Source organism: Triticum urartu, chromosome 2A (assembly GCF_056163025.1).
Source record: "Triticum urartu cultivar PI428250 chromosome 2A, HENAU_Tu73, whole genome shotgun sequence".
Classification (NCBI taxonomy): Eukaryota; Viridiplantae; Streptophyta; class Magnoliopsida; order Poales; family Poaceae; genus Triticum; species Triticum urartu.
Genome location: NC_141874.1, coordinates 60,647,974 through 60,718,986, shown reverse-complemented (window position 1 = coordinate 60,718,986; position 71,013 = coordinate 60,647,974). Strand labels below are relative to the sequence as shown.

Below are 71,013 nucleotides of genomic sequence, written 5' to 3'. Positions count from 1 at the left end.
TCAAATCAAATGTAAAAGTTGAGGGATTTGGATGAACTTGCAGTATGTACTCTACTGTAACATGCAATCTTGTATGTTGCTGGACTTGGATAATAATAGCAGGGAGTTTGCATGTTTTTTTCATTCAACTGCATGTTGGAAGTATAGGAAACGTATTGTTTCTTTGCTGAAGTAGAAGGTAAGTGCTGACATTTGTGATAGATAAGCATGAAAGTGTGCATGATTGTTCTTTCAGAATGCACATGTGGCTTGTTTAAGTATACTATACAGTGGTGATCTGCTTTGGCAGCTATACATATATACAATTTTTTTGAACGGTTACATAATATACAATTACAAACCTGCATATTTGAATAGTTCATTCCGGGGGCTGAAAGACATCTGTCAGCATGTGTGTTGGCCGCCCGTGTATAACCTCCTTGGTGATGTAATTTGTTTTGCTATAATTCGGCCGCCCGTGTATCTCAGACATGAACAGATTGCAGTACTACTTTTGTCAAGTTTTAGTCTTGGCTCTTTGGTATATCTGTCCCTGTCTTTGGCCTTCATTTCTGCTAAATTTCAGTCGACTGGTTTTGATTTATTGCTCACTCGAAATTTTTGTCCATCAGATTTCTGTTTTCCTGTTTTTGCCATCTGAGTTACGTCGCCGACGGGCAGTGAGGATTTTTTACCCCTGTAGCTCTGCACGCTGCATGCTGCAATGATTTCAGCATTCCTGCATCTATGCTTATGGATTGTACACTGCTAAAATTTGTGTGGAGGGACGCACAATGGATTGGCAGGCAGTTCCCTTTGTTTGGTTTTGATTTCAGCACCATGTTCTGTACTTCTTCAGTTCAATTTTCAGATCTAGTTGTTTTGCAGAGTTTTTCTCCTTCCGTAGTTAGATCTAGCTAATATGAAGAATAAGTATGCAAAACAGAATGGGTGTCCAACTTGTGGACCATCTGCTTGGTTACATTTATAATCTGAGCAAGCTATATGTTTTGCTTTTTTTGAAAGTATAAGTAGAGATGACATAGCTGATGTGGTTTTTTGATCTTTAGTAACCATGTCCTGCTTCTTCAGTTCATGCTCGCAGCTAGCTCTATAAGCCTACAATATTTCTGTTTCTCAGTCTTTATGCTTGCATTGTTCTATACTGGGACTCTCATTTTTCTAGTTTTTGAATGCTCTCTTTATGTCACGCGCTAGGGAGATTAGAGCTTGCGGATTCGATTACCGGTTGTGGGTGTGGTCGACACGGGGCGAGTGTGACGCTCCGAGACCGATGTGCCAGGTGTCCTCCAGTTATTCGCTGTTGTTACCTTGTCATTGCTGGCGTGTCTTGCATTTCATATCATGTTATCATGTGCATTTCATTTGCATACATGTTCGTCTCATGCATCCGAGCATTTTCCCCGTTGTCCGTTTTGCATTCCGGCGCTCCTATGTCCTCCGGTGGTCCTTTCTACCTCTTTTCGTGTGTGGGGGTTAAACATTTTCGGATTGGACCGAGACTTGCCATGTGGCCTTGGTTTACTACCGGTAGACCACCTGTCAAGTTTCGTACCATTTGGACTTCGTTTGATACTCCAACGGTTAGCCGAGGGACCGAAAAGGCCACATGTGTGTTGCAGCCCAACACCCCTCCAAAGGGGCCCACCTCATTTGGAGATTCCTAACTCCCTCTACCTCTATATAAAGACCCCCCCTTTCCAAATCCCGGGTCTCCTCTTTCCCTAACCCTAAAAATTCCTCACGCCTCCGCCGGACATGTCCGTCCCTGGCCGGACACACCGCGCCGCCGCGGCCAGCCAGTGAACGAGCGCCACGTGTCCGTCCCGGCCTCCCACCGCCGCGGCCCGGGCGAGCCCGGATCGGGCCCCCGAGCCCATCTCCTTGCGCCCGCCGTCTTCCTCAGCAGCGCCACCCGCCGCCACCGGACGCCGATGCGCCGCCGCAGACCTCGCCGGCCAGCCGCCGTCGCAAGTCCGGCCGCCCCGTGCCCGCATCACCATGGGCCGGCGCCGCCCCGCCGTCTCGTCTCCGGCCTCCCCCTCGTCGCCGGCGTCCTCTCCCTCCTCCTCCGCAGATTCCGGCGAGGCTCCGGCCACCGCGGCCCCATTTTCCGGCGACCTCGGCCCTTGAAGCTACAGTGCCCCGGCCAGATCTGGATCCAGTTTCTCCTCGGTTGACTTTTTCCTTCCCGAAACCCTAGATTTTTGCATACTTTGACATGCCATAACTCTGCATCCGTAGCTCTGATTCGTGCGTGTAGCATATCAAAATGTTCGTCTCGACGAGTACATCATTTCATCTCATTGCATCATTTTCATTTGAGCTTATCTTGATGCCCGAAATGCTGTTGGAAGAGAGCTATGTGATGATTATGTCAGATCTGTTTCAACAAATGGCCTTTTGTCATTTTTGCCATGATTATTGTGTGCATGCTATGATCCTGAGCTCTACATGTATTTTGTAAAATGTCAATCCATCTTTACAGGGATGTATGCCATGTATTTTGTGTGATCTTTGTGGTGACTAGCACAAGCATGCAAAGTAGCTTACTCAATGATGCTGATTTCAGGGACTTAGAATTTCACTAAGTCCTTGTCCTGTTATTGTTTTTTATGCCATATGTTCATGTTGTTTCCTAGTGATCCGTGCCTCTTTTGAGCATGATCAGTAAGGATGTTTTGTAGATATTATGGTGCTCTATCCATCCATGTCTTTGTTTGCATTTATGGAGCACCCTAGCTTGAGTCAATCGAGCTCTACTTTTGCTATAAAATGTTCCTGGCAGATTGTTAACATGTTTAGCGATTTTGCCGAGCTTGTTGTTGTTGATCCGTGCATGCTATATTGTTGTTCTTGCCATGTCTAGCTTCTATGCCATGTCTTCTTGCTGGGTGTATGCTTAGATTGTCATGCCATGCCTCGTAGTAAGTGCATCGAGCTCGTGAACATGCCTACTTGTTATCTGTTTTGCATGCTCCAGTTTTTCACTAAGTCTGAATCTGTTTATGTTTTTGCTATGTTCACATGCTTGCAATTGTATTTTCTGATCCCTTTTGGCTCATGGTCACTAAGGGACTTTTGTTATATGCTTTGAGTAGCTTCATGCCATGCCTTGCATTGCCATGATATGTTCTTGTAGCATGTAGTTATCGTGCTCTAAACATTGCTTCCTGATGATACATTCCTGACTTGTTGTTATTTTCACTAAGTCTGTAACCTGTTATCTTTTGCACTTTTGCCATGCTTGTTTGAACCTGTTAATGAGTGAATTAGCCGTAGCTCAGTGTTCATCTTTTGTCAAGCATCATGAGTGGATCCCTGCCATGTATTTTGTTGCTATGTTTGAGTGCTGTAGCATATTTATCTTGATGCATTTAGATGGCTACTTGCTGATTATCGCAGACCGGTGCCATATTTGTTTTGCTTGCCATTTCCAAACCGTGCATCCGATTCCGGTGATCTTTATATCGATTTCGACCGAAATCAACTCCTCTTTCCAGTGGCACTCTTGGATTTCCAAGTTGAGGCCAGGTTCAATCATTCCTTTCCAAGTCTTGCATATGCATCACATATCGCATCCCGCATATCATACCATGTTTGCATCATGTTGTTTGAGCATTGCACGTGGTTGATTGTGTTCCTTTTGCTTGTTGTTCTTGTTTGGTAGAGCCAGGAGACGAGTACGTGAACGAGGAGCCCGTTGAGTACGCTTACGAGGATCAAGGCAACTCTGAGAACTTTGCAGGCAAGATGACCATACCCTCGAAATCACTTCTATCTTTGCTTGCTAGATGCTCGCTCTTTTGCTATGCCTATGCTACGATGCCTACCACTTGCTTATCATGCCTCCCATATTGCCATGTCAAACCTCCACCATATCCTAGCAAACCGTTGTTTGGCTATGTTACCGCTTTGCTCAGCCCCTCTTATAGTGTTGCTAGTTGCAGGTGAAGATTGGAGATCGTTCCTTGTTGAAACTTGTTTATTGTTGGGATATCACAATATTATCTTGTTTATCTTAATGCACCTATATACTTGGTAAAGGGTGGAAGGCTCGGCCTTATACCTAGTGTTTTGTTCCACTCTTGCCGCCCTAGTTTCCGTCATGTCGGTGTTATGTTCCCGGATTTTGCGTTCCTTACACGGTTGGGTTATAATGGGAACCCCTTGGCAGTTCGCCTTGAATAAAACTCCTCCAGCATGGCCCAACATTGGTTTTACCATTCGCCACCTAGCACTACAAGAAATATGTCAACTTGTGACCTTCTGTTAGTGACCCTGGAAGAATTGGTCATAGATCTATGACCATTTCAGACCAATTGGTCAAAAGTTGTTCGGGGGGCTCCAAAACCTAAACTATAACGACCATTTTGGTCAGAAAGGTCGTAATTTCCTTACATGAAATGGTCATAAAGCAGATATCACTGGTCTGCTGCCTTATTTCTAGCTGATCATGACCAATATAGATGGTCATAACCTTGTAAATTGTGGTGGGTTGCTATGACTAGGCACCACCTCATCAGTTTTGCCTATGTGTCATGTCCATGTGGCAGTTTTTGCCCTAGGTTGTGAAGCAACCTATATTTCTGTCATTCCCAAAATTCCCAAAAAAATCTCATAAATTCTTTGGGTCATATCTTCATCAAATATGTAAAAATCCTTCCTTGCCTAGTTCAAAACTAATTCAACAATATTCATTTTCCTATTCTGTTCACGACAGCACTTTATGAAGGAAGTGCTATTTATATATTCTTGATTGCCCTCGGAATTTTTGGGCACTCTTTCCTATCCAAATCATTACCGCATGACAAAATTCAGCTCCACTTGCCTAGCAAATCTTCCTCGGCAAATTTCCAAAGTTTTTGTCCACCTAGAAGCATTGTGAAGGAAGTACCTTTTTTATATATCCAAATAACATGAAATTTATACAGTTTCTTCATATGCCCAAATTATCACCCTCCTCCAAATTGCAGCTCAGGCAAATTATCTATGTGAGCCCAGGTTCAATTTATATTATATGGCCAAATTGGCACGTTGCAAAGCAAGTGTTATCTAGACCCCTCCTATTAACCTCAAACTCTTTGGGCACTCTTCCATATCCAAATCATTTCCACATGATAATATTCAGCTCCATTTTCCTAGTCAATCTTTCTCAGGAAATTTTCAAAGTTTCTACCTCGAGAGAAGCTTTGTGAAGTAAGTACTAGCTAGGCTTACCCAAATGATCTGAAAATCTACCAAGGCATAACCATACCTAGGTAACTTACCTACACCAAATTTGAGCTCATTTCATTCATCCAATTTCTCTCACTAGTTTTCCCAAGTTTCTGTCCATAGAAGAGCATTGTGAAGGAAGTACCACTTTGGCATGTCCAAATGGTATCAATTTTCTACGGTTCTTTCCAATGCCCAAATAACCATCCTCCACCAAATTTCAGCTCAATCCATTCATTATTTTGAGCCCAGCTTCAACATTCATATTTCTGTCCAGTGTGGTACTATCGGTGTACTAGAGTAGGGGTACCCTAGTATCCCAAACTTGTGCACGGGCAGTCGCAGCATCCTGCGGCAAGGCTTGCCGGGTGACCGCCAAGGTCCTCCGTGGTTCCTTTGGAGCCATTCAAGAACAAAGTGTCCAAGCCAAGAAGACAAGACCCCGGCAAGAGGAGCTTGCCGGGAAGGCTAACAAAAGCATCCCAAGACCCCGGCAAGAGGAGCTTGCCGGGAAGGCCACCCAAGGCATTTCAAGGAACTTGCCGCGGCGCACCACGCGTCCCGGCAAGGCCCGGTAAGCGACAAGCTCTCGGACGCGACAAGACAACGACCGCGGCAAGGCGCTTGCCGCGGCAAGCCACCTCTCCGTGCCCGCGCTCCAGCACATCCACCAACGTGTCGCTCTGGGGCCCTTCCAGGCGTACGTGGCGGGAGGCTGTGCAGCCAGCGGCGTGCGGTGGCAAGCGGCGCTGACAAGATCGCCATCGTGGCGAACGGTGGCGTCCCTGGCGGTCCCTTTTCGCACTGTTTAGGCGACACAGACGGGCATTTAAGGCTCTTGTCCCCTGCCGTCAGGGTTAGGTATGATACACTATAGCAGGTAGCTGTGCCTACCGCAGCACCTTTCCATTTTTACCCTTTTGCCTCCGTTGCCACCTGTTGGTGACCCCTTGAGCATATAAAAGGAGGCCCGTGTGCAACGTAGGGGGGGGGGCGGTAGCTAGTTCAGAGAACACTCATGCTCGGTCTCGTTAGCTGCTGAAGTGTACTGTAGCACTTCGCGCTCTCGAGCAAGAAATCAATACAAACCACAAAGCAGGAGTAGGGTTTTACGCATCCGTGCGGCCCGAACCTGGGTAAATCGCTCGCGTGCATCGCCTCGATTTGCTCTTTGCATGATCTCCGCCCCCGCCGAACCGAAAGGGACTCGGTCCGCCGGTCCCATAGGTGCCCGTGGATCAGTACCCCGGCAGGTACTTTGCAAAGCAAGTACCACCTAGGATCCTCCTTTTGATCTGAAAATTTGTGAAGACATTCTTCTTAGTAGATGAGCATCCTCAGCAAAAACTCACGCCCATTGGCCATGTGCATTTCCCGTACCGCTAATCAAACACTTGGCTGCTAATTCATGTTTGAGCATCGATCGGTCTCCTCGTGAGAATATTATGTTGTAATTTTCTTCCTAGAACCTACCTAGGGAGTTCCCAACCCACTAGACATGCCTAGGCTGCCCAGAACACATGGCAACGCCACGGTCACGCGGTGACCACGCGTCGGGCATGCGAGTTTACGCGCTCTAGAGTTGGGGGCCTTGGCCACCGTCCAAACCTCGACGTATCGCCATCAAACCATGTATTTATGATTAAATAGGTACTTATGTAACTATAAATGATTTTTGTAAAAAATAAATAGTAAACTATGAGGCAGCTGCAGTTCAAATTTGACCCGCTTCCTACTGAATCGGCGGGAATTTGTCTTTTTTACCAGAGGTGGATCAAAACTTTTGACGCCCAACATTTTTGTCAATTGTGCATTAAATATGGCCTACTATTTTATAAAAATGATTTGGTCCATTTTTGCAACAATTATTTGGGAGGTCCTTCACAAAAAAACCTCCTTTTGGGCACTCGAAAAATGGAAAATGGCTTTTTCGTCCAAAGAAAATGAAAACTTCCTTAGGCAACATTGTTTGCCATTCCAATATACACCCTTGTGCACAATATGGGATCATTTGAACAAATTATGCCATGAATGTGGCCATAAGATTGATCATTTGGCTTGAAAGCCATTGATCTCCACACGTGATAGCTCGTTTTTGAGAACACTTTTTTAAAATAATTGCCGTATTACAAGTTTGTTATTTTTCCTAGGAACTTGGCCACATATAATACAACAATGCGAAGGTTTCCCAATTTTCTGATTTTTTTTGAATTTTTTATGCCCGTTTCAAAATGCGGTCAAAACGGCGGGAATGACCGTTCTTAGCTAGTGGTTGAATCTTGGATTTTTTTGGTGTTTCTATGATTAAATAGATACTTATGTACCTAGAAATAATTTTTGTAAAAAATAAAGAGCAAACTACAAGGCAGCTACAGTTCAAATTTGACCCGCTTCCACCTGAATCAGCGGAAATTTGTCTTTTTCATGAGAGGTGGATCAAAACTTTTTACACTCAACCATTTGGTCAATTGTGAATCAAATATGGCCTAGTATTTTATAAAAATGATTTGGTCCAATTTTGCAACAAATATATGGTAGGTCCTTCACAAAAAGAACTCAATTCGGGCACTCGAAAAATGGAAAATGAATTTTCCGTGCAAAGAAAATGAAAAATCCCTTAGTCAACATTGTTTGGAATTCCAAGATGCACCCTTGTGCACAATATGAGATCATTTGAACAAACTATGCCATGAATGTGGCCATAAGATTGATCATTTGGCTTGAAAACCCTGAATCTTCACGCATGATAGCTCATTTTTGGGAACACTTTTTAAAAATAATTGCCGTATTACAAGTTTATTATTTTTCCTGGAAACTTGGTCACATATAATGACACAATGCGAAGATTTTCCAATTTTTTTGAATTTTTTATGCCTGTTTCGAAATGCGAGCAAAACGGTGGGTTTGATCGTTCCTAGCTAGTGGTTGAATCTTGGAATAATTTTGATGTTTCTCTGATTAAATAGACACTTATGTACCTAGAAATTATTTTTTGAAAAAATAAAGAGCAAACTATGAGGCAGCTGTAGTTCAAATTTGACCCGCTTCCTACTGAATCAGTGGGAATTTGTCTTTTTCACCAGAGGTGGATCAAGGCTTCTGACACCCAACCATTTGGTTAGTTGTGAATCAAATATGGCCTAGTATTTTAGAAAAATGATTTGGTCCAATTTTGCAACAAATATATGGTAGGTCCTTCACAAAAAGAACTCAAGTTGAGCACTCAAAAAATGATTAAAATAGCTAGAAAGATAAAAAAATGCATGAAAATTTGTGATCATCCATAAAATGTGGTCTAACTTGAGTGATAAATCTAGTTGAGCCATTTTGGAAAATATTTTTGATAGTTGCTTCACAAAACCTCCTAGTTTTAGTACTTAGAAACTATTTCAAATCATAAATTTTCTGAACCAATGAGAGCACTTCCCACGGATCACCCCAATGTAGCCGATCTAAACCGTCCACATCCGACGGATCCAATGGCTCTCACTCACCTCTCAGGTCTCTCTCTCTCTCTCTCTCTCCCTAACCCAAACCCTAGCAGCCCCCTCTCCTCGCTCCATCCAGATCTCTCTCCCGCGCCGCCGCTTGTCTCCTCCTCCCTCGTCCTCGTCTCATCGCTGCCGTCGTCACCTCCTCCCCGTCCCTGAGCTCCTTCTGCGACGTGCCCTGATTAAATCAATCCCTCTCCCCTCTCCTCCCAATCCCGATCCAGTCCTCTCCCCGCCGCTCCAACCCACCCACCAAACTGATCCTGATTCTCCTCCGGTCAAGACCTTCTCCCTCCCGATTCCCCCCAATCCCAACGCCACCGACGACATCCATCCATCCGCAGCTCTCCCTCCTGCCGTGGGGATGGATGAGGAGTTCCTCGCCCCTCAACCACCCATGGATGGATGTGGACGGGGCCAGGACGGCGCCGGCGCTGGATCTACACCCACCTACGTCTCGACGGGGCAGCACAACGGAGCACGCGACTGCGACGCCGCCCTCGCCGGGATGCCACCACCACGCGCCTGAGCCATGGAAGATGAGGAGGAGTGCCTCCCTCCGTCGTACGAGATGCCATCATGGAATCCAAGAGGGAGAGGAGGAGCATGGAGGTGTCCCTCCGACCCACCCTACTGACGACCGACGCCATGGAGGTGTCCCTCCCCTCCCCTCCCCTCCTCTGCTTCTTCTTGATTAGATATGATCTGATTCGTGAAGGGGGTTTGTGCAGGCTATCACCATGGTAAGCCGAGGTGCTGCGGGTGTCGAGGAAGACGATGGTTCGGGTGTGATAGTGAAGAGAGGATAGTGTGCAGAGGGGGAGGATGTCGGTTCATCCCCCTGTCCGAGGTGCTGCTTAGATTACTAAAGGGTAAAATCATCCAACCTGTCCTAGTTTGGCTGCTTGGTCCACTCTAGCTCCATTCCGGCCTCGGTGTCCAGTGATTTAATTTGTGGTTGCATAGTAGCATCAACATTATGTGCTAATGTTTAGCACAAATGATGTACATACGGTGTGTATTTTTCTTCAGTCACAGAAGTTAGAATAGCATCTTCACTGTAGTTCTACTTGCAACTCAACTAAACTGCAGCACAGTTTGAATACTTGATAGGCTTTACACTAATACATACTTTACATGTTCAAGCAAATCCGATGTGAAACTGGTCATCTTGTTCATGCAAATCCAGACACTCTAATGCATTATCTTGTATTGTATTAGTATGATAAGTATGTGTTAGGTTTGTCCAGTCCATCAATGTCGGTAAATGTGTTGTGGTCTATGCATGTGTATAGATTTTTTATTTTGTTGGCTATTGCAACACTTGGATTATTTATTAATATAACCCAGCAGCGCTGCTTCCATTTTAACACATGTACTAGTGTGCTAAAACTACTACTGTACCTGCTTCTTCTTAGCCTGAGTAGTACATCAGGCTTGCATTAACTTGTGTTAATTGTATTAACTTGTAGCCTAGTCATTGCAATCATCTTGTGTAGTCTATCAGAATCCATTCTCCTGCTCTTTTTCTTGTACTGTATGTCATCCATTGTTCAAACCTGTTGGTAAGTTCTTGTAGTGTGTCGCTCAGAAGTGCATTTTTATTTTAGGATTTGCTTCCTGTGTGGTACTGGATGGCTGAGTATTAAAATAATTTGGTTACTATCGGAAGCACTTTAATTCTATGGAATTAAACTTTGAGAAGCATGCATGCATACATATATATATATATATGTGTGTGTGTGTGTGTGTGTGTGTGTGTGTTCAATTTGTCTGGACTACGTGATGGCATCCTATGATTTTTTAACAGCTTTCGTATTATCTTCTTATTTTTCTTGTCCTTGTGCAGCAGGATTTGATTCTGTACAAGGGGTTCATCATGCCAGGCTCCTCTTTTTTGATGCTTCCATGCAACGGTGGTGGCGATGGTGCTGTTTGGCATCGGCTACAAAAACACCCTGCCATGTCATGCCAATCAAGTTAATTATATGTCGCTCTTTTCATGTTCTGCTTCATACATACATGCATATGTGATGGCTCCCTGCCTCCCTGCCTGCTACATCTCTGCTTGCATAAATAAAAGAGAAGAAAGAAACACTCAGCTTAAAATAATTGTAATGAGCAGCACATGCCTTTCATTTTACAAGATGGTCATTGTATCATGATAACTGGATCATGTCTATGCCACATACAAATCATTGAGCAGTGTTCCTGATGCTGATGGCATGTTACCTTGAATAATAATGTTGACAGGAGCATTTTGGTTGCACATTTGCGACTTCTTGCTTGAATCCCAAAGTTTCAGATCAACGTGGGGTTCAATGTTTGCTTTCCATTCTTATTGTCCGTCTTAGATCATTCCCAGTTCACTGAATCAAGTTGCTTGACCTACCTATCAGGCTAGCTCACATAGCTGTATCTGCCGTGTCCTTTCCAGTTGGACATGCGCAAGCTATGTTTTTACATAAGCTCATTTGAAAATCACATACTAGTAGCAGCAAAGTTTAGTGCAATAGTTGTCTGTCAACGTTCAGTGCCAGCTGCAAAATTCAGTTATGCACAAGCACCATTTAGTAGCAGCATAGGTATATAGCATTCATTTAGCGGCAGAAAAATCCAGTTCATTTTACTCGCTGCTCTCTTTGGCATTTACAGTCTTGGACTCTCTGGCTGCTCCTCCTCTGGCCAATGGTGAAGCGCCGACGAGGCTAGCAGCAAGGCAATGCGGCGGGATCGTGCTCCCGTGATCGTCTGAGGCGCATGCTCTGCTGCTCAAGGTACGATTACCTGTTGATTCCATGGTCTCGATGTTTTTCTCCTACATGGTTCAGAAGGTGAATCTTCCATTTGAGAAGTCAGACTGTTTAGGGAATTTCCGTGACGATGATGATGTTGTGCTCGGCAGAGGATGTGAAACATTTAGACCGCTGTGGCCTTTCCGGTCTTTGATGATCTAAAATTGAGCTTTTTAAAACTGATGCCTAGCATGCTATCAACGTTTTTTTGTTCCTCATCTAGAGATGCAGCTCTCTGTGTTGGTTTGATATAATGTAGAGGAGTTGCATGTGAATCGTTTGTCAGCTGAGCATATGATGTTACAAGGAGATGCTACTGAGATTTACGTCGTTCAAGTATCTTAAACCGAGCTTTTTTTAAAACTAATGCTTGGTTGATCTAGTTCTAGTATATTAGTTGGCTGTGAGAGTCTTCTGTTGTTGGTGTTGTGTTGTCATTTCTTTTTACGTCATTGAAGAATAAAAAAGATAAGCATTTCTCCAGCCAATGTCTGAAGTAGCTGCTGATGTGTAGTCATCGGCTAGACCTATGCATTTCATCAGAAGTCAGATATAGCTTGGACTATACTTCTGAATAGAATTGAAAATTTTCTCTTTTGTTTATTTGTCTTCAATTCTTTGGATCAAATGACTCTCTTGAACACATGTTCGTTAGTGTGGTGATGGTTAAACAACTACAGCAGATCGACGTTTTTTTTGCATTTTTTCATTTCTCAACCTTGGATAGTTTGCCAAAAATAAACCCTTAGATTCGTTACCATTCCTTTGATAATAATTTGTTGAGGTCGCTAAATATTTTTTAGCAGTAATAAACTGTTGGGTAACGTAGTAATTTCAAAAAAATTCCTACGCACACGCAAGATCATGGTGATGCATAGCAACGAGAGGGGAGAGTGTTGTCTACGTACCCTCGTAGACCGATAGCGGAAGCGTTATGACAACGCGGTTGATGTAGTCGTACGTCTTCACGGCCCGACCGATCAAGCACCGAAACTACGGCACCTCCGAGTTCTAGCACACGTTTAGCTCGATGACGATCCCCAAACTCCGATCCAGCAAAGTGTCGGGGAAGAGTTCCGTCAGCACGACGGCGTGGTGACGATCTTGATGTACTAATGTCGCAGGGCTTCGCCTAAGCACCGCTACAATATTATCGAGGACTATGGTGGCAGGGGGCGCCGCACACGGCTAAGAATATGATCACGTGGATCAACTTGTGTGTCTATGGGGTGCCCCTGCCTCCGTATATAAAGGATCAAGGGGGGGTTGCGGCCGGCCTAGGAGAGGCGCGCCAGGAGGAGTCCTACTCCCTCTGGGAGTAGGATCCCCCCCCCCCCAATCCTAGTTGGAATAAGATTCGCGGAGGGGGGAAAAGAGAGAGGGGGGCCGGCCCCCTCTCCTTGTCCTATTCGGACCAAGGGAGGGGAGGGGCGCGCGGCCCATCTTGGGCTGCCCCTTCTCTTTTCCACTAAGGCCCACTAAGGCCCATATAGCTCCCAGGGGGTTTTGGTAACCTCCCGGTACTCCAGTAAAATCCCAATTTCACCCGGAACACTTCCGATATCCAAACATAGGCTTCCAATATATCAATCTTTATGTCTCGACCATTTCAAGACTCCTCGTCATGTCCGTGATCACATCCGGGACTCCGAACAACCTTCGGTACATCAAAATGTATAAACTCATAATATAACTGTCATCGAAACCTTAAGCGTGCGGACCCTACGGGTTCGAGAACAATGTAGACATGACCGAGACACGTCTCCGGTAAATAACCAATAGCGGGACCTGGATGCCCATATTGGCTCCTACATATTCTACGAAGATCTTTATCGGTCAGACCGCATAACAACATACGTTGTTCTCTTTGTCATCGGTATGTTACTTGCCCGAGATTCGATCGTCGGTATCCAATATCTAGTTCAATCTCATTACCGGCAAGTCTCTTTACTTGTTCCGTAATACATCATCTCGCAACTAACTCATTAGTTGCATTGCTTGCAAGGCTTAAGTGATGTGCATTACCGAGAGGGCCCAGAGATACCTCTCCGACGATCGGAATGACAAATCCTAATCTCGAAATACGTCAACCCAACATGTACCTTTGGAGACACCTGCAGAGCACCTTTATAATCACCCAGTTACGTTGTGACGTTTGGTAGCACACAAAGTGTTCCTCCGGCAAACGGGAGTTGCATAATCTCATAGTCATAGGAACATGTATAAGTCATGAAGAAAGCAATAGCAACATACTAAACGATCGAGTGCTAAGCTAACGGAATGGGTCAAGTCAATCACATCATTCTTCTAACGGATCCGGTTAATCAAATAACAACTCTTTTGTTCATGGTTAGGAAACATAACCATCTTCGATTAACGAGCTAGTCAAGTAGAGGCATACTAGTGACACTCTGTTTGTCTATGTATTCACACATGTATTATGTTTCCGGTTAATACAATTCTAGCATGAATAATAAACATTTATCATGATATAAGGAAATAAATAATAACTTTATTATTGCCTCTAGGGCATATTTCCTTCAGTCTCCCATTTGCACTAGAGTCAATAATCTAGTTCACATCGCCATGTGATTCAACACTAATAGTTCACATCACCATGTGATTAACACCCATAGTTCACATTGTCATGTGACCTATACCCAAAGGGTTTACTAGAGTCAGTAATCTAGTTCACATTGCTATGTGATTAACACCCAAAGAGTACTAAGGTGTGATCATGTTTTGCCTGTGAGAGAAGTTTAGTCAACGGGTCTGCCGTATTCAGATCCGTAAGTATTTTGCAATTTTCTATGTCTACAATGCTTTGCATGGAGCTACTTTAGCTAATTGCTCCCACTTTCAATATGTATCCAGATGAAGACTAAGAGTCATCTGGATCAGCGCCAAAACTTGTATCGACGTAACCCTTTTACGACGAACCTTTTGTCACCTCCATAATCGAGAAAAATATCCTTATTCCACTAAGGATAATTTTTGACCGCTGTCCAGTGATCTACTCCTAGATCACTATTGTACTCCCTTGCCAAAATTAGTGTAGGGTATACAATAGGTCTGGTACACAGCATGGCATACTTAATAGAACCTATGGCCAAGGCATAGGGAATGACTTTCATTCTCATTCTATTTTCTGCCATGGTCGGGCTTTGAGTCTTACTCAATTTCACACCTTGTAACACAGGCAAGAATTCTTTCTTTGACTGTTCCATTTTGAACTACTTCAAAATCTTGTCAAGGTATGTACTCATTGAAAAAAAACTTATCAAGCGTCTTGATCTATCTCTATAGATCTTGATGCTCAATATGTAAGCAGCTTCACCGAGGTTTTCTTTGACAAAATCCTTTCAAACACTCCTTTATGCTTTGCAGAATAATTCTACATTATTTCCGATCAACAATATGTCATACACATATACTTATCAGAAATGCTGTAGTGCTCCCACTCACTTTCTTGTAAATACAGGCTTCACCGCAAGTCTGTATAAAACTATATGCTTTGATCAACTTATCAAAGCGTATATTCCAACTCCGAGATGCTTGCACCAGTCCATAGATGGATCACTGGAGCTTGCATATTTTGTTAGCACCTTTAGGATTGACAAAACCTTCTGGTTGCATCATATACAACTCTTCTTTAAATCCATTAAGGAATGTAGTTTTGTTTATCCATTTGCCAGATTTCATAAAAATGCAGCAATTGTTAACATGATTTGGAGAGACTTAAGCATCGCTATGAGTGAGAAAAATTCATCGTAGTCAACACCTTGAACTTTGTCAAAAACCTTTTTCGACAAGTCTAGCTTTGTAGATAGTAAGACTACTATCAGCGTCCGTCTTCCTCTTGAAGATCCATTTATTTTCTATGGCTTGCTGATCATCGGGCAAATCCATCAAAGTCCATACTTTGTTCTCATGCATGGATCATATCTCAGATTTCATGGCCTCAAACCATTTCGCGGAATCTGGGCTCATCATCGCTTCCTCATAGTTCGCAAGTTCGTCATGGTCTAGTAACATGACTTCCAGAACAGGATTACCGTACCACTTTGGTGCGGATCTCACTCTGGTTTACCTACGAGATTCGGTAGTAACTTGATCTGAAGTTACATGATCATCATCATTAGCTTCCTCACTAATTGGTGTAGTAGTCACAAGAACAGATTTTTGTGATGAACTACTTTCCAATAAGGGAGAAGGTACAATTACCTTATCAAGTTTTCTACTTTCCTCCCACTCACTTCTTTCGAGAGAAACTCCTTCTCTAGAAAGGATCCATTCTTAGCAACGAATGTCTTGCCTTCGGATCTGTGATAGAAGGTGTACCCAACAGTCTCCTTTGGGTATCCTATGAAGACATATTTCTCCGATTTGGGTTTGAGCTTATCAGGATGAAACTTTTTCACATAAGCATCACAACCCAAAACTTTAAGAAACGACAACTTTGGTTTCTTGCCAAACCATAATTCAGATTGTGTCGTCTCAACGGATTTAGATGGTGCCCTTTTTAACGTGAATGCAGCTGTCTCTAATGCATAACCCCAAAACGACAGTGGTAGATCGGTAAGAGACATCATAGATCGCACCATATCTAATAAAGTACGGTTATGACATTCGGACACACCATTATGCTGTGGTGTTCCAGGTGGCATGAGTTTGTGAAACTATTCCACATTGTTTTAATTGAAGACCAAACTCGTAACTCAAATATTTTACTTCTGCGATCATATCGTAGAAACTTTCATTTTTGTTACGATGATTCTCCACTTCACTCTGAAATTCTTTGAATTTTTCAACTATTTCAGACTTGTGTTTCATTAAGTAGATATACCCATATCTGCTCAAATCATCTGTGAAGATCAGAAAATAATGATACTTGTCGCGAGCCTCAATATTCATCGGACCACATACATCAGTATGTATGATTTCGAACAAATCTGTTGCTCGCTTCATTGTTCCGAAGAACAGAGTCTTGGTCATCTTGCCCATGAGGCATGGTTCGCAAGCATCAACTGATTCATAATCAAGTGATTCTAAAAGCCCATCAGCATGGAGTTTCTTCATGCGCTTTACACCAATATGACCTAAACGGCAGTGCCACAAATAAGTTGCACTATCATTATTAACTTTGCATCTTTTGGTTCAATATTATGATTATGTGTATCACTACGATCGAGATCCAATGAACTATTTTCATTGGGTGTGTAACCATATAAGGTTTTATTCATGTAAACAGAACAACAATTTATTCTCTTACTTAAATGAATAACCATATTACAATAAACATGATCAAATCATATTCATGCTCAACGCAAACACCAAATAACACTTATTTAGGTTCAACACTAATCCCGAAATTATAGGGAGTGTGCGATGATGATCATATCAATCTTGGAACTACTTCCAACACACATCGTCACTTCACCCTTAACTAGTCTCTGTTTATTCTACAACTCCCGTTTCGAGTTACTAATCTTAGCAACTGAACCAGTATCAAATGCCGAGGGGTTGCTATAAACACTAGTAAAGTACACATCAATAACACGTATATCCAGTATACCTTTGTTTACCTTGCCATCCTTCTTATCCGCCAAATACTTGGGGCAGTTCCACTTCCAGTGACCAGTCCCTTTGCAGTAGAAGCACTTAGTCTCAGGCTTAGGATCAGACTTGGGCTTCTTCACTTGAGCATCAACTTGCTTGCCGTTCTTCTTGAAGTTCCCCTTCTTCCCTTTGCCCTTCTCTTGAAACTAGTGGTCTTGTCAACCATCAACACTTGATGTTTTTCTTGATTTCTACCTTCGTTGATTTCAGCATCACGAAGATCTTGGGAGTTGTTTCCGTTATCCCTTGCATATTATAGTTCATCATGAAGTTCTACTAACTTGGTGATGGTGACTAGAGAATTCTGTCAATCACTATCTTATCTGGAAGATTAACTCCCACTTGATTCAAGCGATTGTAGTACCTAGACAATCTGAGCACATGCTCACTAGTTGAGCGATTCTCCTCCATCTTTTAGCTATAGAACTTGTTGGAGACTTCATATTTCTCAACTCGGGTATTTGCTTGAAATATTAACTTCAACTCCTGGAACATCTCATATGGTCCATGACGTTCAAAACGTCTTTGAAGTCCCGATTCTAAGCCATTAAGCATGGTGCACTAAACTATCAAGTAGTCATCATATTGAGCTAGCCAAACGTTCATAACGTCTGCATCTGCTCCTGCAATAGGTCTGTCACCTAGCGGTGCATCAAGGACATAATTCTTCTGTGCAGCAATGAGGATAAACCTCAGATCACGGATCCAATCCGCATCATTGCTACTAACATCTTTCAACACAATTTTCTCTAGGAACATATCAAAATAAACACAGGGAAGCAACAATGCGAGCTATTGATCTACAACATAATTTGCAAAATACCACCAGGACTAAGTTCATGATAAATTTAAAGTTCAATTAATCATATTACTTAAGAACTCCCACTTAGAAAGACATCCCTCTAATCTTCTAAGTGATCACGTGATCCAAATCAACTAAACCATGTCCGATCATCACGTGAGATGGAGTAGTTTCAATGGTGAACATCACTATGTTGATCATATCTACTATATGATTCACGCTCGACATTTCGGTCTCCGTGTTCCGAGGCCATATCTGTATATGCTTGGCTCGTCAAGTATAACCTGAGTATTCCGCGTGTGCAACTGTTTTGCAGCCGTTGTATTTGAACGTAGAGCCTATCACACCCGATCATCACGTGGTGTCTCAGCACGAAGAACTTTCGCAACGGTGCATACTCAGGGAGAACACTTCTTGATAATTAGTGAGAGATCATCTTAAAATGCTACCGTCAATCGAAGCAAGATAAGATGCATAAAAGATAAACATCACATGCAATCAATATAAGTGATATGATATGGCCATCATCATCTTGTGCTTGTGATCTCCATCTCCGAAGCACCGTCATGATCACCATCGTCACCGGCGCGACACCTTGATCTCCATCGTAGCATCGTTGTCGTCTCGCCAATCTTATGCTTCCATGACTATCGCTACCGCTTAGTGATAAAGTAAAGCATTACAGCGCGATTGCATTGCATACAATAAAGCGACAACCATATGGCTCCTGCCAGTTGCCGATAACTCGGTTACAAAACATGATCATCTCATACAATAACATTCAGCATCATGTCTTGACCATATCACATCACAACATGCCCTGCAAAAACAAGTTAGACGTCTTCTACTTTGTTGTTGCAAGTTTTACGTGGCTGCTACAGGCTTAAGCAAGAACCAATCTTACCTACGCATCAAAACCACAACGATAGTTTGTCAAGTTAGTGCTATTTTAACCTTCGCAAGGACCGGACGTAGCCACACTCAGTTCAACTAAAGTTGGAGAAACTGTCACCCGCAAGCCACCTATGTGCAAAGCACGTCGGGAGAACCGGTCTCGCGTAAGCGTACGCGTAATGTCGGTCCGGGCCGCTTCGTCCAACAATACCGCCGAACCAAAGTATGACATGCTGGTAAGCAGTATGACTTATATCGCCCACAACTCACTTGTGTTCTACTCGTGCATATAACATCAACACATAAAACCTAGGCTCTGATACCACTGTTGGGTAACGTAGTAATTTCAAAAAAATTCCTACGCACACGCAAGATCATGGTGATGCATAGCAACGAGAGGGGAGAGTGTTGTCTACGTACCCTCGTAGACCGATAGCGGAAGCGTTATGACAACACGGTTGATGTAGTCGTATGTCTTCACGGCCCGACCGATCAAGCACCGAAACTACGACACCTCCGAGTTCTAGCACACGTTCAGCTCGATGACGATCCCCGGACTCCGATCCAGCAAAGTGTCGGGGAAGAGTTCCGTCAGCACGACGGCGTGGTGACGATCTTGATGTACTAATGTCGCAGGGCTTCGCCTAAGCACCGCTACAATATTATCGAGGACTATGGTGGCAGGGGGCGCCGCACACGGCTAAGAATATGATCACGTGGATCAACTTGTGTGTCTATGGGGTGCCCCTGCCTCCGTATATAAAGGATCAAGGGGGGGTTGCGGCCGGCCTAGGAGAGGCGCGCCAGGAGGAGTCCTACTCCCTCTAGGAGTAGGATCCCCCCCAATCCTAGTTGGAATAAGATTCGCGGAGGGGGGAAAAGAGAGAGGGGGGCCGGCCCCCTCTCCTTGTCCTATTCGGACCAAGGGAGGGGAGGGGCGCGCGGCCCATCTTGGGCTGCCCCTTCTCTTTTCCACTAAGGCCCACTAAGGCCCATATAGCTCCCGGGGGGTTCCGGTAACCTCCCGGTACTCCGGTAAAATCCCGATTTCACCCGGAACACTTCCGATATCCAAACATAGGCTTCCAATATATCAATCTTTATGTCTCGACCATTTCGAGACTCCTCATCATGTCCGTGATCACATCCGGGACTCCGAACAACCTTCGGTACATCAAAACGTATAAACTCATAATATAACTGTCATCGAAACCTTAAGCGTGCGGACCCTACGGGTTCGAGAACAATGTAGACATGACCGAGACACGTCTCCGGTAGATAACCAATAGCGGGACCTGGATGCCCATATTGGCTCCTACATATTCTACGAAGATCTTTATCGGTCAGACCACATAACAACATACGTTGTTCCCTTTGTCATCGGTATGTTACTTGCCCGAGATTCGATCGTCGGTATCCAATATCTAGTTCAATCTCGTTACCGGCAAGTCTCTTTACTCGTTCCGTAATACATCATCTCGCAACTAACTCATTAGTTGCATTGCTTGCAAGGCTTAAGTGATGTGCATTACCGAGAGGGCCCAGAGATACCTCTCCGACGATCGGAGTGACAAATCCTAATCTCGAAATACGTCAACCCAACATGTACCTTTGGAGACACCTGTAGAGCTCCTTTATAATCACCCAGTTACATTGTGACGTTTGGTAGCACACAAAGTGTTCCTCCGACAAACGGGAGTTGCATAATCTCATAGTCATAGGAACATGTATAAGTCATGAAGAAAGCAATAGCAACATACTAAACGATCGAGTGCTAAGCTAAAGGAATGGGTCAAGTCAATCACATCATTCTTCTAATGATGTGATCCCTTTAATCAAATAACAACTCTTTTGTTCATGGTTAGGAAACATAACCATCTTCGATTAACGAGCTAGTCAAGTAGAGGCATACTAGTGACACTCTGTTTGTCTATGTATTCACACATGTATTATGTTTCCGGTTAATACAATTCTAGCATGAATAATAAACATTTATCATGATATAAGGAAATAAATAATAACTTTATTATTGCCTCTAGGGCATATTTCCTTCATAAACATTGCTCTTTCATGTTGCAACCCAACAGGAGCACCCCTATTTGTCTGCGTAATACACATATCTGCTCTGCTGCTCTTAGTTTTAACTAGCCAACGCAAGGATGATGCCAACCATCGATGTTAGATTTATTATCCATGTTGAAGTGTAGAGCAACAGCAGGTTAACGCGTTTTATTTGCCCTATGCAATTCTGTTGTTTTATATGCCCTTTCTAGTATTGTACAAACTGATGCAAGCTGATGCATTCCAGGCATAAACAAATTATTCTATAAGATCTCTAAACTGATGCAAACTTAGCAGTAGCAGTAGTATACTTCAGGAAGTTCTGTTCATTATACTAATGCCTCAGCAACAGTATACTAGTGTTGCTATGGTTATCCATACTTCATTATTTTGTTATCCATACTCCTAGCTGCTTGTGTATCTGTTTATTATTCTGTTCATTATTCTTTTCCTACTTGTTTATGCTAGAAGATATTGCTTTCATTGGCAGCCATGATAACATAATTTCCTCTCTTCTACAGGAGCTCTAGGCTGAAGAAGTTCGAAGAAGGGAACACTTCATCTTTGTAGCTAGTTTTATCTTCCTGGGTATTTTATGTTCCTGGGTGTTTACTTCATAGATGTTCCTGGGTGTTCCTGGGTGTTTACTTCAGAGATGTTTCTGGATGTTCCTGGGTGTTTACACTTCCTGGGTGTTCTAAATTCCTGGATGATGTGAACTAGCACATGATTGTAATATATATAATATACTCATATTAGTCGCCATTTATGAAAATTTGTGTGATTGAAATATTGGAAATGTTGATTATTTATTGTTTTTTGAGGATCAGATCATTAATTGTTGATACATCAAAATGAAACAAATACTATTTGGGCCCTAAAAAGGCACAAATCAAACAATTCAGGAAAATGAACAAAAACGCTTAAAAATCAATTGTGAAAAGCTGAAGGCCAAGAAAATAAAAAGGCCTAGGCCCAAAAATGAGAAGGCTTAATTGTTGGGCTTGGCCCATCTACCTAGCCAAAATTAATATGAGAAAAAACACAAATAGGCCGAATTGTTGGGCTAGGCCCATGTAGAAAATCGAATTGGATCGGGCTAAATCTTGTGCCACGTTAGATTGCCACGCTGGATGCCTACGTGGCCTGGGGAGGTTGCTAGTGACCAAAACGCCACAGTAGACGTATTTTGGTCATAAACGTCTACGACCATTCCAGAAGAAAGGTCGCTATAGTCAGTTTATGACGGCCAGCTTTTGACCTTATGTTTTTGGTCACAAAAAGGTCACAAATGTAAATTTGTGACCATTCAGTGACCAATAGTGGTGGTCACAAGTTGACATATTTCTTGTAGTGTAGCCTTTCTTTTCCCTTAGGTTTCCGGAGCCCAAGGGTCATCTTTATTAAACCCCCGGGCCAGTGCTCCTCTGAGTGTTGGTCCAACCCAGAGCACCGTGCGGGGCCGTCCCTTGGCAACTTGGGTTACGTTGGCTCCCGTACGCTTAGCTTATCCGGTGTGCCCTGAGAACGAGATATGTGCAGCTCCTATCGGGATTTGTCGGCACAGCGGGTGGTCTTGCTGGACTTGTTTTACCATTGTCGAGGATGTCTTGTAACCGGGATGCCGAGTCTGATCGGATTGTCTTGGGAGAAGGAATATCCTTCGTTGACCGTGAGAGCTTGTGATGGGCTAAGTTGGGACACCCCTGCAGGGATTTGAACTTTCGAAAGCCGTGCCCGCAGTTATGGGCAGATGGGAATTTGTTAATGTCCGGTTGTAGAAAACCTAAAGTTTATCTTAATTAAAATGCATCAACCGCGTGTGTAACCGTGATGGTCTCTTCTCGGCGGAGTCCGGGAAGTGAACACGGTGTTGGAGTACTGCTTGACGTAGGTTGTTCTAGGATCACTTCTTGTTCATAGTTGTTTGACCGTGTTTTTGCCTTCTCTTCTCGCTCTCATTTGCGTATGTCAGACACCATATATGCTAGTCGCTTGCTACAGCTCCACATTCATACCTTTACCTTACCCATAAGCTTAAATGGTCTTGGTCGCGAGAGTGTGAGATTGCTGAGTCCCCGTGACTCACAGATTCTTCCAAAACCAGTTTGCAGGTGCTGATGATACCGTACAGGTGACGCCACCAAGCTCAAGGAGGAGCTCTATGAAGATCTTGTCCTTTGTGTTGTTTCGTTCTAGTCGATCAGTAGTGGAGCCCAGTTGGGGCCGATCGGGGATCTGTGTAGCATTTGGGGTAGTCTTCTTTTTTTTATTTTGGTTCCGTAGTCGGACCTTGAGTGTTTTTGGATGAATGTAATGTTATATTCATGTATTGTGTGAAGTGGCGATTGTAAGCCAACTATGTATCTTTTCCCTTATTGTATTACATGGGTTGTTTGCGAAGATACATAGTATTACCTCACTTGCGATATTGCTTTCAATGCGGTTATGCCTCTAAGTCGTGCGTCGACACGTGGGAGATATAGCCGCATCAAGAGCGTTATAGCGAGGTCCAGGACCTCGTCGCCTTTCTGCCATGGGGTAGGGCGCTGAGGCGCTAGTCAAATGCTGGATTGTTCCATTATCCATTGAAGGATGAATTCCTGTTGCATCTTGAAATATTGTTTATCAATTTATAGGCTTCTTTCAGTTTTGGTTTACAATATTTTGAGTAAGTGTTTTGTTTATTGTTAATTTTATTTTTCAGACATTAATGAAGTTGAAGATGATTCCAATCGTAGTCATGTTTTTTCCCATTTGTTTAGATTTTTATCTAGAATGATAGTTGTGATGGATTGTATGACGAATCTAGATGTTAACTTGGAAGTGTGATGCATAAGTTATTCTGATGACCAAATTTTCTATCAAATAAGAAGTGCGGGAAAGCCGATCCCAAGCCCGGATAAAGGAGGAGGGTGGTGAAACTTGTGATAGGCTTGTCGAGCCAACGTAAAAACTCAGCCACTCTTATGGAGATGAAACCCAAAAGATCTTCGTTGGGGTGTAACCCTCCCAGCGACGCATCACATCGGAACCCGGTTGTGGTGTCAAATGACCAAAGAACTAACCATGGACAGGGCTGCGTGGAAGCTTGCTATCCATGTGCTAAAATCATGAGTTGGTCACGAGAACTCATGGGTTTCACCTCTAGCATACCCAACTTGTTAATATGCGTGGAAAATTGTTGTTATGAGTGATTTCAAGGTAGGATTGCTCACCCTCACAATGTTTCTCCTGTTTGAAGGCATCTTCTATGACTTCATGTTGATATATAGGTAGCTCGAATGTTGATGGGAAATTTTTTATCCGAGTCTTATTGGTCGGGCACTTTGCAGTTAACACCTAATAAGGCACAAAGAAATGATGATAGTTGTGGCGATTTGGGTATAAAAAGATATTGTCATTTTTAAGAACATGCCCTTATGATGTGGGGATACCTAGACCAAAGAGCACAGTGATTTCATATCCGGAGTTTTTATTCTTGATCCTCAGTAACTATATTTTGAGCGCCAATCTCTCAACTAAACGCTTGTGAGTAGTATTACTACAAGATACTTCACCTGTTCACAACAACACAAAAGAACAAAAGCTATAGAACTTTGCAAGCGAAACAACATTAATTAATCAATGGTTCATACTTGAGCCTAACAAAACTAGCAAAACAACATGATTTTTATTTTCTACGCCAAAACTCATGTTCTCCGGCATCTATTTAAAAATTGAATCCAAGCAGCCCTGGAAGATTCATCCACCAAGATCTGTGCCATCCAACTCCAATCCAAGGGCCCACGTTGAGTTTTTTCTTAAAAAATCCACAAAAAGTCGTCCCTTTTCTATCCTGGTCGCTCCCACATATTCCCCACCCCTTCCTCTTCGGTCGCGGTGAAGACGACAACGATAGTTAGCCGGCCAGCCAGCCGTGCTTGGTCTGAGAGCCACCAGGGCCCCACGCCTCCCGTGCCCCTACCCCTCCACCTGCCCCGCCACCTAGGCGCCCTCCCTCTTCGGGCTCGTGCGCCATGCCCCGCTCCTCACCGTCGCCAGCCCCGCGCCGTCGTCGCTCGCCGCCCTCTCGCTCCTCGCGTCCGCGCGGCCCGTCTCCGCGGCATGGGGCTCGGCCATGTGCCCCGCCGGCGAACACCCCCGGCCCAGCACCAGGGGTGAGTCAGGGCCTCTGTCACTTATATCCCGAGATTGCGGAGCATTTTCTTCAATTGTGGATTTTTTGCTTCCTCTTATGAATGCAAAATGTTTTGCATCGATTTGGGGGTGGTTATTTAGGGGCATGGAATTAGGTTAAGGTTTCCTAATCATGGACATGTGTTGTCATTTGATAACGGGATCGCATCATTAGAAGAATGATGTGATGGACAAGACCCATCCGTTAGCTTAGCATATTGATTGTTCAGTTTATTGCTATTACTTTCTTCATGTCAATACATATTCCTTCGACTATGAGATTATGCATCCGGATACCGGAGGAATACCTTGTATGCTATCAAACGTCACAACGTAACTGGGTGATCATAAAGATGCTCTATAGGTATCTCCGAAGGTGTTTGTTGAGTTGGCATAGATCAAGATTAGGTTTTGTCACTCTGAGTATCGGAGAGGTGTCTCTAGGGCCCTCTCGGTAATACACATCATAAGAAGCCTTGCAAGCAAAGTGACTAATGAGTTAGTTACGAGATGATGTATTACAGAACGAGTAAAGAGACTTGCCAGTAACGAGGATTGAACTAGGTATGAAGATACCGACGATCGAATCTTGGACAAGTAACATACCGATGGACAAAGAGAATTACGTATGTTGTCATAACGGTTCGACCGATAAAGATCTTCATAGAATATGTAGGAGCCAATATTGTCTTCCAGGTTCCACTATTGGTTATTGACCGGAGAGGTGTCTCGGTCATGTTTACATAGTTCTCGAACTCGTAGGGTCTGCACGCTTAACGTTCGTTGACGATATAGCTAGTGTTATATGAGTTATATGATTTGGTGACCGAATGTTGTTCGGAGTCCCGGATGAGATCACGGACATGACGAGGAGTCTCGAAATGGTCGAGAGATAAAGATTGATATATAGGATGATGGTATTCGGACACCAAAAGAGTTTTGGGATGCACCGGGTAGTGATCGGGTCACCGGAAGGGGTTCCGGACACCCCCCGGTAGGTGTATGGGCTTAATGGGCCAAGGAGGGAACAGACCAGCCCACAGGGGGCTGGTACGCCCCTCTCCCTGGCCAGCCAGCCCTAGGGAAGAAAAGGGGGGAGGGCTAGCCCCTCCTGCCTTCCCCTTCTCATGGGAGAAAGGAAAAAGGGGGAGGGGGGCGCTGAAGGAAATATGCCCTAGAGGCAATAATAAAGTTATTATTTATTTCCTTATTTCATGATAAATGTTTATTATTCATGCTAGAATTGTATTAACCAGAAACATAATACATGTGTGAATACATAGACAAACAGAGTGTCACTAGTATGCCTCTACTTGACTAGCTCGTTAATCAAAGATGGTTATGTTTCCTGACCATGGACAAAGAGTTGTTATTTGATCAACGGGATCACATCATTAGGTGAATGATCTGACTGACTTGACCCATTCTGTTAGCTTAGCACTTGATCGTTTAGTATGTTGCTATTGCTTTCTTCATGACTTATACATGTTCCTATGACTATGAGATTATGCAACTCCCGTTTGCCGGAGGAACACTTTGTGTGCTACCAAACGTCACAACGTAACTGGGTGATTATAAAGGTGCTCTGCAGGTGTCTCCAAAGGTACATGTTGGCTTGGCATATTTTGAGATTAGGATTTGTCACTCCGATTGTCGGAGAGGTATCTCTGGGCCCTCTCGGTAATACACATCACATAAGCCTTGCAAGCATTGCAACTAATGAGTTAGTTGTGATATGATGTATTACGGAACGAGTAAAGAGACTTGCCAGTAACGAGATTGAACTAGGTATTGAGATACCGACGATCGAATCTCGGGCAAGTAACATATCGATGACAAAGGGAACAACGTATGTTGTTATGCGGTCTGACCGATAAAGATCTTCGTAGAATATGTAGGAACCAATATAAGCATCCAGGTTCCGCTATTGGTTATTGATCGGAGACGTGTCTCGGTCATGTCTACATTGTTCTCGAACCGTAGGGTCCGCACGCTTAACGTTACGATGACAGTTTCATTATGAGTTTATGTATTTTGATGTACCGAAGGTTGTTCGGAGTCCCGGATGTGATCATGGACATGAAGAGGAGTCTCGAAATGGTCGAGACATAAAGATTGATATATTGGAAGCCTATATTTGGATATCGGAATCGTTCCGGGTGAAATCGGGATTTTACCGGAGTACCGGGGGGTTACCGGAACCCCCCCGGGGGTTATGTTGGGGAACGTAGCATAAATTCAAAATTTTCCTACGTGTCACCAAGATCAATCTATGGAGTCATCTAGCAACGAGGGAGGATTGGATCTACATACCCTTGTAGATCGCGCGCGGAAGCGTTCAAGAGAACGGGGTTGATGGAGTCGTACTCGTCATGATTCAAATCACCGATGATCCTAGCGCCGAACGGACGGCACCTCCGCGTTCAACACACGTACGGAACGGAGACGTCTCCCATGCCTTGATCCAGCAAGGAGAGAGGGAGAGGTTGATGGAGATCCAGCAGCACGACGGCGTGGTGGAAGTAGCGGGATTCCAACAGGGCTTCGCTAAGCGCTGCGGGAGGAGGTAGATGTGTCACGGGAGGGAGAGGGAGGCGCCAGGCCTTAGATTGGTTTGCTCCTCCTTTTTCCCCACTATATATAGGGCCAAGGGAGAGGGGGAGGCGCAGCCCTTGCCCCTTCCTCCAAGGAAGGGTGCGGCCAAGGGTGGGGAGGAGTCCATCCTCCCCAAGGCACCTCGGAGGTGCCTTCCCCTTGTAGGACTCTCCCCTTTTTTTTTCTCTCTTGGCGCATGGGCCTCTTGGGGCTGGTGCCCTTGGCCCATATAGGCCAAGGCACACCCCCTACAGCCCAAGTGGCCCCCCGGGGCAGGTGGCCCCACCCGGTGGACCCCTGGGACCCTTCCGGTGGTCCCGGTACAATACCGGTGACCCCGAAACTTGTCCCAATCCCGGTACAATTCTTTACCTCCGGACCATTCCGGAACTCCTCGTGATGTCCGGGATCTCATCCGGGACTCCGAACAACATTCGGGTTACCGCATACTAATATCTCTACAACCCTAGCGTCACCGAACCTTAAGTGTGTAGACCCTACGGGTTCGGGAGACATGCAGACATGACCGAGACGTTCTCCGGTCAATAACCAACAGCGGGATCTGGATACCCATGTTGGCTCCCACATGTTCCACGATGATCTCATCGGATGAACCACGATGTCAAGGACTTAATCAATCCCGTATACAATTCCCTTTGTCTAGCGGTATTGTACTTTGCCCGAGATTCGATCGTCGGTATACCGATACCTTGTTCAATCTCGTTACCGGCAAGTCTCTTTACTCGTTCCGTAACACATCATCCCGTGATCAACTCTTTGGTCACATTGCGCATATGATGATGTCCTACCGAGTGGGCCCAGAGATACCTCTCCGTTTACACGGAGTGACAAATCCCAGTCTCGATTCGTGCCAACCCAACAGATACTTTCGGAGATACCTGTAATGCACCTTTATAGTCACCCAGTTACGTTGTGACGTTTGATACACCCAAAGCACTCCTACGGTATCCGGGAGTTGCACAATCTCATGGTCTAAGGAAATGATACTTGACATTAGAAAAGCTTTAGCATACGAACTGTACGATCTTTGTGCCATGCTTAGGATTGGGTCTTGTCCATCACATCATTCTCCTAATGATGTGATCCCGTTATCAACGACATCCAATGTCCATGGTTAGGAAACCGTAACCATCTATTGATCAACGAGCTAGTCAACTAGAGGCTTACTAGGGACATATTATGGTCTATGTATTCACACGTGTATTACGATTTCCGGATAATACAGTTATAGCATGAATAAAGACAATTATCATGAACAAGGAAATATAATAATAAATAATTTATTATTGCCTCTAGGGCATATTTCCAACAGTCTCCCACTTGCACTAGAGTCAATAATCTAGTTCACATCGCCATGTAATTAACACTCACAGGTCACATCGCCATGTGACTATCACCCAAGAGTTTTACTAGAGTCGGTAGTCTAGTTCACATCACTATGTGATTAACACTCAATGAGTTTTAGGTTTGATCATGTTGCTTGTGAGAGAGGTTTTAGTCAACGGGTCTGAACCTTTCAGATCCGTGTGTGCTTTACAAATCTCTATGTCATCTCCTAGATGTAGCTACCACGCTCTATTTGGAGCTTATTCCAAATAACTGTTCTACTTGGAGCTATTCTAAATTGTTGCTCTATTATATGCATCTGGTATCTCTACTCAGAGCTATCCGGATAGGTGTTAAGCTTGCATCGACGTAACCCTTTACGACGAACTCTTTTTACCACCTCCATAACCGAGAAACTTCCTTAGTCCACTAGTTACTAAGGATAACTTTGACCGTTGTCCTGTGATCCATTCATGGATCACTCTTGTACCCCTTGACTGACTCATGGCAAGGCACACTTCAGGTGCGGTACACAGCATAGCATACTGTAGAGCCTATGTCTTAAGCATAGGGGACGACCTTCGTCCTTTCTCTCTATTCTGCTGTGGTCGAGCTTTAAGTCTTAACTTCATACCTTATAACTCAGGCAAGAACTCCTTCTTTGACTGATCCATCTTGAACATCTTCAAGATCACGTCAAGGTATGTGCTCATTTGAAAGTTCCATTAAGCGTTTTGATCTTATCCTTATAGATCTTGATGCTCAATGCTCAAGTAGCTTAATCCAGGCTTTCCATTGAAAAACACTTTCCCAATAACCCTATATGCTTTCCAGAAATTCTACATCATTTCTGATCAACAATATGTCAACAACATATACTCATCAAAAATTCTATAGTGCTGCCACTCACTTCTTTGGAAATACAAGTTTCTCATAAACTTTGTATACACCCAAAATCTTTGATCATCATCAAAGCATACATTCCAACTCCGAGATGCTTACTCCAGTCCTTAGAAGGATTGCTAGAGCTTTGCATACCTATCAGCATCTTTTAGGATTGACAAAACCTTTCGGTTTGTATCACATACAACCTTTCCTCAAAAACCGTCGAGGAAACAATGTTTTGACATCCTATCTGCAAGATTTCATAAATAATGCAGTAATTGCTAATATAATTCCAACAGACTCTTAGCATCGCTACGAGTGAGAAAGTCTCATCGTAGTCAACTCTTTGAACTTGTCGGAAAACATCTTAACGACAAGTCGAGCTTTCTTAATGGTGACATTTACCATCATTGTCCGTCTTCCTTTTAAAATCCATCTGTACTCAACAGCCTTACGACCATCAAGTAGTTCTTCCAAAGTCTACACTTTGTTTTCATATATGGATCCTCTCTCGGATTATATGGCCTCGAGCCATTTATCGGAATCCGGGCCCACCATCGCTTCTCCATAGCTCGTAGGTTCATTGTTGTCTAGCAACATGACTTCCAAGACAGGATCACGTACCACTCTGAAGTAGTACTCATCCTTGTCATCCTACGAGGTTTGGGAGTGACTTGATCTGAAGTTTCATGATCACTATCATAAGCTTCCACTTCAATTGGTGTAGGTGCCACAGGAACAACTCTTTGTGCCCTGCTATACACTAGTTGAAGTAACGGTTCAATAACCTCATCAAGTCTCCACCATCCTCCCACTCAATTCTTTCGAGAGAAACTTTTCCTCGAGAAAGGACCTGGTTCTAGAAACAATCCCTTGTTGCTTTCGAATCTGAGACAGGAGGTATACCCAACTGTTTTGGTTGTCCTATGAAGATGCATTTATCCGCTTTGGGTTCGAGCTTATCGGCCTGAAACTTTTCCACATAAGCGTCGCAGTCCCAAACTTTTAAGAAATGACAGCTTAGGTTTCTCTAAACCATAGTTCATACGGTGTCATATCATCGGAATTATGTGGTGCCCTATTTAAAGTGAATGTGGTTGTCTCTAATGCCTAACCCATAAACTACCGTGGTAATTCGATAAGAAACATCATGGTATGCATCATATCCAATAGGGTGCAGTTATGATGTTCGGACACACCATCACACTATGGTGTTCCAGGCTGTATTAGTTGTGAAACAATTTGCACAATGTCTTAATTCTGTGCCAAACTCGTAATTCAGATATTCATCTCTATGATCATATCATAGATCTTTTATCCTCTTGTCACGACGATCTTTCAACTTCACTCTGAAATTACTTGAACCTTTCAATAATTCAGACTCGTGATTCATCAAGTAAATATACTCAACGTCTACTCAAGTCATCTGTGAAGTAAGAACATAACGGTATCCACTACATGCCTCAGCACTCATTGGACTGCACACATCAAAAATGTATTACTTCCAACAAGTTGCTTTCTAGTTCCATTTTACTGAAAACGAGGCTTTCAGTCATCTTGCCCATGTGGTATGATTTGCATGTCTCAAGTGATTCAAAATCAAGCGAGTCCAAACGGTCCATTTGCATGGAGGTTCTTCATGCATATACACCAATAGACATGGTTCGCATGTCTCAAACTTTTCAAAAATGAGTGAGCCCAAAGATCCATCAACATGGAGCTTCTTCATGCGTTTTATACCGATATGACTTACGTGGCAGTGCCACAAGTAGGTGGTACTATCATTACTATCTTTTGGCATGAACATGTGTATCACTACGATCGAGATTCAATAAACCATTCATTTTAGGTGTAAGACCATTGAAGGTATTATTCAAATAAACAGAGTAACCATTATTCTCCTTAAATGAATAACCGTATTGCGATAGACATAATCTAGTCATGTCTATGCTCAACGCAAACACCAATCTCGATGGTAGAGGGAGCGTGCGATGCTTGATCATATCAACATTGGAAACACTTCCAACACATATCGTCAGCTCACCTTTAGCTAGTCTCCGTTTATTCCGTAGCTTTTATTTCGAGTTACTAACACTTAGCAACCGAACCGGTATCTAATACCCTGGTGCTACTAGGAGTACTAGTAAAGTACACATCAACACAATGTATATCCAATATACTTCTATCGACCTTGCCAGCCTTCTAATCTACCAAGTGTCTAGGGTAATTCTGCTCCAGCGGCTGTTCCCCTTATTACAGAAGCACTCAGTCTCGGGTTTGGGTTCAACCTTGGGTTTCTTCACTAGAGCAGCAGCTGAATTGCCGTTTCATGAAGTATCCCTTTGTTCCCTTGCCCTTCTTGAAACTAGTGGTTTCACTAACCATCAACAATTGATGCTCCTTCTTGATTTCTACTTTCGTGGTGTCAAACATCGCGAATATCTCAAGGATCATCATATATGTCCCTGATATATTATAGTTCATCACGAAGCTCTAGCAGCTTGGTGGTAATGACTTCGGAGAAACATCACTATATTATCTGGAAGATCAACTCCCACTTGATTCAAATGATTGTTGTACTCAGACAATCCGAGCACAAGTTCAACAATTGAGCTTTTCTCCCTTAGTTTGCAGGCTAAGAAAATCGTCGGAGGTCTTATACCTCTTGACGTGGGCACGAGCATGCAATCCCAATTTCAGCCCTCAAAACATCTCATGTGTTTCGTGATCTTTCAAAAACGTCTTTGGTGCCTCAACTCTAAACCGTTTAACTGAACTATCATGTAGTTATCAAAACGTGTATGTCAGATGTTCGCAACATCCACAGACAACGTTCGAGGTTCAGCACACTGAGCGGTGCATTAAGGACATAAGCCTTCTAAGAAGCAATGAGGACAATCCTCAGTCTACGGACCTAGTCCGCATAATTGCTACTATCAACTTTCAACTAATTTTTCTCTAGGAACATATCTAAACAGTAGAACTGAAACGCGAGCTACGACATAATTTGCAAAATCCTTTTTGACTATGTTCAGGATAATTAAGTTCATCGTATGAACTCCCACTCAGATAGACATCCCTCTAGTCATCTAAGTGATTACATGATCCGAGTCAACTAGGCCGTGTCCGATCATCACGTGAGACGGACTAGTCATCATCGGTGAACATCTTCGTGTTGATCGTATCTTCTATACGACTCATGCTCGACCTTTCGGTCTTCTGTGTTCCGAGGCCATGTCTATGCACATGCTAGGCTCGTCAAGTTAACCCTAAGTGTTTTTGCTGTGTAAATCTGTCTTACACCCGTTGTATGTGAACGTAAGGATCTATCACACCCGATCATCACGTGGTGCTTCGAAACGACGAACTGTAGCAACGGTGCACAGTTAGGGGAGAACACTTCTTGAAATTTTAATGAGGGATCATCTTATTTACTACCGTCGTTCTAAGCAAATAAGATGTATAAACATGATAAACATCACATGCAATCAAATAATAGTGACATGATATGGCCAATATCATATAGCTCCTTTGATCTCCATCTTGGGGCTCCATGATCATCTTGTCACCGGTATGACACCATGATCTCCATCATCATGATCTCCATCATCGTGTCTTCTTGAAGTTGTCTCGTCATTGACATGCAAGTCGTGATTCCGTTGACAAGAACATGATCAATCTCATACATCACATATATCATTCATCACATCCTTTTGGCCATATCACATCACATAGCATACCCTGCAAAAACAAGTTAGACGTCCTCTAATTGTTGTTTGCATGTTTTACGTGGCTGCTATGGGTTTCTAGCAAGAACGTTTCTTACCTACGCAAAACCACAACGTGATATGCCAATTGCTATTTACCCTTCATAAGGACCCTTTTCATCGAATCCGATCCGACTAAAGTAGAAGAGACAGACACCCGCTAGCCACCTTATGCAACTAGTGCATGTTTGTCGGTGGAACCGGTCTCACGTAAGAGTACGTGTAAGGTTGGTCCGGGCCGCTTCATCCCACGATGCCGCCGAATCAAGATAAGATTAGTAACGGCAAGCATATTGAACAAAATCAACGCCCACAACTACTTTGTGTTCTACTCGTGCATAGAATCTATGCAATAGACCTAGCTCATGATGCCACTGTTGGGGAACGTAGCATAAATTCAAAATTTTCCTACGTGTCACCAAGATCAATCTATGGAGTCATCTAGCAACGAGGGAGGATTGGATCTACATACCCTTGTAGATCGCGCGCGGAAGCGTTCAAGAGAACGGGGTTGATGGAGTCGTACTCGTCATGATTCAAATCACCGATGATCCTAACGCCGAACGGACGGCACCTCCGCGTTCAACACACGTACGGAACGGAGACGTCTCCCATGCCTTGATCCAGCAAGGAGAGAGGGAGAGGTTGATGGAGATCCAGCAGCACGACGGCGTGGTGGAAGTAGCGGGATTCCAACAGGGCTTCGCTAAGCGCTGCGGGAGGAGGTAGATGTGTCACGGGAGGGAGAGGGAGGCGCCAGGCCTTAGATTGGTTTGCTCCTCCTTTTTCCCCACTATATATAGGGCCAAGGGAGAGGGGGAGGCGCAGCCCTTGCCCCTTCCTCCAAGGAAGGGTGCGGCCAAGGGTGGGGAGGAGTCCATCCTCCCCAAGGCACCTCGGAGGTGCCTTCCCCTTGTAGGACTCTCCCCTTTTTTTTCTCTCTTGGCGCATGGGCCTCTTGGGGCTGGTGCCCTTGGCCCATATAGGCCAAGGCACACCCCCTACATCCCATGTGGCCCCCGGGGCAGGTGGCCCCACCCGGTGGACCCCTGGGACCCTTCCGGTGGTCCCGGTACAATACCGGTGACCCCGAAACTTGTCCCGATGGCCGAAATAGCACTTCCTATATATAATTCTTTACCTCCGGACCATTCCGGAACTCCTCGTGATGTCCGGGATCTCATCCGGGACTCCGAACAACATTCGGGTTACCGCATACTAATATCTCTACAACCCTAGCGTCACCGAACCTTAAGTGTGTAGACCCTACGGGTTCGGGAGACATGCAGACATGACCGAGACGTTCTCCGGTCAATAACCAACAGCGGGATCTGGATACCCATGTTGGCTCCCACATGTTCCACGATGATCTCATCGGATGAACCACAATGTCAAGGACTTAATCAATCCCGTATACAATTCCCTTTGTCTAGCGGTATTGTACTTTGCCCGAGATTCGATTGTCGGTATACCGATACCTTGTTCAATCTCGTTACCGGCAAGTCTCTTTACTCGTTCCGTAACACATCATCCCGTGATCAACTCTTTGGTCACATTGCGCATATGATGATGTCCTACCGAGTGGGCCCAGAGATACCTCTCCGTTTACACGGAGTGACAAATTCCAGTCGCGATTCGTGCCAACCCAACAGATACTTTCGGAGATACCTGTAATGCACCTTTATAGTCACCCAGTTACGTTGTGACGTTTGATACACCCAAAGCACTCCTACGGTATCCGGGAGTTGCACAATCTCATGGTCTAAGGAAATGATACTTGACATTAGAAAAGCTTTAGCATACGAACTGTACGATCTTTGTGCCATGCTTAGGATTGGGTCTTGTCCATCACATCATTCTCCTAATGATGTGATCCCATTATCAACGACATCCAATGTCCATGGTTAGGAAACCGTAACCATCTATTGATCAACGAGCTAGTCAACTAGAGGCTTACTAGGGACATATTATGGTCTATGTATTCACACGTGTATTACGATTTCCGGATAATACAGTTATAGCATGAACAAAGACAATTATCATGAACAAGGAAATATAATAATAACTAATTTATTATTGCCTCTAGGGCATATTTCCAACAGGTTATTGGGCCTACATGGGCCCTAAAGGGAGAAGAGGAAAGGAGGCAAGAGGTGGCCGCGCGCCCCTCCCCTCCCTAGTCCGAATAGGACAAGGAGAGGGGGGCGGCGCCCCCCTTTCCTTTCCCTCCTCCTCCTCTTTCCCCCCTTCTCCTTCTCCTTCTCCAACTAGGAAAGAAGGGAGTCCTACTCCCACCGGGAGTAGGACTCCCCCTTGGCGCGCCCCTCCTTGGCCGGCCGTCCCCTCCCCTTGGCTCCTTTATATACGGGGGCAGGGGGGCACCCTAGAACACACAAGTTGATCTTCGTGATCGTTCCTTAGCCATGTGCGGTGCCCCCCTCCACGATATTACACCTCGGTCATATTGTAGCGGTGCTTAGGCCAAGCCCTGCGACGGTTGAACATCAAGATCGTCACCACGCCGTCGTGCTGACAGAACTCCTCCCCGAAGCTTTGCTGGATCGGAGCCCGGGGAGCGTCATCGAGCTGAACGTGTGCCAAGAACTCGGAGGTGCCGGAGTAACGGTGCTTGGATCGGTTGGACCGGGAAGACGTACGACTACTTCCTCTACGTTGCGTCAACGCTTCCGCTTCGGTCTACGAGGGTACGTAGACAACACTCTCCCCTCTCGTTGTTATCCATCACCATGATCTTGCGTGTGCGTAGGAAATTTTTGAAATTACTACGTTCCCCAACAGTGGTATCAGAGCCTAGGTTATATGGTTTGATGTTATATGCACGAGTAGAACACAAGTGAGTTGTGGGCGATATAAGTCATACTGCTTACCAGCATGTCATACTTTGGTTCGGCGGTATTGTTGGATGAAGCGGCCCGGACCGACATTACGCGTACGCTTATGCGAGACTGGTTCTACCACCGTGCTTTGCACACAGGTGGCTGGCGGGTGTCAGTTTCTCCAACTTTAGTTGAACCGAGTGTGGCTGCGCCCGGTCCTTGCGAAGGTTAAAACAGCACCAACTTGACAAACTATCGTTGTGGTTTTGATGCGTAGGTAAGATTGGTTCTTGCTTAAGCCCGTAGCAGCCACGTAAAACTTGCAACAACAAAGTAGAGGACGTCTAACTTGTTTTTGCAAGGCATGTTGTGATGTGATATGGTCAAGACATGATGCTAAATTTTATTGTATGAGATGATCATGTTTTGTAACCGAGTTATCGGCAACTGGCAGGAGCCATATGGTTGTCGCTTTATTGTATGCAATGCAATCACGCTGTAATGCTTTACTTTATCACTAAGCGGTAGCGATAGTCGTGGAAGCATAAGATTGGCGAGACGACAACGATGCTACGATGGAGATCAAGGTGTCGCGCCGGTGACGATGGTGATCATGACGGTGCTTCGGAGATGGAGATCACAAGCACAAGATGATGATGGCCATATCATATCACTTATATTGATTGCATGTGATGTTTATCTTTCATGCATCTTATTTTGCTTTGATTGACGGTAGCATTATAAGATGATCTCTCACTAAATTTCAAGATAAAAGTGTTCTCCCTGAGTATGCACCATTGCCAAAGTTCGTCGTGCCCAGACACCACGTGATGATCGGGTGTGATAAGCTCTACGTCCATCTACAACGGGTGCAAGCCAGTTTTGCACACGCAGAATACTCAGGTTAAACTTGACGAGCCTAGCATATGCAGATATGGCCTCGGAACACTGAGACCGAAAGGTCGAGCGTGAATCATATAGTAGATATGATCAACATATTGATGTTCACCATTGAAAACTACTCCATCTCACGTGATGATCGGACATGGTTTAGTTGATTTGGATCACATGATCACTTAGATGATTAGAGGGATGTCTATCTAAGTGGGAGTTCTTAAGTAATATGATTAATTGAACTTTAAATTTATCATGAACTTAGTCCTGGTAGTATTAGCATATCTATGTTGTAGATCAATAGCTCGCGTTGTTGCTTCCCTATGTTTGTTTTGATATGTTCCTAGAGAAAAACTATGTTGAAAGATATAGCAATGATGCGGATTGGATCCGTGATATGAGGTTTATCCTCATTGCTGCACAGAAAAATTATGTCCTTGATGCACCGCTAGGTGAAAGACCTATTGCAGGAGCAGATGCAGACATTATGAACGTTTGGCTAGCTCAATATGATGACTACTTGATAGTTTAGTGCACCATGCTTAACGGCTTAGAATCGGGACTTCAAAGACGTTTTGAACGTCATGGACCATATGAGATGTTCCAGGAATTGAAGTTAATATTTCAAGCAAATACCCGAGTTGAGAGATATGAAGTCTCCAACAAGTTCTATAGCTACAAGATGGAGGAGAATCGCTCAAGCAGTGAGCATGTACTCAGATTGTCTGGGTACTACAATCGCTTGAATCAAGTGGGAGTTAATCTTCCAAATAAGATAGTGATTGACAGAATTCTCTAGTCACCATCACCAAGTTAGTAGAACTTCGTGATGAACTATAGTATGCAAGGGATAACGGAAACGATTCCCAAGCTCTTCGTGATGCTAAAATCGACGAAGGTAGAAATCAAGAAAAACATCAAGTGTTGATGGTAGACAAGACCACTAGTTTCAAGAAAAGGGCAAAAGGAAGAAGGGGAACTTCAAGAAGAACGGCAAGCAAGTTGCTGCTCAAGTGAAGAAACCCAAGTCTGGTCCTAAGCCTGAGACAAAGTGCTTCTACTCCAAAGGGATTGGTCACTGGAAGCGGGACTACCCCAAGTATTTGGTGGATAATAAAGGATGGCAAAGTAAACAAAGGTATATTTGATATACATGTTATTGATGTGTACTTTAGTAGTGTTCATAGCAACCCCTCAGTATTTGGTACTAGTTCAGTTGCTAAGATTAGTAACTCGAAACGGGAGTTGCAGAATAAACAGAGACTAGTTAAGGGTGAAGTGACGATGTGTATTGGAAGTGGTTCCAAGATTGATATGATCATCATCGCACACTCCCTATACTTTCGGGATTAATGTTGAACCTAAATAAGTGTTATTTGGTGTTTGCGTTGAGCATAAATATGATTTGATCATGTTTATTGCAATACGGTTATTCATTTAAGTTAGAGAACAATTGTTGTTCTGTTTACATGAATAAAACCTTCTATGGTCATACACACCAACGAAAATGGTTTGCTGGATCTCGATTGTAATGATACACATATTCATAATATTGAAGCCAAAAGATGCAAAGTTAATAATGATAGTGCAACTTGTTTGTGGCACTGCCGTTTAGGTCATATTGGTGTAAAGCGCATGAAGAAACTCCATGCTGATGGGATTTTGGAATCACTTGATTATGAATCACTTGATGCTTGCGAACCATGTCTCTTGGGCAAGATGACTAAAACGCCGTTCTCCGGAACAATGGAGCAAGCAACAGATTTGTTGGAAATCATACATACTGATGTATGTGGTCCGATGAATATCAAGGCTTGCAGCGGGTATCATTATTTTCTGACCTTCACAGATGATTTGAGCAGATATGGGTATATCTACTTGATGAAACATAAGTCTGAAACATTTGAAAAGTTCAAAGAATTTCAGAGTGAAGTGGAAAATCATCGTGACAAGAAAATAAGGTTTCTATGATCTGATCGCGGAGACAAATATTTGAGTTACGAGTTTGGTCTTCAATTAAAACAATGTGGAATAGTTTCACAAATTCGTGCCACCTGGAACACCACAGCATAATGGTGTGTCCGAACACCATAGTCGTACTTTATTAGATATAGTACAATCTATGATGTTTCTTACCGATTTACCACTATCGTTTTGGGGTCATGCATTAGAGACAGATGCATTCACGTTAAATAGGGCACCATCAAAATCCGTTGAGATGACACCTTATGAACTGTGGTTTGGCAAGAAACCAAAGTTGTCGTTTTTTAAAGTTTGGGGTTGCGATGCTTATATGTGAAAAAGTTTCATCCTGATAAGCTCGAACCCAAATCGGAGAAATACGTCTTCATAGGATACCCAAAGGAGACAGTTGGGTACACCTTCTATCACAGATCCGAAGGCAAGATATTCATTGCTGAGAATGGATCCTTTCCAGAGAAGAAGTTTCTCTCGAAAGAAGTGAGTGGGAGGAAAGTAGAAAACTTGATAAGGTAATTGTACCATCTCCCTTATTGGAAAGTAGTTCATCACAGAAATCTGTTCTTATGACTACTACACCAATTAGTGAGGAAGCTAATGATGATGATCATGTAACTTCAGATCAAGTTACTACCGAATCTCGTAGGTAAACCAGAGTGAGATACGCACCAGAGTGGTACGGTAATCCTGTTCTGGAAGTCATGTTACTAGACCATGACGAACTTACGAACTATGAAGAAGCGATGGTGAGCCCAGATTCCACAAAATGGCTTGAAGCCATGAAATCTGAGATGGGATCCATGTATGAGAACAAAGTGTGGACTTTGGTTGACTTGCCCAATGATCGGCAAGCAATTGAGAATAAATGGATCTTCAAGAATAAGACTGACGCTGACAGTAATGTTACTGTCTACAAAAGCTAGAATTGTCGCAAAAGGTTTTCGACAAGTTCAAGGTGTTGACTACGATGAGAGTTTCTCACTCATATCTATGCTTAAGTCTGTCCAAATCATGTTAGCAATTGCCGCATTTTATGAAATCCGGCAAATGGATAAACAAAAACTGCATTCCTTAATGGATTTATTAAAGAAGAGTTGTATACGATGCAACTAGAAGGTTTTGTCGATCCTAAAGGTGTTAACAAAATATGCAAGCTCCAGCGATCCATCTATGGACTGGTGCAAGCATCTCGGAGTTGGAATACACGCTTTGATAAGTTGATCAAAGCATATAGTTTTATACAGACTTGCGATGAAGCCTGTATTTACAAGAAAGTGAGTGGGAGCACTACAGCATTTCTGATAAGTATATGTAAATGACATATTGTTGATCGGAAATAATGTAGAATTATTCTGCAAAGCATAAAGGAGTATTTGAAAGGAGTTTTTCGAAGAAGGACCTCGGTGAAGCTGCTTACATATTGAGCATCAAGATCTATAGAGATAGATCAAAACGCTTGATAAGTTTTTTCAATGAGTACATACCTTGACAAGATTTTGAAGTAGTTCAAAATGGAACAGTCAAAGAAAGAGTTCTTGCCTGTGTTACAAGGTGTGAAATTGAGTAAGACTCAAAGCCCGACCACGGCAGAAGATAGAAAGAGAATGAAAGTCATTCCCTATGCCTCAGCCATAGATTCTATAAAGTATGCCATGTTGTGTACTAGATCTATTGTATACCCTACACTGTGTTAAGCAAGGGAGTACAATAGTGATCTAGGAGTAGATCACTGGACAGCAGTCAAAATTATCCTTAGTGGAATAAGGATATGTTTCTCAATTATGGACGTGACAAAAAGGGTTCGTCGTAAAGGGTTACGTCGATGCAAATTTTGACACTAATCTAGATGACTCTAAGTCTCAATCTGGATACATATTGAAAGTGGGAGCAATTAGCTAAGAGTAGCTCCTTGTAGAGCATTGTTGACATAGAAATTCGCAAAATACTTACGGATCTGAATGTGACAGACCCGTTGACTAAAATTATCTCACAAGCAAAACATGATCACACCTTAGTACTATTTGGGTGTTAATCACATAGCGATGTGAACTAGATTACTGACTCTAGTAAACCCTTTGGGTGTTGATCACATATGATGTGAACTATGGGTGTTAATCACATGGTGATGTGAACTATTGCTGTTAAATCACATGGCGATGTGAACTAGATTATTGACTCTAGTGCAAGTGGGAGACTGAAGGAAATATGCCCTAGAGGCAATAATAAAGTTATTATTTATTTCCTTATTTCATGATAAATGTTTATTATTCATGCTAGAATTGTATTAACCGGAAACATAATACATGTGTGAATACATAGACAAACAGAGTGTCACTAGTATGCCTCTACTTGACTAGCTCGTTAATCAAAGATGGTTATGTTTCCTGACCATGGACAAAGAGTTGTTATTTGATTAACGGGATCACATCATTAGGTGAATGATCTGATTGACTTGACCCATTCCATTAGCTTAGCACTTGATCGTTTAGTATGTTGCTATTGCTTTCTTCATGACTTATACATGTTCCTATGACTATGAGATTATGCAACTCCCGTTTGCCGGAGGAACACTTTGTGTGCTACCAAACGTCACAACGTAACTGGGTGATTATAAAGGTGCTCTGCAGGTGTCTCCAAAGGTACATGTTGGGTTGGCGTATTTCGAGATTAGGATTTGTCACTCCGATTATCGGAGAGGTATCTCTGGGCCCTCTCGGTAATACACATCACATAAGCCTTGCAAGCATTGCAACTAATGAGTTAGTTGTGAGATGATGTATTACGGAACGAGTAAAGAGACTTGCCGGTAACGAGATTGAACTAGGTATTGAGATACCGACGATCGAATCTCGGGCAAGTAACATACCGATGACAAAGGGAACAACGTATGTTGTTATGCGGTCTGACCGATAAAGATCTTTGTAGAATATGTAGGAACCAATATAAGCATCCAGGTTCCGCTATTGGTTATTGACCGGAGACGTGTCTCAGTCATGTCTACATTATTCTCGAACCGTAGGGTCCGCACGCTTAACGTTACGATGACAGTTTCATTATGAGTTTATGTATTTTGATGTACCGAAGGTTGTTCGGAGTCCCGGATGTGATCATGGACATGACGAGGAGTCTCGGAATGGTCGAGACATAAAGATCGATATATTGAAAGCCTATATTTGGATATCGGAATCGTTCCGGGTGAAATCGGGATTTTATCGGAGTACCGGGGGGTTACCGGAACCCCCCCGGGGGTTATTGGGCCTACATGGGCCCTAAAGGTAGAAGAGGAAAGGAGGCAAGAGGTGGCCGCACGCCCCTCCCCTCCCTAGTCCGAATAGGACAAGGAGAGGGTGCGGCGCCCCCCCTTTCCTTTCCCTCTTCCTCCTCTTTCCCCCCTTCTCCTTCTCCAACTAGGAAAGAAGGGAGTCCTACTCCCGGTGGGAGTAGGACTCCCCCTTGGCGCGCCCCTCCTTGGCCGGCCGCCCCCTCCCCTTGGCTCCTTTATATACGGGGGCAGGGGGGCACCCTAGAACACACAAGTTGATCTTCGTGATCGTTCCTTAGCCGTGTGCGGTGCCCCCCTCCACGATATTACACCTCGGTCATATTGTAGCGGTGCTTAGGCGAAGCCCTGCGACGGTTGAACATCAAGATCGTCACCACGCTGTCGTGCTGACAGAACTCCTCCCCGAAGCTTTGCTAGATCGGAGCCCGGGGAGCGTCATCGAGCTGAACGTGTGCCAAGAACTCGGAGGTGCCGGAGTAACGGTGCTTGGATCGGTTGGACCGGGAAGACGTACGACTACTTCCTCTACGTTGCGTCAACGCTTCCGCTTCGGTCTACGAGGGTACGTAGACAACACTCTCCCCTCTCGTTGTTATCCATCACCATGATCTTGCGTGTGCGTAGGAAATTTTTGAAATTACTACGTTCCCCAACAGGCGCCTCCCTCCCTGCCTTTCCCCCGCACCTAAACATGGAAGGGGGGCACCACTTGAGAGGAGACCCCAAGTAGGATTCGGCCTACTTGGGGCGCCCTTCTAGCTGTTCCCTCCTCCCCCATGTATATATATGTGGGAGGGGGGCACCTAGCACATGAGAACATTGTCTTAGCCGTGTGCGGCGCCCCCCTCCATCGTTTATACCCCGGTCATATTTTCATACTGCTTAGGCGAAGCCCTGCGGAGATGGTTTCACCATCACCGTCACCACGTCGTCGTGCTGCCGTAACTCATCTACTACCTCACCGTCTTGTTAACGCGGAGGTGTCGTACCGAGCTGAACATGTCACCGAGCCCTGAGCTGAACATGTCCTTAACGCGGAGGTGTCCTACATTCGGTATTTGATCGGTTGGAGCGCGAAGAAGTTCGACTACATCAACCGTGTTGTTAAACGCTTCCGCTTACGGTCTACGAGGGTACGTAGACACACTGTCCCATCTACTTGCTATGCATCTTCTTGGATAGAACTTGCGTGCGCGTAGATTTTTTTTTGTTTCCATGCAACGTTTCCCAACAGTAGGACTCGAACGACCATTTCCTCCTTGGGGCCGCGTGGGACAAGTTCCGAGTCAACAGATTGGGAGCTGTAGGACTCGGATCCGTTGCCTGCCAAGCCGGAGAAGGTCTGAGATCACCGGACGAAAGCTTGTGGGCGGAGGGGTGTGGGCTGGAGTGGAGTGGAATGCGGTTAGGGTTTCATCCTAAATCTCCACTACTATTAAACAATCAAACAAAAACTTTCTTACGTGCACCCCGCAATTAGACCCACAACACTGTGCAAACCAATCAACACCGCACGATTAGTCCCACATATCTCAATCTAACCGTCATCCTTGATCTAATAAATCTATGGTGTGTACTTAGCAATTTGCAATGGCTAACCATACTCCACCGTCCCATAAGCCTTCCCTCGAACTACCCAGTCCCATGTCTCTGCAATCACGCACCCGCATTTGCAACCCATCCTCCAATCACGCAAGACACGTAGAAAAAAAAGGAAAGGGATCCCCTCCGCACAGACTGCTCCATCTCCGGCGCCCTTGACGGGTGTCTCTTCCGGCCAACCCCTGCTCCACTCTCAACGGGCTAGCGCCGGCCAAAGGTTGTGTTTCGGCTAGAGCGGTTGCCCAGGCGCAGGCGAGCGATGCGGTCAACGGGGGTGGCGGCGGCAGCTCGATGTAGGGAACAGTGATGGCCAAGGCGTGCACTCCGGTGGGGCTGGCATGGATCTGGAGGAAGGCAGCCGGATCGGGTCGACGATGGGCGGCGCCGGCGAGTCGGAGGGATGACGGTGGCGGCTGAGCTCCTCCATGGCCTGCTGCGTTTCCAGGAGATAGAGAAGGACCGAAGGAAGGGAGAGGAGGAAGGGCAGGGGTGCGGCGGCCTCGACGGTGAACATCCGGTGGCGACGGTCTCCGGCGAGAGGCAGTGCACGATGCCGGCGCGAGTCTATGGGGCGGATGCGGCGGCTGCTCGGAGCTGCGGGACATTGGGCATTTTGGATACTTTGGATGGCAAGCCAAAGATTGTGCATATTCGGTATGTATGGATCGCTATCAAACCTGGCCTTACAAAATATTGGCATGATTTATCGTGCTGTTGGCTATATATCTGAAGTATTACGTACCAAACCGATGATTGTTTGTGTTTTCAGGCCACATGCATGATGATTCGGTCAACACACTGGGATCCTAGAGGTAGAACCATAAGAAGAAGACTGATCACGGTAGGCCTTCAAAACCCATTTAGGAGTTATAGGACACACTAGCTATGTTTTGCTTACCAGCTGCTGGAGTTAATTCCAAAAGTCTAGAATCTGAATGCTATACAGTTTTCATCCTCCTGGAAACGACAGCTCCTCGACGCCGGCGTCCACTTCTTGCAAGATTCATATTGGTTCGTCTTGGTTCGAGCCATATAATCCCGTGGATCGACCCAGCGGTGCTGAATCTGAAGCACTGGATAGGGAGACACCCCTTCGTGTATGCCTGGATAGCGACGCACCACCAGAGATAGAGTATTATGACCTGTCCCACGAGTTCGACGTGAAGATGCTGCACCCGGTCAGGGACGACGAGCTGCAGGTGTTCTCGGCGAGATTCAACAAGGTCTTCGGCAAATGCCAGGGCCTGGGCAATGTCTGCTTCCTACATGGCATCTTGACGCGGAATGGGAGGGTATGATATTTTCTGACAAAGACTTGCTATTGGGTTGCCTGTGAATGAATCAATGAAGATGGTATTGTGGCTCAGTTTTGTTTCGTGTATTTCAGCTTTGTGTAGCGATGAGGTTTTCCGAAGGATCCATCAGGGATAGGATGGTTCAACTTAAAGGTGGAAGGCTCCCTTTGTCAAATGTTTTAAGGTATGGTGGATGTCTCCACATTTTAGTACATATTTGATGTTCTGAATACTGAATGTTGGTCGGATTATCATAAGGATGCATTTTTCTGCAGATGCAAATATATCCATTTTTAGATAAGAGTCACCTAAGCATGCAGTTTGCAACTTTCTACCGCCCGCCACTCCTCTGCTCGACCACCGCTGCCGGCACGTTGAGGCCCTCGCCACCAAGCGACATGCTTTCATGTGAGCTAGCTTCTTCAATACATGCTTCTCTGAATTTCTACAAGCTAAATTACTACATGTTTTTTGATTGTTGGCCTGCCAATTGGTATTGGGTTCTTGTATGTTATGATTTGCCCAATCTTCTCTTCCTACACCCATGGATAGGGAAAAAAATAATTAGAAAGCATGAAAGATGCCAATCAATACTTTCTGCTGGATATACCAATTGTTGTAGCTCTTCCTACACCCAAGCGCCACATTCTAAAATCTGAAGGCTCCGGCTCGAATTCTGGTTTGTTCATACGTTGCAATATGTCTGATAATGGGTCTTTGTATTTTCAATCGCCTTGCATTTTCCTCATGATCTGGTGCATGTGCACATAATTTATGACACATCAATTCATATTTTCGTTGAGCTTTGAATTTGCTTCTTTTATAATGGTTGGAGATGTGGTGTAGGAGATCAGCAAAATGGCAAACATGCCAGCGAGCCCCGAGCGCGGTGGCTCGTGCAATATGAAGAAGACCATCCGGACAAAGGGCGGGTACACAAATAGCCAAGAACGCAAGGAGACGTGCAGGTCTGCGTTTCCGAGTTATCTCTTTTAGCACTAGGGATTGAATGGTCTGGAGTTGGTGGTCAGGCGTGCTTGCCTAAAATGTACTTTGGTAGTTGCCAGAGCCATGCTAGCTTCATATGTTGTTCTTGCAGCCTCAACTAGCTAATTTTATTTGAAGGAAATGTTGTTCTATCCTTCCAATTACTCTTATTCATATCTTTTTTTGATCATTCAGAGTCCAAATGTTATGAAAATTTCAGGAATTTTGATTTTATGTTCAGAAAAGCCTACTTTAAAGCTGTGTAAATCCATTATTTCCTTTGAGTTTTCCGTGGAGGTGAGTTGGGAACCTTATTTTTAACTTGGTGGATGCTTTGTTGTAGTGACAGAGAGTTGCCTGAATGTTGTTTTCCTCCGCGTGAAGTGCTTAGAAATCTCAAAGGCGTCAACAAGTCCCGAAGGAAATTGACAAGGTGCAGGCAAGACTGCTGATCTCAAGTTCATTGATGTCCTTTTCTGTCTGAACATTTTCTTATTTGGACTTGCGTCCGGTTTATGGTGTATCAACCGACTTGGCTTAGGATGTATTGTAGTTGGTTTGGTTGCATCAACCAACAAGGCTTATTATGTATTGCAGTTCGTTTGGTACCATCAGCCGACTGGCCAGTTAGAAAACCAGCGGGGAAAACATCTACCGTGAGCTCCCCTCGCATTCAGAGTTTAGAGCTTGACGAGCCATGTTGTGTGAGCTTGTTGATGGTCTGCTATTTTTCACAAAATTGGGACATGTTGGATGGTCAATGTGAGGTTCTCTATGTAAAGAAATTCCTCATTTGTCCATTCTGATAGTATGATGGATTTTATTGATAAAGACCTACAGTTTCTTTAGTAAGTTTGGGTTAGGAGTTCCTTATATATGCCCCAAGAAAGTATGTAGGGAAATCATGATATGCTTTTTTTGCAGTGCCAACACTAAAAATGTAAAGTGTGTCATGCATGACTTTTATATGTGTTTTAGGATTTGGACGATAGCTCTATAAAAAAATTCCTTATTCTGCACTTCTATGCTTTGCTTGTCAGGAAGGAAGAGCGAAGGGATGGTTTGCATGACAATATCCTCAATGGGCTGGAGTTAGCGGGGATCATTGATCGGAGATATGTAAATGTTGATACTTGATTTTCTCGCCTGGCAGCTTCTCACTTCTGTGAAAGACACTTAATTTTGTCATAGTAATAGTTATTTATTATTGTTGATACATAAATGGTTATTTACTGAATGGTCCTTGTATGTGTATATGGAGAATGGTGATTAACCTTTTAAATAATAAATTGTCCAACAAGGTGATTCTAATTTCTGGTTAGATTATACTATAACAATATGATTAGCAAAATTCAAATGGTTGTATATTTGACACATACTGCAATGGGCCGAAGACCGCCTGGATATTTTGTTCAAATACTGAAATTCATTTACAGGAGATTATAATCATTTGGGCACTATGCATTGAGAAATTGTGCATTTAGATAAGAGATTATATCATTAACGCAAAGATGTGCGATATTTGTTTCAACAAGAATGTTGATCATGAAGAATGATAATCAAATTACTTGTATGAGTCGAGAATTAGGTATTATGCACTTTGTATGAAATTTCAAAAATTTCAAGAAATCTATCTATATTTTGTTAGAATTTTTCATATTTGATATGTGCGTTGCACGTGCATGATTACTAGTGCGGATAAAGTCCAATTTATGTGGAATAGGGTGAGCCACAGTGAGTCGGATCCTACATGATGGACGTGTCAAGACATCCTCATATTTTGCCCCAGATATGAGCCCGATATGAGGAGTGCCGATCAGTTCGACCATTTGAACCGGATTTGGCAGGTCCTTTGGATGGCTATTTTATGTCTGATCAGTTACTGACCAGTCAGCCCGGATGTTTGAAGCGGATATGGACGTCGCGTTGTAGATGTTCTTAGACCGCAAACACACAATGTGCATTGTGTCATCGACACCTGCCCCATGCTTCAATTTTTTTTAGGGAAGTCCATGCTCCGTTTTTTTTCTTTTTGAAACGCATGGGCGTGATATTTCTTCAAAGCCCAACTAGAACCAGGCACGTTCGTCGTGTTTCCGCGCCGCCCGGTCCAGGAACAGCCCAAACAAGGCCCGGCCTCCTTCGCGCAGCAGCATATTCCCCATCCCCCTTCCTCTCCCGTCGCAGTGAAGACGGACGGCGACACGACAGTTAGCCAGCCGGCCAGCCATGCTCGGTCTCAGAGCCACCAGGGCCGCGCGCCTCCCGTGCCCCTACCCCTCCCCGTGCTCCGCCGCCCAGGCGGCCTCCCTCTCCGGGCTCGCCCGCCGCGCCCCGCTCCTCGCCGTCGCCAGCCCCGCGCCGTCGTCGCCCGCCGCCCTCTCGCTCCTCGCGTCCGCGCGGCCCGTCTCCGCCGCGTGGGGCTCGGCCATGCGCCCCGCCGGCGAACACCCCAGGCCCGGCACCAGGGGTGAGTGGTAGGGCAAGCGCTATCTCTTGAGTGCTCGTCAGTTGGCTACGGAGATTGGGGAGCATTTTGTTCAGTTGTGGATTTTTTTGCTTCCTTTTATCTTAGACATGAATGCAAAATGTTTTGCATCGGTTTGGGGGTTAATAGTTAGGGTCACGGAATTGGTTACTCTGACATGAATCTCTGTTTGGATAGTTCTCTGCACTGCCGCTAGTAGCGCTCCGAGAGAGGGGAAGGAGGTGCTGGTCCAGCATCTGCTTGTCGGCGAAAAGGATGCCAGGCTTCTCGTGGATTTGGAGAAGAGCATCGCATCAGGTGAACACTCAAATTCGTTGTTGATTTTTCCTTTCGTACGGCTTACTAGCTCTGTTTGTTTAGTGATCTAAATGCTCTTATATTTCTTTACAGAGGGAGTAGCATCTGATATATTTAATTAGTCTAGATTCGAATCATATGATCCAGTGTTTAGCAACATGTGGCCCTTGCAAAATGGGTGTCCTAAAGTTATGCTTTATAGGGTCCTCTCCACTTGAATGCATCCAATCCATGCTGTTATTTATGTTCTGTATCTAAATTCAATGTTGCGTTATGATGTAACAAATGCTGATTGCTAAGCATACATGCTGAGCTGAACTCATTGATGTGTATGGTGTATATATCATTGATTTATGTAGATATCTATGGGAAAGTTGACACTGAAGAGTAGGATACATTTGAAGTGCTCAATAGCTGGCTTGTTTTTGTTGTTAGAAATCATTGATTTTTACTCTTGTTTATTTTATTTTTTAATTTCAGGGGCGGACCTGAGTGACTTAGCCGTGGAGCACTCCTTATGTCCATCAAAAGAAAATGGCGGTATGCTTGGGTGGGTTCGGAGGGGACAGATGGTACAATATTAACTTGCTTTTTCAGTATGCGTACTAGTAGTAGAGCATTGTAGTAGGACTTCACCTATGTACCCAAGGTGCACAGTGGGATTGCACTGATTATCTTACTATTGCTCAGCATCCGTCATGATGTCCATGTAGGATACAACTGGAAATGTTATGTTTCATAGTACATATTTGTTATTTAGCATTGAATTTGTTTGATCCTTTGGTGGATTTTTTTATTCTGTGGTGGAATTTACTTCTTTCTAACTTATAAATTATCAAGACCTATCAACATCTTCAACTGGCAAACAAGACATGTAAAATATTGTTGTTGGTACTGTTTTTGTTTGTTTGCATATTCCCGGGGAACTGGTAGCCTTACAACAAGTTTATTCCATCTTGTTGAACACTTCTATACGTTGTTATACACATCTAAATCCATCTGCCACCGATTTCACTGTTCTTGATTAACTTGCTGCCTCAGTCATCTAAGTGTCTGGTTAGAACTTAGAACTAGCTAGTTTACTTTCTGAAAGTCCCATCATTTCATCTGTTGCCACCATCTAAATGTTTGATTGGTTGGATACTGATATTTAAGTTTCTAGCACTGGGTCTGTCCACTGATATTTCAGTTTCTGTCAGTACCCTGCAGTCTGTGTTCAACAGTACTTTGAACGTTACTTGCTTGACTTGAGCAGGTACCAGAGTTTGAAGAAGCAGCATTTAGTGCGCCTTTGAATAAAGTTGTACGATGTAAGACAAAATTTGGATGGCATTTAGTGCAGGTGCTCTCTGAGAGGTAGATGGTTCTAACAACACATGATGTTGTATCTTGGTACACACGAATAGGTATTCATATCTTTTGCCGCCAAATGGCAGGGACCAATGCTTGCTGCAAGATATTCAACCAGAAGAGCTTCACGAAAAAATGCAAGATCCTAGTTTTATGGAAGAAGCTCAATTGATTGATGTTCGGGAGCCTGATGAAGTGTAAGATTCTTCACTATTGCACCCATGTCCCATTTATTGTTCCAACATTCCAAATATTAAGTCATTCACTAACTCATTATAGATGCCTGTATGAAAAGCACACATCTACAACTAGAATGCAAGATACATCTCCAGTATTTTGGATTTTGCTCAATAGCGCAAAAGTTCTTGCAACAGTCTTAATCTTGACTTTGATGAGAAGATGATAGAGGTTTATGCGGTGAACCAGAACGTTAATGTGGGACTTGTCCACATCTTTTGAGATTTAATGAATTTCATTTTCTCCCTTCTGAACAATTAAAACGTAAAAGTGTTTACCAGTGCGACATCTTTGTTGTTGTTCGAAAACACCTTTGTATATTGTCTCAGGATTAAACTGTTGGAACAATGGGATAGTCTGCAGCCTTGTATGGACTTGCAGTGTGTAAATCCTTTTACAGACTTATAGAGTGTGTTATTCCCCTTACACTAGAGAGACCAAATTGGGTTGCAGAATTCCACGATTCATCATTTAAAGTCAGATACTGGGCTAGGTTTTTGCTTTGCGGACATATTATTGTGATGGCCCTGTTCGTTGTGTTTGCTTATCCTAATTTTTCACACAGTGGGCCATCATGATGGAGTTGATGCTGATTTTATACTTTTTGCTTGGCAGGGAGAGAGCATCCCTTCCAGGCTTCAAAGTTCTACCTCTCCGCCAATTTGGAACCTGGGGACCAGTCATGACAGATGAATTTAATCCTCAAAAGGACACTTATGTTCTGGTAAGTTCGTTACTACGATGAAAATTGCTGCATAAATGCCAGTGACCTATAAAAGACTGAAGTATATATAATACTCCTACACGAAAAGATTGATGAGTTGATAGAAACTGCTTCAGTGTGTTATGCCACTTTCTAACTTTGCCTTCTGTACTTCGTTTCAGTGTCACCATGGCATGCGCTCGATGCAGGTAGCCAAGTGGCTGCAGTCACAGGTAACTGAAGCACCCACAGAAATCTTTAGACTCCCTACCAGCGCGTGTAGAGTAATTGTGTAGCATCCTCTGACAAGGTGACCCATCATTTTGCAGGGATTCCAAAAGATTTACAACGTTGCGGGTGGAATCCACGCTTACTCGGTGAAAGCCGATTCTTCCATCCCGACTTACTAGCCGTCATACCGATCAGCGTTCCAACCACAGAGGCTTCTCTGCGTGCTTTACCATGCTGAACTAAAATCATAGTCCGGTGCCTGTTGGTAGAACTTGGCATTGGTTTTGTGTCGATGCCAGGATTCAGAGCTAAAATTTTCTTCTCACGCGAAATCTTGTACTATCAAGTCATTTTTTCAGAAGTTGTCAACGGAACTAGTACGGATCGTATCAATATGAATATAAATGAAATATTCGAGAGATGATCATTGGAAGAGTAATCATCGAATTCCTCTTGTGGCGCCCCTGAATTTGGTGTCATATCAGTGCGTTTTGTTTTTCAAAAACCATCACATGTGATGCTATCGGTCCTGTTTAGGCTGCTTTAGGAAAACATTCAAGCAGGGAAATTCTTCTGCTGCAAGCTTATCTGCTAGAACGGAGAAAATCTTCTCTTATCTGTGTAATCAATCAGTGCAGTTTGACACTCGACGAAAAAAAAAGCAAGTATACATGCGCTGAGAGGGAAAAATGATTTTGGAGGTGCGGGGAATCGAACCCCGTGCCTCTCGCATGCGAAGCGAGCGCTCTACCATATGAGCTACACCCCCTTTGTGGTTGCTAACTCGACGAATAACTTATCTAATAACTTGGGCGAGAAAGAAGTGAATACGTATTTTTTTTTTAGGAAAGGCCATCATGACTAACTTTATTAAATTAAACAGGGATTACATCGTTCATCAGTTTTGAGACTAACAAGCCAGGAGGCTCGTTCGTCCAACTATTAGTAATCTTATTACAATAAGAATAGTTAGCTAACACATGCGCCGCTTCGTTACATTCACGATAACAATGTTTAAAGATGACCTTCCCAATAAAAGAGGAAATATCCACACATTCCGCGAATATTGCCGAATTTGCATCCCACCATGTTGTGTGTCCCACACACGCATCAACGACAATCGTAGAGTCCGATTCCGCTTCCACCCGCGGCATACCTAAGGAATTAGCAAGCGCCAGTCCATCTCGCATTGCCATTGCCTCCACATTAACCACATCTGCTGCATATGAAATAAATTTGCATTGTGCAGCTAGAAAATTTCCTTTGGCATCCCGAATCACCGCCGCTGTTGCCCCTTCTCCAACATCAGGATGGAATGAGGCATCAACGTTGAGCTTGACATACTTTGGGTCCGGTTTTTTCCATCGTTGTACTACGACCGCACTCTTACAATTAGCAACATGATAATTATTAGCAATTGCCAGAACAGACATTGGCCACCTCACGGGACTAGGAGGAGTCCCATCATGCGTGTGTTGTCTTCGGATCCACCAAAGATACCAACCCCCCACTGCTATGATTTGTTTAACATCCAGATTCGGTTTAGTGAGAGCTGGACTATCTGGTGCAAGAAGGATATGTTCCAAAATGACCGATCCAGACCGGTCTACTCTCCTTGCCTCGTCCACTCTGTCCAGAACACCCAGCCGACTCCATAAATCCCTTGCATGAGTGCACTCAAACAGCAAATGCCGCACATCCTCTGCACCCCGATGACAAATTGGGCATGCTCCCATCGAACCCACGTGCCGGTTACAGAGTATGGATTTTAGAGGCATAATTCCATGTAACGCGCGCCAGCAGAAAATTTGTATTTTCCGTGGGATGTTCAGCTTCCACAATGCACTCCACACCGCCGGAGAAGTGGACCCACTCGGCCTCTCCATCACATTTGCATTTCCCTGAAAAGTTTGAGTCCATTGCACCCGGTATGCTGATCTGACTGAGAATATACCCTTCCGGTCAGGATGCCAAGCGATAAAATCATCAAAAGTGTCATAGCTCAATGGAATCTGAAGTATTCTCCTTGTATCAACAGGGTTAAAGATGGATCTAATCAAATCTTCATCCCATGTGTTTGTATTAGGATCGATGAGTTCATCAACTGTAGATAGGATTGTGTGTCCCCTTGCTGTAATGACCTTCCTATCCGGACTTGCTGGAATCCAGGGATCTCTCCATATATGAACATTTTCTCCTGTACCAATCCTCCATATGTACCGCAACTTGAAGGTTTCTAGTCCCTTCATAATACTTTGCCATGTAAAGGAAGCACCATTTTTAAGGGTTGCCTGTAAAAGGCTGCTATTAGGGAAGTACTTCGCTTTTAGAATTCTAGCGCATAATGAGTCGGGGTTTGTAATAATCCTCCAGCACTGCTTTGATAACAATGCTAAGTTGAAGGAATATAAATCTCTGAAGCCCATTCCTCCCTCGGCTTTAGGATAGCACAGTTTCCACCAAGAGTACCAATGCATCCTCTTATGTTCCTCATCATCACCCCACCAAAACTGGGAAATTAAGTCAGTTATTTCCTTGCAAATTCCTTTAGGGATACTAAACACAGACATGGCAAACACAGGGATCGCTTGTGCCACTGATTTTAGTAAAATCTCCTTACCACCAGTAGACAGTTGTTTCTCCATCCATCCCATTAATCTTTCTTTAATCCTCTCAATAAAGTGCCTGAAACAGTCACTTCTATCAGCCCCTACCAATGCTGGAAGGCCCAGATATTTATCAGACAATGCTTCAGTGTCAATATGTAGCTGTTCACACACTTCAGTTCTGGATATAGCAGGAGTATTTGGACTGAATAATACACTAGATTTGGACAGACTCACCAATTGCCCTGAACTCTGACAGTAGGTCTCCAGAACATGTTGTAAGGAAGCTGCATTTAAAACATCTGCTTTCATAAGAATTAGAGAATCATCAGCAAATAAAAGGTGTGATACTGATGGTGCATTTCTGCACACTCTAACTCCCTCTATGCCACCAGCTTCTTCTTCATACCGCAATAAACTAGAAAGCCCTTCCGCACAAAGAAGGAACAGATAGGGAGAAAGTGGATCCCCTTGTCTAATGCCCCTGGTAGGGGTAAACGTGTCTGTCTCTTGAGAGTTAAACCTCACCTTGTATCTGACAGAACTGACACAAGCCATCATCATTTCAATCCATTGCTCATGGAATCCCAATGTTAACATCATATCATGTAAGAAGGACCATTCCACCCTATCATAAGCTTTGTGCATGTCAAGTTTAACAGCACACAGTCTTGTCTGACCAGCCCTCTTGTTCTTAATCTTATGCACACATTCATAAGCAATTAATATATTATCAGTGATCATCCTCCCGGGAACAAAGGCACTTTGTGTAGGGGAAATTATCTCAGGCAAAATAACCTTCAGTCGTAAAGCCAGCAGCTTGGAAATAATTTTGTAAAGCACATTACGGAGACTGATGGGTCGAAATTGAGTTACCAGCTCAGGTGCATCAGTTTTTGGAATCATCACAATGGTAGTATCATTCCATTCTGCCGGAATCTTCTTAGAATTGATAGCCAAAAGAACTTCCTGAGTAATTTCATCTCCAATTATATGCCAATATTTTTAAAAAAAGATTGCATGTAAACCATCCGGACCCGGGGCCTTCAGGTCCCCAATACTGAAAACTGCCTTCCTCACATCCTCAACAGTGTACGGAGCCATTAAGAAGTCATTCATATGTTTAGATACCTTCTGCTGCACCTTCTGAAGAATACTAGGATCCGTATGCTGCACCTCTGATGTAAACAGGAGAGAAAAATAATCTAGGACATGAGAGTTCAGTTCTGGCATACCTTCCAACCAATTTCCACCCGCATCTTTTAGTTTCTTTACAAAGTTTTTCTTTCTTCTAGCAGAAGCAAAAGCTTGAAAGAAGCCTGTATTGCGGTCGCCCCCTTTCAACCAATTAGCTCTGGACCTTTGCATAACTTGTATTTCTTCCAATTCAAGCAAATATTCAATCAGTTCTGCCAACTCTTTCCTCTTTATTTCATTGTCATCAGACATTGGTCCAGCCATGACTTCTTTGAGATCCCGTTGGGCTTTCCGGAGTCTCTTTCTAGGTTTTTTGAGAACCCGCTGATCCCAATCATGAAACTGTGCATGCATCAGGTTAAGTTTCTCATAAATATTCGTAGCATTCGGGTCAGCTTCTACCTTCGCCCATGCTTCTGTTACAGCGGCATCGAACGTACTCTCTCGTAGCCATCTTGCTTCGAATCTCCTAGTCTGACCATTAGTCGCACCATTCACATGGAAATAGTAATTTGTATCAACAAGAAGAGGGCGGTGGTCTGAGTGATTGAATTCTGTATTTACCAGTGCAGTATGGGGGAAGATCGATGCCCAAGCCTCATTTACCAGCCCTCTATCTAGTCGCACACGAATTCTGCCTCGACGCCATGTGAATGGGTCTCCAATGTAACCCAAGTCTCGCAACTCACAGTTCCTTATTGCTTCCTGAAAAGCGTTCATATACTGGACTGGGCGAGGGTTCCCGCCATCCTTCTCTTGTAACGTACTAATCTCATTTAGGTCACCAATCAATAGCCACGGGAGATCATGGGCACTATGGAGCTGGCGCATACGATCCCACGTCTTATATTTATCTTCCCACCGGAATTCACCATACATCCCGGTTAATCTCCAAGTTTGATTGGTCCCATCATTGACTTGAACATCTATATACATAGGATCAAGAACTAGCCTCTGTATATGGATCTCCTTCTTCCAAAACATCAACGGTCCACCTTTTCTTCCATCACTAGGGCACACAAGCTTTTGATCCATCTTCAATCTTTTCCTCAAACACTCTGCCGGATAGCTGTCTAAATGAGTTTCTGATAAGAACATCACATCAGGAGCCCAACTGCGCTGGACATCCACCAACGCACGTACTGCTGGGGCGTTTCCAAGGCCGTTGCAGTTCCACGCCAATATCCTCATTTTTCTTTCCTCAACAAACAACCTCCACAAACTAGAACAGTCCAACAAGGAATCACTCCGTGATGGATTGTAGAGAAGTCATCCAACTTAAGAGTCAGATCTTACCAGCCATGTTCCTCCGAACTAGCGATGGAACAGATAAAAACGAATTTGCTGCAGCCCTGGAACCACGTAGGTAGAAGCTCACAGCAGATAGAGAAAACCAGCCACGACACCTCACGGGCGTCGTCTGGGACAATGATCGCCGGCCAACCGTATTTTTTGTTGTTGTGAGAAAAAGAATACAGAGCTGCTGTATCAATTTTGTCTTCCATTTGCTGCACTTTATTCGCATAGTTTCCCGGAATTTCCTCGCGTCTCACCGAGTGACCGCTACGAAATCGCAGGATCAAGACGCTGTAGAAGGTACTAGAAGCGTAGTGTTGTCAGATGCTCAGTAACGCTGCTTGACGATCAATGATGCATTTTCGTCCTGTTCCCGCCCTTCCTCCTATGTAAAAAATGGTGTGTATTGTCTCTTTGGATATAGCAGCACAGTACAGGTAAACAAACGAATCACCCCTCAGAAAAAAGCAAGAAAGCCGAAGGCCACAACACAACGATCCACGGCAAATTACGATGGCACCAAGAAGAACCCCTTGGAACAACGCCGTTAAATTAAATAAATTAAATTAAACCAAGCCTGGCAGCGTCGTTTCACCGTAGCGACCACGTGCGCGCCATCGAGCCCCGGACCGCACGCAGGCAGCGGCCTCGGCGCAGCGGATAACGCCGGCCGCGCGCGCTCCGGTGGGCAAGTCAAAGACGCCACCCGCGTCGTCACGGAGCGAGGAGTTGGTGAGGCGAGCGAGGCGCGCGGGGCCCGCACACTGACGCCACCCGCGCCTAATCAGTCCAGCGAGCCGCGCCCACGCGTCCCCCGTGGCCCGCGCGTCAGCCGCACGCCGGCCCGTGCGCCGGGTCCAGGCCGCGCCCCGCCGCTTTGGCGCCTTCCCCTGCCCCCCAGGCCTCCCTCCCACTAGCCCTCCACCACCACCACCACCCGAAAGAGCTTCTCGAAGCTTCCCCGATTCGCCGCCGCTCCCCCCACCAAATCCCCGACGCCGCGAGCCGGAGCTGCTACAGGAGGAGGAGTCGCCGGCCTCCGGGCAGAAGCCGCGCGTGAGGCCAGGCCGTACCGGATTCGGTGCTGCGGCTCTGAGGCTCTCCCCCATCCATCCCCGGCGGGGGCCCGAGGGCCGACCACCTACCATGGCCGCGGCCCGCCGGCGCCACGCCGAGCCCCGCTCAGGACGACCGCGCCGACCGCACCCCGTATGCGCCCCCGCTCTGAGCTCGCTCGTCTCCCCCATCAACCCCCTTTCCCGTTGCTTGTTTCGGTTGGTTCTGCTGTTCCGGATCAGGATAGCTGTTTTTGTACCTACCGTGTCACTGTCAGTATATGCGATATGGTGGATGGATCATGGCTAGAGTAGTGAGCGAAGAACGGCCCCTGTTTCGTGATGGTTTTCCCGTGGCTGGATTCGTGTGCTTACTCCAGTGGCACATGCACCGTGCAAGCTACTTCTGTGGCCCTCCGGAGAGATTGACCACCAGCCTGTAGGGTTTCAGATCGGCACTAGTTCATAAATGTGCATATCCCTGTTCCAACATGCTAATGATTTGGATCGTGCTGTGTACCTCGCACTAAGGAAGCCACCTTCTTTTGCAGACCATACGGTTGTAGTAAATCCTCGGCAGCTACTGACTTGGGCTCTTGGAGAGAAGTAAGCACAACCATGTACTGTATTTCGTTACATGTACGCAATTACTGTTTTTGAGTTACTTCTCTGTCAGAGTTGCTTACCTTTTTTTTTTCCATTGTTATGAATAGATTCTGGCAACGATCGATCTCGCGCAGCAAAGGGCTGGGCTCACCGCTTTGCTGTTAGGAAGGGGGGAGCAAAGTGATTTGCTGTCTCCTTGTGATTGTGGTCCGCTGAGTGATGGCAGATGCTAGCTCAAGGACTGACAACTCAACTGTTCTAGACAACGACGGCAAGATCTATAGGGTAATCATGCTTCTTACTTTTGGGTTTTAACTGTTTCCCCTTCTTTTCATCTAAAGAGGCTTTAAGTTGAACTCAACTATGTAATAAGCACCTATGTCTTTACCTGCACCATTTTTCTAGAGATGAAATAGATAATTGTTGTGCTCAACACCATGTTAGCATTTGAACTGTGAATCACGCTGTGTTTGGAATTAATTGTTATAGCTTAACAGCGGAGTTGATAATCTTAAGTTATAGAGCAGTGCTGTTCCCGCAAAAATATTATAGCACTGCCGTTTTTGGATTTGCTAATTACTAGGACTTGGATTCTGGAGCGACAAGAACTTGAAAAATATACTGCCGGGGGCATCATCATGTTTTATAACAGCAGTAATGAATTGTTAGTTAAAACCAACCATTTTTACCCTACGATTCACATGCTGTTTCGCTTGCTCATATGGATCAGCTGTGAAGCACCGATATGCCCTTACCTATACACAGATACGAGTACGGGGACACGGCAATCTAGAAACAGCAATACGGCGAGTATATATGTAAATAATTAGTAAAATGACATGTAATAAAGACAAAACTTAATAGAATGCATGAGATGAGATCAAAATACTGCCCCATTGGTTGCCTCCATGCCTCTTTTCAAGTCCTGAATGATCATCAATGTCTTCAATCCTCATGGTGTATGCAAAATACTCCCTCTATAAAGAAATATAAGAGCGTTTGGATCACTACTTTAGTGATCTAAACGCTCTTATATTTCTTTACGGAGGGAGTACATCATATAATAGCATTAGGCTTTGTCGATCTAAGATAGATAAGCGTGAAAAGTTGAAACCAGTAAAGAAGTTGGCTTGCTTCCATGCCACTCTCCGCAGATGGCATCTCCTTAGCAGTAGCAGCAAAGCAGCAACATCAGCAAACAATAGCAACTTAGCAAGCAGCCAAGTACCAAGCACATACGCATACGCCAGCGGCAAGCACGCGCACACACATAAGCGCCTGCAAGCAGCCAGCCAGCCACTCCAGGCGGCAGCAGCAGCGGCGGAATCAATTATCTCGCACGAGGCGGCGGCGAGGCGAGTCGACAGGTCGGTGAGGTGATTCTAGGCGGCGGTGCCGAGCCACTCCAGTTGGCGGCAGCGGTGGTGGAATCAATTACCTCACTCGAGGCGGCGGCGAGGCAAGTCGACAGGTCGGTTGAGGCGACTCCAGGTGGCGGCAAGGCGAGTCGATAGGTTGGTGAGGCGACTCCAGGCGGCAGTGGGTCGATCCAAAGCTTCCTCGTGCGATCGAACAGAGAGCGAGAGAGAAAATGTTAGGGTTATTCGTGGTTCGTGGGCTTCTATTGGGCTCAGAGCTGCGCTTAATGTCCTCGCCGTACCAAGCCGTGTCCATACAGAGCTGTATCCTGCGTATAGGCTGCGTGCAGGACACTGACACGGCAAATCTGGGTGGATTGGTGCTTCAGAGTGGATCAGCTGCCAACTATATGCCAAAGTTATCAACTAAAACTTGCAGTTTTTAGTCTGTTTTACTCAATATTTGTTAATTCTGTTCTGTTACTTGGAACCGGAGCATTCCAGTGTTCTGTTCTGGCTTTTCATAATTCATATGCATCCCATCTGTATACACATACATGATGCACACAATATAAAAGGAAGAGGAAAATAAATAAAATAAGGCAACAAAATGGACTAGGCCTGGCCTTTGTATTAACCTAGTGCATGCGGACCCATTGTAAGAGCAAGAAGCCCACCGGTCAAATCTCTGCAATGAAGTATGGGCCCATTCCCCCTACCTCCTCCTCGCTGTCGCTACCATGTGGGATAGTACCACCTCGCTGAGGAGACCAAGATGCGGTGCGGCTGATGCCTTTATAAGCAACTAGAGTAGCGTAGAGGGTGGTAGTGTTGGTTGTGTCGACTGATACTGGTACGACTGGGATGGAAATGTTTAACCTGAACTTTATGTTTCAGCCTGAGCTGCTGGAATCTTGTCCGGTATGGAATGCCAGCTTGTGCATACCATTTTGTGTTTGTTACAAAAAAGGGAATTAATAAGTTTATTTTTCCTTGTTCATCGATACTCTAAACATTCTCAAGTTGTCTACTGTCTGCAGTTAGAACAAGGACAAAGTGGTGGGGCAATCATGGCTTCTAATTCTTCGGATAGGTCTGACAGGTCCGACAAACCCTTGGACCAAAAGGTATTTTTTCTTTTCTTTTTTCTTGTATATTGTTTTGTTTCTTGCCTTTTTATGTTATTAATTTCTTGTCATATTTTCCATACAATAGACATTGCGTCGTCTTGCTCAAAATCGTGAGGCTGCAAGGAAAAGTCGATTGAGGAAGAAGGTAATTGCTATAAATCTTGCCCCTATTTTTCATTGCTCTCTTATGTTCAGAATTTTCTCTTTCTACTCAACCTAATTTAGTAATTTAACCTGATTCACGCTAGATCTGTAATTTGAGAGTATGCTTGTAAAGGAAAGGCAGCAGTTCTGCTCAAAGAATTAAGGAGTTCAGAGGTTCTGGGCAGAGTTGTTTGTAGTTGTCTTGAAACAGGAAAAGGAAAGGAAACTGCCCTACCCTCCCGTGAGTGACTGGGAGGCAAACCCTAGCGCCGCCGCCGGGGCTCCCCCTCCTCCCTCGCCGCCACCAGAGGGCGTGGCCGGGTGAAGCCCCGTCGGCGCGGGCGGCTGGGGGTTCTCATCTGCTCGCATGGAGGATTCGGCGCGGGCCGGGTCATCCAAGCCTAGATGCGGCACTTCGCGTTGGGCGCGGCAGCACAGCGGCTTGCCGGTGTGGGTTGGCGCCGGTGCCGGGGCGGCGGTGTGACGGGCGACACGGAAGTAGTGCCTCTTGGGGCCTCAGACGGTGGCGGCAGTGGGATGCAGCGGCGCGGCCAGATCCGGCCTCAAGTGGTGTGGGCCATGGGCAGCACGGGTCGTGGGCTGCCACTCCTGCTGTGGCTATCTGCTGGTGGGGGTGGCGGCGCGACAATGGTGGCGACCTCTCCCTCCTCTGCTCGTTTGGCTGGGAGGGCGGCCGGTGGCGACCTTGTTGGCTGCTGTTGTGGCCCAGCGTGTGGCGTTGACGGCAGGCCGGTAGTGGCAGGGGCGACCCGGGGAGGGAGGCAGGGGGCCTCCTGGCCGTGCCAACACCGAGATCTGGAGAAGCCAGATGGGTCGTGTAGGTGGCACTTGTCCCCGGTGGAGCGGCGGGTGGCTGCGGCAAGGCCGACGGCCGGTGACGACCCTCCCTTGCTTGGTGCTGGCCGGCTTCACCGGTCGTCGGTGTCCTTATGCCGTGGTGGCGGTCGAGGGGTGGTTTGGGTTCCCGGGGCGGCGGCCTTGGTGGTGGGAGTCGCGGTGCTCGTGGGTGAGGCTCGCGGCTTAGATGCGGGCTGGCGGCCATGGTCGTTTGGGCGGCGTGGCGGCCGGTGTTTTGGTGATCAGCGGCGTTTCGGAGGTGGAGCGTGAGTGCCGGAGGGTAATCCCTGTTTGGCTTTTGTCGGGCTGTCGGCAGCGTCGTTCATGGGCGTGGTCCTTCCTGAAGGCGCCGTCACGGCTACTCTCCTCCTTCGGATTGCTTCGGGTGAAAATCATGATTCTTTGGATCGGGCCTTGGCGGCATTCTGGTGCCATTCCCTGCCTGAAGGTGCCGTCTCGGAGGCCGCTGTTCGTCGGGTACAGCTTCGTCTCTTCGTGACACCTCGGCCATGGAGATCTCCGACGACCTCAAGCAGGGCTCTTATTGCACATTTGTCGTTGGCTTGGCATTGGTTGGGGTGGTGTGGCTGTCCGTTTGCCTGTTGTATCCAGCCTTGGGTGTGTGTTGTGTGTGTGGTTTCGAGTAGTACTTTGCTTTATATATGAAGTGGGGCGAGAGCCTTTTCGGTTGTGTTGAAACAGAGCTGTTTGTAGTTGTGTTGATGAACTCAACGGCATGTTTCTTTACTGTAGTTCTATATGCATAATGGCTCCATTTTATTTGTTTGGTCATAATTTTCTTCATGTGTTTCAGTATACAAGACTTGAATAAATTCTTAGTTATCTGTGCACAGAGGTAGTTGAATTATATCAACTAACTGAATTCTCCATGCACAAGCCTTCGTGTAATACTAGTACTTGTCATTTCCACTGAGTAGTGAATACTGGATTGTTCATTTGTTCGGAATCACTGATTATGTTTTCTGTTTGTTTGAAGTCATATGTGCAACAGCTAGAAAGCAGCAAGCTGAAGCTTGCACAACTAGAGCAGGAGCTCCAGAAAGCTCGTCAGCAGGTAAATCTTTATTGGCTGAATGTTGGCCGTGATATCTTGTTGCAGTAGAGTATGCTTTTGCTGTTATTAATGCTCGTGCTGGATATTTATTTGCAGGGAATCTTCATTTCTAGCTCCGGAGACCAGACCCATGCCATGAGTGGAAATGGTATTTTCTTCTCCAAATTTCTCTCTGCCATAAATTTTGGCAGCATCATCCTTTTGTTACATATAATGTTCGATTGTATTGTGTTATCAATCTATGTTAGAGGTTCATCTGAACAGTAAACTTATCTTTGCAGGGGCAATGACTTTCGACCTAGAATACACTAGATGGCTTGAGGACCAAAACAAGCAAATCAATGAGTTGAGGACTGCAGTTAATGCTCATGCAAGTGACAGTGACCTGCGCCTTATCGTAGATGGGATAATGGGGCATTATGATGAAATATTTAAGGTCAAAGGTGTAGCTGCCAAGGCTGATGTGTTCCATATACTGTCAGGCATGTGGAAGACGCCTGCCGAAAGGTGCTTCCTGTGGCTTGGGGGTTTCCGTCCATCCGAGCTCTTAAAGGTGAGTGAAGTATTAAATCTCAGAGTTTGTTGTTAGTTCAATTTCCCTTGCTGGTCCTGTAAGCTGATTGTTCAATGCGGTATGAAATTTCAGCTGCTGGTGAATCATCTGGAGCCGCTAACCGAGCAGCAGATGTTGGGATTGACCAACCTCCAGCAATCTTCCCAGCAGGCAGAGGATGCATTGTCACAAGGAATGGAAGCATTGCAGCAATCACTGGCGGAGACTTTGGCTGGATCTCTGGGTTCCTCCGCTGGCTCTTCAGGGAATGTTGCAAACTACATGGGTCAGATGGCCATGGCCATGGGCAAGCTTGGAACGCTCGAGAACTTTCTTCGCCAGGCAGGCCTCTTTCCTTTCATCTTCCAGTCTTGAACCTGTGATATTTCAGCATGGAATTAGCTGCTCACTTTCATCAGTTTGGTTCATTTGATAACGTTCTTTCGTTTGTATCTACCAGGCCGACAACCTGCGACAGCAGACCTTGCATCAGATGCAGCGGATCCTGACGATCCGTCAGGCCTCCCGCGCCCTTTTGGCTATACATGACTACTTCTCGCGTTTGCGCGCGCTGAGCTCTCTGTGGCTTGCTAGGCCCAGGGAATAACCAAGGATCATCGCGCGCTGGATTTCCCCCAAGCTGATGTGTACAACGCCGGGGGTGCTCTTCATATTGCTGCAGATAATTTGGGTATTCGAGCTTTTCTTCTTGTATAATTATGTGTAGCTGCTTTTTGGGTCCAGGGTTTGTACTCAGGTGGTATACAAGTAGGTGGGGGGAGCCTGTAAGTTACAATGGTTGTAGAACTGTGTTGGGAATAAAAACTAGGTAAGTCAGGACGAGTCCTAATTAAGTTGTGTCACAGATCTGTAGTGGCTGGAAAATTGGTGCTCCGTGTATTTTAGCTGTTGTCCCTGTGGTGGTTGAACATGGTGAATACATATGAACTTGTTCCATTTGGTTGCTCAATCCTGTGCTTGTAATGAAACGATTATACTGTATCCATACGCTGCTTGTTGCAGTCTGGAGAGCGTCTGTAGACAAAGCAGTAGGTAAATTCCATAGTACTTTCTCTGTAAATATATTAAAACGTCTTATACTCCCTTCTTCTGAAAATACTTGTTGAAAAAATGAATAAAAATGATGTATGTAGAATTAAAATACATCTAGAAACATCTATTTCTCCAACAAATATTTCTTGATGGAGGGAGTATTTGTTTGCGACAAGTATTTCTGGACAGAGGGAGTATTTGTTTGTGGAGGAAGTACGTAAGACGCATGCCAGTGATTATGTGCGTCTCACTCTTTTTTCTTTTATCCTTCGAAAATACTCATAAAAATGGATGTATGTAGAATTAAATACGTCTAGATATATCTATTTTTCCGACAAGTATTTCTGAATGGAGGGAGTATTTGTTTGCGGAGGAAGTACGCAAGACGCATGCCAGTGATTATGTGCGTCTCACTCCTTTTTTCTTTTATCCTCTTAAAGATGTCAATTAGTTTCATCTTTTTTCTTTTGTGAAATGTATATTATATATTTAATAAAAGATATTTCATTGAATTGATATATCGAGATGATACAACCACATCAAAAAAATGCAGAGTCTCTGCATAGCACGATACGCACAGCCAATAAGATGGTTTTTGCCAAAATCTGTAGAATGAATAGTTTTGCAAGCGGCTGCAGTACGGTGATTAATTATTATACCGTTACTGGCTTTGCTACACAAAAATGTAACACGAAATGGTTGTATTATATTTTCAAAATTAATAAAAGTACACGGTGGAGTCGTGTTGTTTTCCTAAAAAAGAAAACGGTTTTGCAGTAGGAACCAACACAGAAAATATTGTCCCTCAGATTACTAGTCCTGTTGTTTCCTTAAAAAAAGGGTTTTGCAGTATGAACCAACCGCAGGTGTAACGCACAAAAGTTGGCCAATTGACATGCAGGGTACAAATGAATAATAAAGAGGTAAATACGTCCAAAATCCCGAACGAAACAGAAGAGGGCTTTGCTAGAATTCAGACCGGTTTGTGGGATTTTAGACGTTTGGACTGGTTTGCGGATCAACTGACACCGGTAGAAAAAGGGCCTGTAGTTTCGGTTCGTAAGGGCCTTTTGTCCCGGTTCTGAAACCGGAACTAAAGGGTCGGTACTAATGCCTTGTCCCTTTAGTCCCGGTTCAATCCAGAACCGGGACAGATGGGCCTCCACTAAACCTAGACAAATATTATGGAAAATGAAGCTTGGAGGTCAAGTTTGGAGAGGAGAAAGCTTAAGTAGTGTGGCTCGGGCATTCCATCGAACACCTTGTGTACATAGGAGGTGAGCTAGAGCACCACCAAGCCCTCTCCCCCTCGGCCAGAGAAAAACAGAGCACTGGGGAGCACTGGGGTGCTCTGCTCGCGAGCAAGAGGTATATATAGGCACCTCATTGGTCCCGGTTGGTGGCATGAGCCGGGACTATGGCTTTGTTTGGATAGCAGCCGGTATATGGAAAGCGATTTTGTGGCAGGATTTTAGCAAAGTCGGTTTTGCTAATTAATCTTTGGATTACTGATTTACATAATAACACGTTTTGGTTTGGAAAAGGGTAAAACTGGCTTGTGTGTTTCCTTGTTTGGATAGATACCGATTCGCTTCCTTCTATGACTTCTCTTCCTTTCCTCAATTTTAGCCATTGCCGATGGATTCCCAAGCTCACCTGCGAGCACGTAGACGTCGGTACTCCTCCCTACGGGATGGCCTCGATGACTTCGCGGTTCGCGTGCGGAGGCTTTCCCTGGTCGCGCATAGGCTCTGCTCAAGGAGAGCTGTTGCTCGCGCTCATCACGCTGTTCGCGGCCCCTCGGCGCTGGCCGTACAGAAGCGTCCCTCGTCGGCTTGCATACGCTCTGCTCGGGGAGCTGCTGGTCCGCTGCCCCTCGACGCCGGACGTCCAGGAGCATCCCTCATCGACACCGCATAGGTTCTGCTCGGGTTGAGCTCATTCCCAGTTTCGCCGCACCTACGCTAGCCGTCCAGGAGCATCCATACCAGGAAGAGCAGATCTTAAGGGAGTGCTCGATGCCGTCCACACGGACGGCGGCCATGTCGAGGCTGGAGGTGAGCGGCAAAAAAACACAACAAACGGCACGAAGCTGCTGGGAAACAACCAGGCGGAGATAAAAGCTGTTACGATCACGTATATGGCGATCGTGATTGTGGAAAAATGGATAATAGTCGATTTTCCACAAACCTAAAATCCAGGGATTTGGAGAACCAAGTTTTCTATAAACGTGGATTAGTAATTGTAGCCAAACAAAATTTTATTTGGTTGAACCGTTTTCCTGGTTTATAGAGATCAGATTCTGTATATGCGCCCTATTCAAACAACGCCTAAAGGGGAGCCTTTGGTCCCGGTTCTGGATTGAACCGGGACTAATGGGCTGAGCCGGCCTGGACCAAAACCTTGTTTTCTACTAGTGTGAGTACCGTGTTGGATGACAAACTGCTTTCGAAGATCTATGTCCGGACATATACAGTGTTTTGAGGGTCTACCTTGAAGATGCCCTTATATCCCTTTAAAGCGATCATACAAATTAAGTTAGAAAGTTTGACGAGAAAACATAGGCCACGGTTTGAACCTGTGACCTCATGGTCGCTCCCCCGCACGCATGGGTTAACCATCCTCACCACAAGGACAAATGATGGTATTGAAGGATAAATAACATTTATTTTGTCAGATCTTCATACATCAACAACAAAGCCTTTAATCCTAAATAAATTTGAAAACGATTGGCATCAACCGATCAATCAAGGCGCTGCATCCACGGCTTGGTGCGTCATTAGATCAAACAAAATCGTGCGTCTCTCACATATTCCAATCCAGCCAACCACCCAACATTATCCTCTCCACCATCCTTCTTCTCTATACATATGTTCCTTTCCCAAATCAAGCCATCTCTCTCCTCAAGTCAAGCTCCCGTCCGTCGCCCAACTCCGGGATGGCCTTTGCTCGCACGGGGACCGGTGGCCGGAGAAGATGGCAACCGCACCTCACGACGCGAGTGCACGACGAGCTCTAGTCTGCCCCAGTTCGTGGCCTCTCTGTTGTCTGCACCAGCAATGGCGAATGGTGACTGAGTTGTCGGCGACGGCGACGACAAACAACAGTGGTGCGGCACTGCAACTTCATCTTCATCAATGTTTTCTACAACATCACATGTGTTGCAAAATCTCCTTCCGCAACAACACTTGTGTTGCAAAAAAGTGAAGACAGTAAAAAGAAATTCCGCAACATCACCTTGGTTGCAAAATAAATCTGCAACAAGACTTTGTTGCACAATATTTCTGCAACAAGACATCTGTTGCAAAATAAATTCTGCAATAAAATCTTTGTTGCAATGATAAAGGCATTGTTCGGCTGCTCGATGTGCTAAACTGACGGCTTGCGACCCGGCCGATTTTTTTTTAAAAAGAGCAGCCGGCGGATGCGTAGCACGCCCCAAAAAAGTTGGGATAGGCTAGATGTGAAACCCATAAGATCTAGAAACAAACTCATGGTTCTAACTGTTGGACATGTCGCCTTTTAGTCGGTCAACATTCAGTGCCATACAACATTGCGGGTCGAACCGTAGTCGTATAGAACTTGCCTTTTATCTTTTGTGGCACCCTCTTGTCACAGAGAATGGCAGAAGGTTGGCGCCACTTTATCCATCCGGCTTTGATTCAATGGCTCACATTTTTATCAATATCCCCATCCTTATACAACATTGACCCCAAATATCGAAAGGTGTCCTTCCGAGGCACCAAGTGCCTAGTAGTACTGAAACCACACCTCATGTACTCGGTTTTAGTTCTATTAAGTCTAAAAAATTCGATTCCAAGGTTTTTCTTCATAGCTCTAACTTCTTACTGACCCCGTTCGACTATCATTGAGTAGCATCATATCATCCACAAAGAGCATACACCATGGGATATCTCCTTGTATATCCCTCGTGACCTCATCGATCACCAAAGAAAAAAGATAAGGGCTCAAAGCTGACCCCTGGTACAGTCCTATTTTAATCGGGAAGTCATCAGTGCCGCCATCACTTGTTTGAACACTTGTCACAATATTATCGTACATGTCCTTGATGAGGGTAATGTACTTTGCTGGGACCTTGTGTTTCTCCAAGGCCCACCACATGACATTTCATGATATCTTATCACAGGCCTTTGATGACCACAAGTATAGAGGATCAATTGTAGTCCTTTCGATAAGTAAGAGTGTCGAATCCAACGAGGAACATAAGGAAATGCCAAGTGGTTTTCAACAAGGTATTTTCTGCAAGTACTGAATGTAGCAATGTAAGATAGTTTTGTAGCAAGATAATTCGTAACAAGTGACAAGTAACAATAGTAACAAAGTGCAGCAAGGTAGCCCAATCCTTTTTATAGTAAAGGACATACCGAAACTTCTCCTTATAGTAAGCAAAGCGTTCTCGAGGACACATGTGAATTCATCTAGTTACTTTCATCATGTTTATTTGATCCACGTTCGCTACTTTGATAATTTGATATGTGGATGGACCGGTTCTTGGGTGCCGTTCTTACTCCAACAAGGCTCCCACTTATGATTACCCCTCTCTCAAGCATCCGCAACTACGAAATAAGAATTAAGATAAATCTAACCATAGCATGAAACATATGGATCCAAATTAGCCCCTTACGAAATAGCGCATAAACTAGGGTCTAAGCTTTTGTCACTCTAGCAACCCATAATCTAATTACTACTCCACAATGCCTTCTCTTAGTCCCAAGTATGGTGAAGTGTCATGTAGTCGACATTCACATGACACCACTAACGGAAGCCACAACATACATATAATCAAAATATCGAACGAATACCAAATGCACATGATTACTTATAACATGACTTCTCCCATGTCCTCATGAACAAAATTAACTACTCAAAAATCATATTCATGTTCAAGGTCATAGGGGTATTAAATATCATCAAGGATCTGAACATATAATCTTCCACCAAATAAACCAACTAGTGTCAACTACAAGATGTAATCAACAATACTAGCAACCCACACGTACCAATATGAGGTTTTGAGACAAAGATTGAATAGAAGAGATGAACTATAGTTTGAGATGAGATGGTGCCGGTGAAGATGTTGATGAAGATTGGTCCTCCCACGGTGAGAGGATTGTTGGTGATGTCGATGGCTTCGATTTCCCCCTTCCGGAGGGAAGTATCCCTGGCGGAATCGCTCAAGTAAAAGGACAAGTAAAAGTAGTTTTCTCTTGGTACTCTTTTGGCACAGGTATTTGAGAGAAAGTAGAATATCCGTCAAGGAAACATAAGTGTGTATGCTTAGAAAATCTTTCTAAAACCAGAATATTCATCAAGGAAACAGAAGTATTTTCCAAAAGGACAAGTAAAAGTAGTTTTCTCTTGGTCCTCTTTTTGACACAAGTATTTGAGATAAACAAGAATATCCATCAAGGAAACAAAAGTGTGTATGCTTAGACAATCTTTCGAACATTTGATCAATAAAAGGAAAGGGGTAATGATCTTTTCTAGTAGCTTTGTTTAATTACCTGATATCAATTACCATCCTATAACCAGTTATAATTCTTTGTGGAATAAGCTCATTTTTATCATTAGGAACAATTATAATGCCTCCTTTCTTAGGAACACAATGAATTGGACTTACCCATCTACTATCAGCTATGGGATAAATTATACCTGCTTCCAGAAGCTTTAATATTTCAGTTCTTACCACATCCTTCATCTTAGGGTTCAAATGGCGTTGATGATCAACGACGGGCTTATCATCAGGCTCCATATTAATCTTGTGCTGACATAAAGTGGGACTAGTGCCCTTAAGACCGTCAAGAGTATATCAATAGTAGCATAGTGCCTCCTCAGAGTTTTGAGTAATCTCTTTTCTTCACGCTCCGAAAGGTTAGCATTGATAATAACTTGATGTATTTTCTTTTCATCAAGATAAGCATATTTCAATGTATCAGGTAATTTCTTTAATTCAAACATAGGATCACTCTTGGGTGGAAGAGGATCTCCAAGAGTTTCAACAAGAAAATTATGATTAAGGATAGGTGCTTGATTAAAGAAGATCTCATCTATTTCATTTCTGTCATTCATATGCATATCATTTTCATGGTCTAGCAAATATTGTTCTAAAGGATCGGTGGGATGTATGGAAATAGAAGCAAGACCAATAGTTTCATCCCTACCAGGCAATTCTTTTTCATGTGGGTGTCTACAAAATTTAGAGAAATTAAACTCGTGAGATACATC

The 71,013-nt window shown here is 44.6% G+C and overlaps 3 protein-coding genes, 2 long non-coding RNA genes, 1 other non-coding gene and 1 pseudogene across 9 annotated transcripts; 5 read left to right on the top strand and 2 right to left on the bottom strand.

Annotated features, from left to right (window-relative positions):
- Positions 1-11,607: 11,607 nt before the first annotated feature.
- LOC147983744 (small nucleolar RNA SNORD36) lies at positions 11,608-11,692 on the top strand (annotated as a pseudogene).
- Positions 11,693-44,413: 32,721 nt separating this feature from the next.
- LOC147983743 (uncharacterized) lies at positions 44,414-46,492 on the top strand. Of its 2 annotated transcripts, none has more exons than XR_015615006.1 (5): positions 44,414-44,902; positions 45,018-45,089; positions 45,195-45,540; positions 45,636-45,727; positions 46,390-46,492. It is a non-coding gene; the product is annotated as an uncharacterized LOC147983743 (long non-coding RNA). The 2 variants fall into 2 exon arrangements; XR_015615007.1 differs by having other exon boundaries at positions 44,415-44,902; positions 45,219-45,540.
- A 35-nt stretch (positions 46,493-46,527) lies between these two features.
- On the top strand, positions 46,528-47,841 carry LOC147983742 (uncharacterized). Its single transcript, XR_015615005.1, has 2 exons — positions 46,528-46,963; positions 47,571-47,841. It is a non-coding gene; the product is annotated as an uncharacterized LOC147983742 (long non-coding RNA).
- Positions 47,842-48,699: 858 nt separating this feature from the next.
- LOC125535575 (rhodanese-like domain-containing protein / PPIC-type PPIASE domain-containing protein) lies at positions 48,700-52,275 on the top strand. Its single transcript, XM_048698641.2, has 8 exons — positions 48,700-49,000; positions 49,196-49,315; positions 49,796-49,887; positions 50,571-50,671; positions 50,752-50,862; positions 51,518-51,626; positions 51,788-51,838; positions 51,935-52,275. Exons 1-8 carry the CDS (start codon positions 48,760-48,762, stop codon positions 52,013-52,015), a joined length of 906 nt encoding a protein of 301 aa, XP_048554598.1. The 5' UTR covers positions 48,700-48,759; the 3' UTR covers positions 52,016-52,275.
- Positions 52,276-52,532: 257 nt separating this feature from the next.
- TRNAA-CGC (transfer RNA alanine (anticodon CGC)) lies at positions 52,533-52,605 on the bottom strand. The gene has a single exon. It is a non-coding gene; the product is annotated as a tRNA-Ala (tRNA).
- A 2,070-nt stretch (positions 52,606-54,675) lies between these two features.
- Positions 54,676-55,903, bottom strand: LOC147983741 (uncharacterized). The gene is made up of 5 exons (XM_087540850.1): positions 55,678-55,903; positions 55,523-55,620; positions 55,319-55,411; positions 54,971-55,141; positions 54,676-54,729 (listed from the first exon to the last, which is right to left on the bottom strand). Exons 1-5 carry the CDS (start codon positions 55,901-55,903, stop codon positions 54,676-54,678), a joined length of 642 nt encoding a protein of 213 aa, XP_087396976.1.
- Positions 55,904-57,833: 1,930 nt separating this feature from the next.
- LOC125527709 (transcription factor TGA2.1) lies at positions 57,834-64,684 on the top strand. Of its 3 annotated transcripts, none has more exons than XM_087543083.1 (10): positions 57,834-58,144; positions 58,542-58,596; positions 58,704-58,881; positions 60,995-61,081; positions 61,170-61,229; positions 63,084-63,161; positions 63,258-63,309; positions 63,443-63,714; positions 63,808-64,056; positions 64,175-64,684. In XM_087543083.1, the coding sequence occupies exons 3-10, from the start codon at positions 58,816-58,818 to the stop codon at positions 64,319-64,321; spliced, it is 1,011 nt and encodes a 336-aa protein (XP_087399209.1). In that variant the 5' UTR covers positions 57,834-58,144; positions 58,542-58,596; positions 58,704-58,815; the 3' UTR covers positions 64,322-64,684. The 3 variants fall into 3 exon arrangements, with proteins under 3 accessions (XP_087399209.1, XP_087399210.1, XP_087399211.1); XM_087543084.1 differs by having other exon boundaries at positions 58,542-58,610; XM_087543085.1 differs by lacking the exons at positions 57,834-58,144; positions 58,542-58,596; positions 58,704-58,881 and adding an exon at positions 60,790-60,875.
- Positions 64,685-71,013: the final 6,329 nt, after the last annotated feature.

What these genes read in the sequence shown, in the direction of transcription:
- LOC125535575 (XM_048698641.2), top strand. Translation starts at nt 48,760, where the DNA reads ATGCTCGGTCTCAGAGCCACCAGGGCCGCGCGCCTCCCGTGCCCCTAC. An exon ending in GTGCAGGTGCTCTCTGAGAG is followed by an intron (nt 50,672 to 50,751) that starts GTAGATGGTTCT and finishes GCCAAATGGCAG; the next exon opens with GGACCAATGCTTGCTGCAAG. An exon ending in AAAAGGACACTTATGTTCTG is followed by an intron (nt 51,627 to 51,787) that starts GTAAGTTCGTTA and finishes ACTTCGTTTCAG; the next exon opens with TGTCACCATGGCATGCGCTC.
- LOC125527709 (XM_087543083.1), top strand. Translation starts at nt 58,816, where the DNA reads ATGGCAGATGCTAGCTCAAGGACTGACAACTCAACTGTTCTAGACAAC. An exon ending in CCATGCCATGAGTGGAAATG is followed by an intron (nt 63,310 to 63,442) that starts GTATTTTCTTCT and finishes TTATCTTTGCAG; the next exon opens with GGGCAATGACTTTCGACCTA. An exon ending in GTCCATCCGAGCTCTTAAAG is followed by an intron (nt 63,715 to 63,807) that starts GTGAGTGAAGTA and finishes ATGAAATTTCAG; the next exon opens with CTGCTGGTGAATCATCTGGA.
- LOC147983741 (XM_087540850.1), bottom strand. Translation starts at nt 55,903, where the DNA reads ATGGCTGGACCAATGTCTGATGACAATGAAATAAAGAGGAAAGAGTTG. An exon ending in GGGTGGAAATTGGTTGGAAG is followed by an intron (nt 55,621 to 55,677) that starts GTATGCCAGAAC and finishes TGTTTACATCAG; the next exon opens with AGGTGCAGCATACGGATCCT. An exon ending in CTCCGTACACTGTTGAGGAT is followed by an intron (nt 55,412 to 55,522) that starts GTGAGGAAGGCA and finishes GAAATTACTCAG; the next exon opens with GAAGTTCTTTTGGCTATCAA.